A 72,089-nucleotide genomic window follows, 5' to 3' on the forward strand; every position below is an offset into this window, starting at 1 on the left:
AGCACTATATTAAGAGCCTTATGAAAAATATATTACACATCTTTCTCCAGAAATTATCTTAATATTTTCATGAGCATATCAACTGCTTATCTTCATTCTACATTTAAAGCTCCTGCTATTATTACAAGTGGCTAATCAAAAGGTAGATTGAAATACACTTGGATGTTTGATCAGCTTTGGACATGGTTTCCTGTACTACTGGAAAGTAATGTTTTGTTTTGCTTTCCCTACAGTAGATATTATTGTAGAAAGAAAGATCTAGTAAAGTCATAAGGAACAGCCTCATACACTCAGCAATCCAACTCAACATCTGTCATATCACAACTGCTAAGCTGTTTTATACACTTGAGCTTCTGAGGAGGCTTTTTGGCTCTGCTTAAAATCCCCTTTTGAAGCCAGGCACTGGAGGCTCACACCTGCCATCCTAGGCTACATCTGAGGTTCAAGGGTCGAAAATAGCCCAAGCAGGAAAGTCTGTGAAACTCTGATATCCAATTAAACAGTGAGAAGCTGGAAGTGGAAATGTGGCTCGAGTGGTAACACATGAACCTTGAGCGAAAAAAGCTAAGAGACAGCTCCCAGGCCCTGAGTTCAATCCCCAGTAGGGGCACAAACAAAAGAAAACAGTTCCTGTTTTCATTCATCTGTAAGACTCTTCCTGTCTGATTAGACCCACGTCACCATTCCCTGCTTAGTCCCCGGACTGCTTCTGCTGGAGTAATTTCTTGCTGAGTTACCTGTTATTACAATCTTGCACTACCAGAAGTTGTTTTCATGACCCCTAACCTCATACCCTATGAAATATACATTCTATGGCTAACAGGTTTGGTTTATAAGATGCTTGTGGCCAGCAGAACAATATCCTATCCTCTCCGCATCCCCACCCCCACCCCTCTTCGTCCCCAGTGAGGTCCTGTGAATGTGTTGCCTTACATTAACGAAAGGACTTGCTTATCCTGGAGTACCAGGCATGGACAGAGGAGACATCAGATGCCATCAGCCAGTGATGGGTCTGTAGCCAAGGAATGCAGGCAGCCTCACAGGGACTGAGATCTTTGGATCTGAACTCAGCACTTCATGTCCTTGCTTGGCTTTTTCACCTAAGGCCTTAGGTAATCTACAACGCTGTGGCATGTCCTCTTTCCCACACCGTAAAGGGCAGATTTTAAAAGGCAGGCTTCATTTTCGAAGCCATCTTCATACATGTTTGTCTTCAGTGATGATGGTTAAATGTCATCATCCAGCAGGCCACTAGGTGTCGCCACCACCCAAGTCCTGTTACCAAGGGGTATCTCTGTATGCTTCAGCCAAGGATGACTTTTTTTTTTTTTTTTTTGAGATTGTTCAGTAAATATGTATATATTAATCACAGAACACTGCCATTTTCCTTTACTCCAGCCTGGTTTGCATTCTGTGTCAAATTCAAGGAAAGAGTAAATGATGAGCCTGCTTCCTCATAAACGTTACTCGTTTGCTCTATTTTTCACATTAGCACTATGTGCTATATTTCCTTCTTCCCTTTTTTTCTCTGAGATGGGTTCTGGCCTCAAAGTATTTATTCTCCTCCTCCTCCAGCCTCCCAAGTAGCTGGTGTTATAGATGTATACTACCATACCACCATGACTGGCCTTTAAAAGAAAAAAAAAACTATTCATAAAGAACCTGCACGTTCTCTAGAGATATTTAAAAAAATGTTTTCCTTATACAACATTATTTCAGTGTTTTCCCTTCCAATAGACTTGTTTGAATTTCTAGCAACAATTTTCAGTGTGGTAACACAAGTGGAAAGCAGCAAGCACTGGAAGGCAGGGACACAGTTTTGGAAATCTCGGAAGCTAGCTAGCCATCCACTAATATTTGGGCTTCGCTCACTGAAATAATTTGCGACTCACAGATGCACAATGTCTTGCGATGTGAATGGTGCACCTTAGAATATAGTAGGTTTTATGGGAAGGGTGGAAATCTGCCCCTAATGTCATCCTTTGGATTACATATACCTCTTCTCCACATGACCACCTTCACAAGACTTGTCTTTTAAGGTTTTACAAATACCATGAATTGAACTTTCCTTTTTTTCTGGTAGAATTGCTTCTTCTGTTCCTATGTCCTTATTTATGCCCTGGCATTGCCAACTTCTCCTGCAATCTTCTCAGGGCCTTGATGACTAGCCTCATGCTTATTGCAGTTTGCCCCCATGGTGGTGTGCATATTCGCCATGAATAGCCTAGGCCAAGACTTACATTGAACAAACAGAATAATCCGTGTAATTATTCCTCTCCCCCCTCCAACCCACACACACTCTGTGCTGGTAATGGGACTTGATTGCAGGGTATGGGTCTGCCCTTTAGCTTCTCTACTCAAGGCTGGCACTCTATCACTTGAGCCACACCTCCACTTCTGGCTTTTTGGTGGCTAATTGGAGATCAGACTCAGGGACTTTCCTGCCCAGACTGCTTCCAACTATGATCTTCAGATATCAGTCTCCTGAATAGTTAGGATTGCAGGTAGTGAGCTACTGGGTCCCCCTCCCCCAAAGTGATTTTAAGAGCTAAAAACTCAGACATATCCACTAAAATTTATGTATGTATGCATGTAGGTATACACACATATTTGTAAATGGGAACTTTTTCAATCTTCCATGCAATATTAATGCCATCATTTCCCAGCAACTTTGAATATGACCAAAGCTACCATTAGACAAAGAAGGGTGAATATTATTGTAAGAAAAGAGAACATGCTGTTTTTATCATCCACCCACTTCTCTACCAAAGAAAAATTCTGAACAGCAGTGAGCTCATATTAAGGTCTATATCTAGTAACTGCTAAACTATCAGATTCTTGTGAAGCTTCCAGAAGCAATTCATATTGATTTCTGACTTCACAGCTAAAATTAAGAAGCCAGGGGTTGTTTCTAAAAGCAAGAACCAAAGTTTGTTAGTGATGGTGTTCATCGTGCTAGTTAAGGGGTCACAAACATGCATGAAAATGAGAACATCAATCATATTGAAAAAAAATGGGTAGCTGCAAAATAAGACAGAAGTTGTTATCAGTTCTTGGTATGCTATCATCATAAGCCAGCAGTAACACTTCCATTGGGCTATTGGAGAAAGTAGACTGTTCAGTTAAATAATACCACATTAACATGATTGTTTCAAAGTCCCTGGCATACATCAAAACACCTGACAGATTCTGGGCTTAGGGGTGAGAGTGACTCATTCCTCGATCTGACAGCATTGTTAAGCAAGCACTGATGTAACAGACATCTGTACAGGGCCTGGGAACTGACAGTTTGCAAAGGCCTCTGGTCCACCTTCCCGATCAACAGGGCATGTTCTCTACAGGTGGACTATGGTTCGCCCATCCACAGACACCAGAGCTGGAAGTCTCAGCAAACTTGAATGACATTGCCACTCCTGATATTCTGTCTGCTACTCAACATGTCTCCATGGTCCCCTAGTCCCCAAGGCAGCGATGAAAACAGACAGGGGAGTCACTGGGGACAGGCTTTGCCAGCGGGGCAGTGAGATTCCCTCAGGAGGGAAGGTCTTCCCTGCCGGTGCTGAGCTACCCCCAGCTCAAAGTGTGGCCATTTCAGTTGCAGAACATGGAACCGCCACACATCTGGCCGGTCACTTTTTGAGCAAGCTAAAAATCCTTTCCAAAGTCGGCTCCTCCTTTATAATTAGGACACAGTGCAGTCACACACATAATTAGGGAATCAAAAGCTGGTGCCCTCGTGGTTCCCAGCCTTGGGAAAGGAAATATGGCTGTAGGCTTCACTCTTCTTCTCCTTACTAGTTGGTTCTGACATGGCCTGGACTGGCTTAAGAGTGATTAGCCACCAAGACATGAGGAGAGAAAGGAAAGGGAGAATCTGAGCTAGGGTGATAGAATCAGTAGCATTCTGACCAGCTCTGTTCTGGAAGCCAGCCACTGAGTCCCTCTGGGCTCTCCCAGACCCCCGATCTCCACGTCAACCTAGGGATTTCATTAGTACGTGACACCACACAGATGGGCAGGGAGGGAAAAAAATGAGAACAAAAACAAATGGGCTAGTAAGCAACCAAATCGTGTTAGCATGAAGAGTATCATTATATTCAGTTTGGACAGGTGGTCCTACCCCACCTCGAGAGCTAGGTGTGTAATTCATTAGAGCAACAAATCGAACACCCAAAGCAGCACAATGAGCAGCTACAGGACATGCAGAGGGCTGGAAAGGGCTGTGCTTTTCTCACTCTCGTTTCAGAGAAGAGCTACAAACAAAATAATGCCCCCAAAACTTCTCTTAATAAATATTGTTATTGTCAAATGATATTACTGAGAAAAAGAATGTGAGGTTTCTTTCTACATTATTATTCCAAAAGAATAGCAAAACATAAAAATTCTGGCCAAGGAAAGGAAGAACTCTCCAATAACACGCTGTAATCTTTGGCAATAAGACCAGGAAGAAACAATTTGAGAGGGCAGATTATTCATATTTTCTCATGAGCTCAAATGAATTTTACAGAGAAATCTAAGAGTAAATCTCATTAATATTCAGTATACTCCTGCGGATTAAAGACTATCTGTGTGGCTCATTAATTCTCTTTTTAAGAAAAAAAATTAAAAACTACTAGGACTTAATTCCCAGATATATGGGCCAATTGAACAGGAGTTAGCCTTATATGATGATAGACACCTGATGTCACATAGGGTAATCCCTTTCAATTCTGTTTCTCCAGAAAAAAAGAGCCTTTTATTTCTCTACAAAAAAAAAAAAAAATACTTCAAGCTAGAAAGGCAAAAAGCAAGATGAGAAAAATCATCCATTTTGGTAGCACATTTGGAATGTGACCATTCCAAAGATGGTCACACTTCTTTTCTGTATTACAAAGAAGGAGAAATTTTGTCAGAATCTAAGAAACATTTTAAAGACATATGTTTTCTACTATCAATTCCAGATGTTGGTACAGGACCCTCCTGTTCAGTAAAAATACAAACCAAGCCCAAGCTATAGGTGCCATGGTTCACAACTATAATCTGTGCTACTCAGGAGGCTGAGATCTGAGGATTGTGGATTAAAGCCAACCTGGGCAGGAAAGTCCATGAGATTCTTATCACCAATTAACCACCAAAAGAGCCATAAGTGGGGGTGTGGCTCAAGTGGTAGAGCACCAACCTTAAGCAAAAGCTAAGTGACTGCATTCAGGCCCTGAATTCAAGCCCAAGGACCTGCACTAGAAAAAAGATATGCATGTATGTAGTATATGTGCATATAGTAAGACACACATGTAATTAAATTTTTTCTAGTGGCTACAGCTAAGAAAAAGGTGAAAATGTTAACACGTAACTCAGTATATTCAAAAGACATGATCACTTCAATGTCATCAATATCCAAGTAATTAATGAGACATTTCCCATTCTTTCACAGGAATTCTGAAATACCTGGGATGTATTTATCCTTCCAACACATCACAAATTCACCTGGGCACATTTCAAGCGCTAAGAGGTTTGTTGGTACCAAACTGGGCAGCACTGTTCTATTAGAGCTTTTGTTCTTGTAAGCCTGGATAGATGTTTTTACTAGAGATTGTGTGTGTGTGTGTGTGTGTGTGTGCCAATCCTGGGGCTTGAACTTGGGGCCTAGACACTGTCCCTGAAGCTCTTTTTGCTCAAAAGCTAGTGCTCTAGCACTTGAGCCACAGCTCCACTTCCAGCTTTATGTGGTTAATTAGAGATTAAGAGTTTCAAGGACTTTTCTTGTCCAGTTGGCTTCAAACCACAATCCTCAGATCTCAGCCCCCTGAGTAGCCAGGTGCCTTGGGCCGCCTGTAACAATTTTAGTTAAAAGTTTGATGATAGTGACATTTATTTTTGCAGGGCCCAAACTGTTGTGAACTGCCATAGTGCAAACTTTTTTTTCTTAAAGGTTTAAATGATTTCTCTATACATTATCAAGTTTTTAGTTAATACTAATGTCCTCAGTCTGTTAGAAATGTCTTAGTTGCTAACTCTGGGTACCTGTGCTAACATCTGGTCAGCGTGCACAGGTGAACATGCTGTCACAGTACTGTGGGTGGCAGCACCCACACATCCACTGCCCTCAGCCTTGGGGTTCATCAGGCAAAGATGTCCACTACAATTTCCTGTCACATCCAGAATGTTCTCTGCATAACCTGTTGGTATAGGCCTGTTATATCACTTTTTACTTCCACATATTTTGATAGACTGAAAAAATGCACACATATGCACAGAAAGTCCATATAAAGATTTCCTTGTAACAGAAAACCAAATCATAATATTAATGGTAATCATTTCCTTCTAAATAACTGGTACTAATTAGTCTTAAGATAGCTTCATAAAAGAGACCCTTCTAGAGCAGATAGGTTCTCAAACTCTGCCATCTCTTGGATGATATGCTGACAAACTAAGTATCAGCACATAAGAAACTATATCACATAAGGCCGGGCACTGGTGGCTCATGCCTGTAATCCTGGTTACTCAGTAGGAGGAGATCTGAGGATCTCCTCTTATTGCCAATTTACTACTCAAAAACAAACAAGCAAAAAAACCAGAAGTGGCTCAAGTGGTAGAGTGTTAGCCTTGAGGAAAAAAAGCTCAGGGACAGCACCCAGGTCCTGAGTTCAAGTCGTAGGACAGGCACAAAAAAGAAGAAACTATATAACATAATATATACTTAACATATAAAGTATATAAGGGCATTTGAAATAGATGATATATGCATGTGTTTTCTCCAGGCAGGTTAAAGGCCCATGGAAATAACTTCAGAGGTTTTTATATTCTTAATCTGGTTTCTTTTTTGTGTTTGTCAGTACAGGGGCTTGAACTCAGGGCCTGGGTGCTGTCCCTTGGCTTTGAAAGGCTGGTGCTCTACCACCTGACCCACAGCTCCACTTTTGGCTCTTTGCTGGTTAGAAATAAGTCTCATGAACTTTTCTTCCCAGGCTGGCTTTGAACCATCATCCTCAGAGCTCAGTCTCCTGAGTAGCTAGGGTTATAGGTGTGAGCCACCAACGCCAGGCTCTCTTCATTTTAACAGTCAAATCATTGGGGGTGGGGGAGAGTAGCCCAGAGGGGAGCACTGCCTAGCAGGTACAAAGCCCTGGCCCTGGTCTCCAGCACCACAAAAAGAAAAAAAAAAGTTAAATCAGGTACTAACCAATGAAATATAAGTACAAAGAAATTTTAAAAGCTAATAATCACATAATCCCAACAGAAAAAAAATGGTAAGACACAATGAATGAGACAGAAATCCCATAATGAAACGTGTTCAATTTATTTCTACTAAAACAATATGCCAAAGAAGCCAATGAAAGCGACCTGTCACTCCCCAGCTTGGCAGAAATTTGGTTCTGACAATCCCAAAGGTTGGCCGGGATCTGGTGTCCTGAAAATTCTAGTATTCTGGTGGAAACACGTGTGGTCTCATGCTGGAAAGCAGCGTGATCTTCTCCATCAAAGCTGAGTGCTCTCCCTGCCCAACTCGGTGCACACCCGTAGCTGTGTGCGTAGCAGAAGCCACAGGCTAAACCGCCCTTTCTCCTCCCAACAAAGATTCGATTCAGTTATCAACAACTGCAGAAGGAAAAACGGTGACATAGTCACAGTGGAATAATATTTACCAGTGAAAGCTCCCATTGCGATGAACAGACAAAGGAAGTGACAGAAGAACGTATCTGATTTAATTCCATTTATTATTCTTTAAGGACACATACATGGAGGCAAAAAAGAGAAAGAGGAGGAAGTCTGTGATTGCTAGGAATGTGGGGCAGGGAGGCAGGTTCAGGAAGGAGCAATCGGGAAAGGCAATCAGGTGGGAGTCAGGCACACAGGGGTCTATTATTATTGTTGTCATTATTATTACTCTTCATACTTTAGTATATATATATTTATATTAGATGTGTGCAAATGCATATATATATATATTTCCTTGCATGTATAAACATTTGAAACTTGGGATGGTTTTAACGAAGAAAAGACTACATTACATGTACTAATTCAGAGAAGGGCCTGTTGTCTAGAGTGCTGAGAGCTTACCTCAGCTCTGTCACTTACCACTGGCTACCACTGCTGCCCCTCATCCCTGTGGGTGGAGACTGTGCTGTTCAGCCAGGCCAAGCTGCATGCTAAAGGACAATGCATGTTGACAAAGGCTGACAGAACTAGGAAAGCTCTGGCTATCTGGGTCTCAGGCAGGCAGGGTTCATCTGCTAATCTGGTTTCATGACTGAGCACATTCCTGCAAATTTACAGCTTGCTCCCTTCATCCCTCCCCCCACCATGCCTCCCTCCTGGTGGTTAACATCTGGAGGAGTTCAGCAAGGAGACTGGCCTCACACACTGCCTTTGGAAGTGTTTTCTTCTGTGTTCAGAAGTGACTGTCTCAATAGGATCCTTGGTGTATGTAGTAGTGGCCACCTTGTCTGTTCTCTGTGAGGGGTAGGGAAGCAGACCCACGGTTGGAGTGTGCTCAGGAGCCCGTGAAGTACACCAGAGCCGAGCCAGTGGCTGAGCAGGTGGCCATCTCGGGCCTGGTTGCTGTGTGAGAGGACTCTGTGTTCTGGGCAAAGCGCAGAGGTGGAACTATGGACCAAGCCCAGGGCACCTCAGATGGATGCATCTCACCGAAGGAACCTGAGCTCTGTGTCTGCACTTCCTGCACGGAAAGACAGCTTCCAACTCAACAGGAAAGACTTGCGCAAATGCAGAACTAAAACTAGAAAACGTGTGAGACACGGGAGGAGATAAAAACTCCATTTTATGAATGCATGTTTTGTCATTTATTCTCTTTAAATTCTGATTATGAAATCTGAGACAATGCTTGGAGAGACAAATACAGAGAACTAAACTCTAAAAACAACAATGACACAGATTGAAGTGGACCCTGACACTTAAGAAAAACTGCAAAGTAAATGCCCAATTTTTACAAAAGGCAAAATCCTACAATAAAGGCAATGAAAACAAAACAAAATTTAAAAATAAAACAAAAAACCTAGAACGAGCCTTTGGTACCTTTCAGTAACAAAACCCAGAACTATTTAGTTCATTATCAAGTTAATGTAATGTAAAAACATCAATATGTGAATGTTGAATCAAATCAATCAAATCAGAAATAAATCCAAAATATACTAGAGTCTGAGGACAAGTATCATCTTCCTTTTCTCCATTTTGATTTTAATCAAAACCCTGGTGTTTGGAAAAAACAAGTATTTCTTGAAATGAATTTTTTCTGGTCAGCATCCACCTGGCAGTGTGGCACTTCACATTTTACCTAATTTTAAAATGACAACAAACTTTTTTTGTCCCAACAAGCCTATTACAGGAAATTAAAGTTCTGCCTTGAAATATCCTTGATATTACATCATCTGTGCCTGCGAATCCACCTTCTTCCTAGATTCTAACAAGTGTGATGATGAACCTCTCAAGACAGCTGATTAAACAGAATCAGACCACTGCCTCCTGCTTGGAACTCAGCTGGTAACAGTACAAGGAAGGACCCAGAACGATTGAACACAGCATGGTCGGAGGGCTGTGCTTGTGTTCTTGGTAGAGCTGGGTGTCATGGTAAAGGCCACACCCTGTGCTTCTAGCCTACTGTGACAAGGACAATGCCACCTGAGGTTTGTCTTTTGTGTTTGTTTGCTGACACCCCCATCTCCTAAAAACCATGGCAAGAAAATGTCATCCAACTGTGGTGGTAATTTACCACTGCTATCCATCTGGTAGGTGTAATGCCATTATGCTAGGTATATTATGGTTAGTTCAAAAGATACACGACAAATACAGGTAGTTCTCTCTTTCTTTGCAAGCATAATACTGACCTCACGAATCAGAACTTGCAAAGGCCTCCACCTCACCATGTTGAATGACACTCACTGTACACTGAGTAATTATAACATGGTTAGTCTTCAAATTGCTGTATCTTAGAAAACCAATTTCAGGTCTTACCAGAAGACTCACATACAAATACCCCAAGACATTCCTAGATGGTTCCTGGGGGTTTATCAAATGGAATTTGACTTGGATCTCACTTGATATCAATGGATCCGGATCCCTCAGAGCCAGTCATGACCTGACAAGCTTTCCCCTGAGAGAAAGAAAACTGTGGATCATGAGTCTGTTCCAGCCAAGAAGAAATATGTCACACTCTTCCTCTGTCCTGGGCTGTCAACCTTGGGCCTAGGATTTTAGCTTTAGAATTCAAGAAGTTATACATTTCTTTTGCAGAATCATGGTGAGAGGTATAGCAATGAGGACACTGGAAATAAGTAGTTCATTCAGTTCTCAGAGTTTGTCCTAATCAAGGTGGGTTCCTATGTTTGCAAGTAAACATGTTTATAAGGATACAAAAAAAAAATCAGTCTCTGCCCTAAAGAAGTAGACAGGGTCAGTGTTTGTCAGATCCACTCCAAGATGAGCAGAAATTTTTCTCATCACGTACAATTCAGAGTACTCTAAACAGCCCTTTCTTGTACACACTGCTCTGAAATTTCACTTGTGCTCATACATGGAATGAAAATGTGTGCTATCGTACTCTGAAAAGACTGAGATTGTGCACTGGCCACATAGAAGAAAAAAAAATGTTAGGAAACACTGAAACATTAACACTGAAAAAAATAAATTATACAGCAGTATGTATGTGATACTGTAGCTTGAACCCAGGGACTCAGGTATGCTAGGCTAGCACTCTACCACCTGTGCTACAGACTCAGAAGTACAGATAGTTCTTAATATGCTTCATTAAGGATTCACAAAATATACCTGACTGAGATTTTCTTCTCTCAAAAAAATATAATTCCTTCACAAAATAGAATAAACAGCTGTTAAGGAAGCTGCATTTAAAAATCTATGTGAATTTACATACAAATAAATTGCTAGAGCTGAGAAGGCCTTCCGATACGAGTCAGACAATCATACCTATAAATTTACTATGTAATTAGTGCACCTCTTAGAATATGTCTTTCAAGCAGTCTTATACATTTAGGTGAATTTTCCCCCCACACAAGAGGAAAAGCACATTTTCCCAAATAGCCATTATTCTCAGCCCTGTAACTTGGTTGCAATCACACAATACTGCAACAGTGATTTCTAGAAACATCTATAGAAGCTTCAGAGGATTTGGAGTGGGGGGTGGGCAAGGACTTCTATTATAAACGCAATCTAAAACACCTAACTTTTCAGCACGTGTTATTAAAAGCACTAGAGCAGTGACATTTGTGATTCTACAGCAAAAATCGTTAACACCCTATGTCAATTAGCATTGCTCTTTTTCTTTCCTTCTGATTCCAACATTCTAGCAGCCTGGCAGACTGATTTTGAGGTACAGTGTAGGCAGCTGAAAGAGGAAGCAGGTTTATGCAGCACTGGTATCTCCTACAACCTAAGGCAGATCCAACACTGCCTCTCCGCTGGTGACAGTCATAACAAATGCATACCTGTAACAGGTGACAGTCCGCTCAGCTCAGTGAGACTCTAGGCAAATCTGAAACTAGGAAAAACACAATCCACCATAGTCCTGATTTGGTTTAAAGCAATCATGCAATCCCCATTTTCCCACATCCTCCAAAAACACCTTTCCCGTGGCAAGCAAGGTTACTGGTGATGACGTGGCCTTTGTCGTAGTGATGCATTAGTGAGCAGGTGTGTGCTGAGTACCAAGGGGCGCTCCAAATGCATCTCCATCACTTTCTGTTTATCTGCGCTAAGGTTCTGCCTATTAGAAGAGGGGAAGAAGAAAAAAAAAAGCACCAGTTACTGCATGGCATTGATGAGAAAATTTGCCCTTGGCAACACTTTTTGTTTTTTCTTTTCTTTTTTCCCTCCGAAATGTCAAGAATAGAGATTGTTGAAACTGTAAAGTCAGTCCTATGTGATGGATCAGGGCAAATCCTGAGTTTCAGGATCACAGCCAGATTTAAATCAAAATCACCCAATGTTCCAAACATACACCAGTGGAAGGCCTACATGCTTTCACCCATCTGCCGGTTCCCCAGAGAGCAGCAAAGGCCAACACTGGAGTGTTCCCTGTTACAAATAGCACAGGTGATCTCCCAACTGCCACTCTGCCCTTCCACCATGACCTACCTGGCACCAGAGGCCTTTGTACCTGCGCTGGCTGGTCAGTGTGCAGCGTGTGCCAGCTGTCCCTGGCAGAGACCCAGAAGTAGAGAAACCTACCCAGTGGGCTCACCTGCAGCCTATTAACGTAACCAAAGCGAGGTTTCTACCTGAAAATGCTGGGTGAGCAGGCTTCCTTTTCTCAGGGTTAGGCAGGCACCACAGTGGCCAGCCACGACCAGCTCTACATGCTCCACGGAGGAAATGCTCCTCCACCCACCTTTCAACTCAAGAGAAGGGGGAAACCTATTTTAAATATTAGCAACCTATATAATTTCTACTTTCACAAGTTTGGGACAAGCAACATGTCCAGAGCCAGTGTGCTCTGCAGACCACCATGTGGTGGTCTGATCTTCCCGTCTCTGTGTGTTTTGGGGACGGTCCAGATTCCAGCATGCCCCATGCCAGTGGGGTTCTACAGTCAGGAGGGGGGCAATCACAAATGCAAATGTGTCCCTCTGTGTTTCCTGGTTGGCTGTCCAGCCTTGTCTGTTATGTGTGTACAGTGCAGCAGGAATAGGAAAGGAGATAAGAAATCAGTGGGCTGGGCACCAGTGACTCATAATGTCATCCTAGCTTCTCAGGAGGCTATGGTCTGAGGATGATGGTTTGAAGCCAGCCCTGGACAGGAAAGTCATAAGACTCTTTTCTCCAATTAACCATCAGAAAACTGGAAATGGTCCTGTGGCTCAAAGTGGCAGAGTGCTAGCCTTGAGCAAAAAGGCTCTAGGACAATGTGCCTCAGCCCTGAGTTCAAGCCCAACAACCAACACACAAACAAAAAGCAATCAACTGGTCTCATCTTTCAGCACACTAAATCTGTGAACATTCCATGCAAGTCTCAAACTGTAGATGGTATACTGAATTACTACCAGGGTGAAAAACCAGTGGCTAGGAAGGGGAGGTGCACAACTGCTTGGTAACATTTTCAGTTCTCTCCTATGAAGATGACCCCAGAATGGATGGAGAGCGCGAGCACAGACCCCGGGTGGCCACCATTGCTGTGCTGCTGCTCCAGGTAATCCAAGGCCCTCACTGCCCTTGGAATGGACTTCTAACATCAAGCCAAGGCCACAGAACCAAGATCAACTCTAATACTACCACCATAGGCCGCATCCGAATGCATACTGTGTTCATCCCAGATGTCTACAGATTTTGGAGAGAATAGATTGTAAAAAGAATAAAAATGTCAGCCTGTGGAGTCCCCAAGGAATGTAGGGGATGAGGGGAAAGCGCCCAAAGGAACAATGAGACCACACACACAGTGTTTTTAAAAAGGTTTTTGCACAGTGAGAGGCTAATGGGGTTTTGCATTCATTAAGCCACCCCTTACCGCAGTTTTCTTTTCTTTTTTCAGTCCTTTGAAGACAGAGATCTGATTGGGTAATATCTTTAGATGAAATAGGTTATACAAATACCCTAATTTTTCCAACGAGTATTCAAATGTTCCGTCTTTATAAAAATAGCTTGAAGAACCTGTAAATACTTTCTGTGTGGGTTTTGCCTCTGCTTAAAACATGCACAAAGAAACCACCCACCACCATCTGTGGACTTTTCTTGATGTGGATGGCAAGGATGGCAGGGCTCAGTGTGGTGGGGGCTGCTTTGTGATTCTATCCTCCCCCAGCTGAGCCGGGACAGTCCCTGTTCTGAGAGCCTCCGGAGACCTCATACTCACGACAGCCACGCCCCCAGGGGTGCATGCCGCTTCCACTGAGTTACACGTAGACACTCAGGACTTCAACTTGAAAAACTGCCAAAACCTCACAATTACTACGTACAGAAAGACTGCAAAGACATTCCCCCAAAATGTCCATATGGTGAGCCTTGGGCCTTGCTTTCCATGTTCTACTTTACAGTTTCTATTTTTTCCCCAGGTTTTCTAGATAAGTCTAGGCTACTTTCATAAGAAGAAATAAAATAGTGCACATTTTAAAAAATGAAATAATCAAAATGTTACCTTACTTAATAAACTTTTTAATTTTTTTTTATTTTGAAAGTGGATCCATGTACTTGATAAAGTGAAACCCACACCATATTTAAGTCTAAACATGAGATAAACTTACTAGGTCCTTTATGTTTTCCAAAAGACATGATTTAATAAAGCAGGCTAAAAGGTACTGTGATTGGCTAAGGAATTGCAGCTTTTCCTCCCGCCCAAGTTTGTTTTTGTAGACCATCTTTTCTCCAATATAAAGTTCAACCTACAAAAGTTCTTTCATATAATGGCTTTCAAAATTCTGCAGTGCAGTCCTCTCCTGGTGTGTGTGGGGGATGGCTCTGGACCTTCTTGGGGAGGCAGATGCTCAGGTCTTTTAAACAATACGCCATAGTTGCACATGATGTATGGACACATATGCTTCCAATCATCTCTAGATTACTTATGAAACCTAGCACAATTTAAATGCTATATAAATAGATGTCATATTGTACTAAGATACAATGAGAAATAGAATCTGCAGGTGTTTATACAGATGTACTTTTTAAAAAATATTTTCCATCAGTGATAGGATGAATCAAAGCTGCAATACAAACTAACAATTTAAAATAGAAATTGTCACCTATTTTAATTAGGTAGAATAGAATTTAATTATTCTTCTTGAAAGAATGGGGTGTAAGTTACAAACTAATACTCTAATTCGTGGCAACAACTGAACATTAGAAAGAATGAGGCTTCTTTGTGTTAACATTGAACAGTCTATAATTAATGCACTAAAAGCTTAGGGAGACTCTATATGCATCCCTTTGACCTTAATCCCTAGGACAATTCAAGAAAGATGACCTCCAAAGAATAAAAAATAATTAACTTACCTTTGATGCCAACCGTGGTTTCAGGCCTAGGAATGAAAAGACCGTGTTGCTTTCCTTTGATTCAAAAAAGCTGTCATAATCCTAGGGGGAGAAAAAGAGGATTGGACAAAGTTTATAAATAAAAGCAAACAATTATTTTTATAGCTGGGTGCTTTTGAGAAATTCTTTATGGAGATAAAACATATCATTGCCTCTGTAGGGATCAGGAAAGAGCTTCATACACTTGCGAGGATTATTCCACTACAGTACAAAAGCTTCTTTGTAATAACAACCCCAAAAACTTTTCCACCCAAAACTTAAGACACCATTAAAATTTGTCCACAGATATGAAATAGGAACTTACTCCCTTTTTTCTTCACATGCCAGAGTAATTCTATCTATTGTGGAATCACTCTGACCTAAGATTTTACTTGAGGTCTTAAATCTGGAAGGCTGCCTCACAATTCCAGTTCATATTTTGCTATCCAGGGGTTTAAAAAAAAACTGGCTGGGTAAACAACAGCTGAAAGGTCTCTAGGTGTCAACATGAGTTGCTTCTATTCTGCTTTTGAAGTCTTCCACATTCTTTGAGACTACATCTTCAGAGAGAATAAAAAGATCAAATAAAAACGAAAGGAAACTGTATTCTCTATAACATTTATCTTTGCCTCAGTCACAGAATCATTTTTTTTCTCTTACTTTTACAAGCACAACCATCAAGAAATTCTGATCAGTGTGTCCTTCCATTTTTCTTTTCCAAAGTTTATATACATCCTATGACCTAGTTTTTTTAAGTTAAGGTAGAACAGTTTAAACCTTGGTAGTTTGATCAATGTCATCCTGAATAAAGATGGAAAGCAGACAGTTCTCTGTCACTTTTAGGCATGCTTTGTGCTGGTGACTTACAAATAAATATTCTGTTGTGTCCTATTCAGCACGGACCAGTGGGGTAGAGACAGGCGCAGCGGGAGCGCAGGAGCCCTGGGATGTGGAGCTGCGTTTCTGTGGTGTTGGGCTCCACACTCTGGGTGCTCCGTGATGACCCGTGCCTGAGAGGAAGCCAGGCCTGTGCACCTGTGTGCTGCTGCCCAGGAACCCTCAAGAACCCCTGCCGGGCTGAGCCAATGGCTTCACAATGACAGGTGAAAAGGAGCTCCAACCCCCAAACTTTGTACAGGTTTGTGGGTGCCTCAACTCTTGTCCAAAATTTTTAGCCAGGTGAGTATCACAGTTCTGAAAGGAGTTGTCATGTGAATTCAGTCATGTCAGCTTCAGGCCAACCAGCTGCTCCTTCCTGGGCCGACCAAGAGGGAGTAGCATGTCCGCATGGAGGCTCAACATGCAAGCAGCCCATCAGCTAAGCAGACAGGAGGGGACAATCAGCTAAGCAGGTGAATTGTTGGGACAGAGTGCTCAGGGAAAGAACAGCACTGGGGAAGATGGAATTTGGCAGGGTGACTGGTTTCCTTGTACGCTGGAAAGTTCTGCATTTTACTTATATACAAGGGTGCAGGAGTCATATACGAGTTTGGAGCAAGGAGTAAAGCAATCTAGTTTCCTGAAGAAAATACCTAAGTGAGCTGTGAGGAGAATGGCTCAGAAAGAGGCCTGTAAGAAGGAAGCTAGGGAAAGGAGGGGATTGTAGCATGGTGGTGCCAGCCAGACCATGGGGGAGGCAATGAGGACAGAGAGAGTGGTGGACATTGGAAAAGTAGACTTCACATGTGTTTGTAGGAGGCTGAGGGTGACAGGGAAGAGTGAGAATTAACTTGCTCTGTGTTCGCTGCAGCATGTAAAGACTGGAGAGAAAGCAGATTCCAGGAAGGCTGCAGCCAATTAAACATGTGATGTCTGAGAAACCGTATGTGACAGAGCAGCTGAGAAAATATAAACAAGAGAACCAAAGATTGCCAGTAGTTCTTGGATATTACAGGCTTTATGGAACTTACCCAAAAATATATAATCTTTTGTAAGACAAATTAAGACCCCCAACTATATTACAAACAGGTCTAAGATGTAGGACAAAAGGCGTCAAGTAGAAATGTTACATTCTTTGTCATAAAGCTTCGTCATTTAATAACACTTCATTAGTGTGGGTTTAAGTCACACGTTCTGTGAAAATGTGTTGTTTACACTGCATGTGGTAAGAGGAAGAAGAATGCTAGGCTATGGCTAGATTTATCCCGTCCCTTTAAATACCTCTCTGTGAAATTCCCCTTCCTTCTGTACTCTGCCTCTACTCAGTCTAAATGTTTTCCTTAGGGAATCTCATTCTAATTAATTCCCATCTTCTAGCTCTGATCACTCCTTTGGGTTCTGGTTCCTATAAGCAAACAACTGTTCACAGACACTTAAAATGGGCCCCACTGTGTAACATGCTCTATACACCCAAAACCAAAGCAGTTCAGGACCCTTCTCATCCCTCAACCACTATTGTATGCATCATTCAAGCCTCTCCATTTTTCTATCTCTGTTTCCATCACCCTAACCCAAGCTACACTTATACACTTATACAGAGTTAATAAGGGGTTATTAGCTATGGCTCACTCTGCCTGCTCTCACCTATTTCTACCCACTGTCATCCTGCTAGGGGGGAGCAGGTGGATCTTTGAAAAATGCAAATGTGATCCTATCACAATGTGCGTGAAATCACTTGCTGCAAGAGTTCTCTCTGCTCATAGCCTAAGTTTTTTTTTTTATATACTCATCAAATGGTTGCAGGAAGGTGCAGATAAATGTCCACTTATCTGTACAGTGCATCTTCATCAGAATCAATCCCTTCATCCTTCTCCCTTTCCCCTTTTGAAATTCAGTGCCATATCTCTATGGAGGCCTCTTGCTAAATTGTGTCCACACAAGAGTTTAGAACTTTTCAATTAAGGTAATTATTTCCTTAAACAAAAGTGTCAAGTACAACACTGTAATTAATCTCAAACCCAGAATAACTTACAGAAAACCATTTCTAAGCCTGGCGCTGGTAGCTCATGCCTACAATCCTAGCTACTCAGGAGGCTGAGATCAGAGGATCACAGTGTGAAGCCAGCTTGGGTATAAAAGACTCTTACCTCTAGAAAACCAGAAGTGGAGCTGTGGCTCAAACTGGTAGGGCGCTTGCCTTGAGCAAAAGAACTCAGGGACTGTGCCCAGGCCCTGACTAACCAAAAAAAAAAAAAATCATTTCTAAAAGTCTATGTTAATGCAGGTGAAAAAGAAGGAATATGGTTGAAGTACTTTGTTTACATTTATGAAAACAAAATATTGGAACCTGTCACAACTGTTTCTGAGAAGAAAAGAGAGGAGCTGGACACTGGTGGCTCACACCTGTAATCCTACCTACTCAGGAGGCTGAGATCTGAGGATAGAGGTTCAAAGCCAGCCCAGGCAGGAAATTTCATGAGAGTCTTATCTCAAATTAACCAGCAAAAAGCCAGAAGTGGAGTTATGGCTCAAGTGGTAGAGTGCTAGCTTTGAGCAAAAAAAAAAAAAAGGTCATGGACAGTACCCAGGCCCTGAGTGCAAGCCTTAGGACTGGCAAAAATGAAAAGGAGTAGCGAGTGGGAAATGTTAGCAAGAGAGAGTGATGGGGTATGAGTGACTGGAATATATTGTACCCATGTGCGGAAATGTTATAATGAATCTTTCCTTGTACAACTAATGTACGCTAATTTAAAAAGTTAAAACACAAAGGACAGTCCATATTAGACTAGTACCTGATGCCAATCAGGTTACTAGTAAGATCTGTGTCCAATGGACAAATGAACTGGGGCTGTCAACAAATGATCAGCACATCTTTCTTCTGTTATATCATGCTCTTAACAATTGCCTAGTTTTAAAAAAACCTGTGAAAAATATACTTTGTGACATTCAAATGCTTTTGGGTATCCTAATGAGTCTTCAAGTTCACAGAGATAAATTAATTTTTGTCATATCTGGACAAAGAGTAAATGGTAAGTTAAAATCTAGAACTTCTTAATAACATTTCTCAGAGTTCAAGCACACAATGTGAGACCATTTAAGAATAATATCATCTTGGGAATTGAAAAATCACTTCTTCCAATGTGACCATTTTCTTCACGACCACAATGCCACAATGATGAGAATTCCTGAAATCACAAAATGTAAACTCTTACCCGTAAGTCTCATACATATGCAAATATATATTTATATATTATATGTATATGTTGCTGGGCACTGGTGGCTCAGACCTGTAATTCTGCTACTCACAAAGCTGAGAGCTGAGGATAATGATTTGAAGCTAGCTGGAGGAGAAAAGTCAATGAGACTATTAACTCCAATAAACTACTAAAAAAAAGCCTGAAGTGGAGCTATGGCTCAAGTGGTCGAGTGGAAGGCTTCAGCAAAAAAGAAGCTCAGGTATAGTGCCAAGACCCAGAGTTCAAGCCCCAGAACCAGCACCAAATAAAATTAAATAATTATATGTGTATGTAATAAATGAGGAAATAGGATACTAGTATTCTTAAATAAGAGAAAGATTTTTTAAATCAAATTGTATTTCATTAAAAAAAAAAAAACTCCAATAATGTTTCTACATTGCTTACTGAATCTGGCAGTGAGAGGTGCTCTTTGAAGTGTTTATAAATACCGGTCACAGACTGCACATTTTCGGGATATAAAGATCAGCAGACTGCACATTTTCAGGATATAAAGATTACCTCCAATTGACTTTGCAGAGGAATACAAACTTAAAATTACACACAAAGTAGCCAGTGTCAGGGCCAGTACACACCTTCATTATATCTAAGATAAAGAAGAAAAAAAGTTACTTTCTTTCTAATGCCAATTTCTTAGGAAAAGCAAAGTTTCTGGGCAGCAGAATATAGTATAACTTAGCACTCTTACTAAGCTGAAGAGCTGTTTTTTAAAGAAAAAGAAAGAACTCATCATCTATGGCACGTGATAACATCTAGAACAGGCAGAGGTTACAAGAGTCTCCCTCTCCCACATGGCTCAGTTAGAGACATTATCTGGACACTCCATTAGACTAGTACAGACAAAGCAAGCACCGGAGATGAAGATTTTTTTTATCGTAAAGGTGATAGACAGAGGGGTTACAGTTACCTAAGTCAGGTAATGAGTGCATTTCTTTTTGAACAGTGTCACCTCTTCTCTTCAGTTCTCCCAGTTTTTTCCCTCCTGGCCTCCCTCCCACCAAAGTTGTATAGTTCATTTCCAGCATAGTGTCTAGTGAGTGTCACTGCTGAAGACCTTTAACTCTTCTGCCCTTTCAATGTTTCCCAGGAGAGCAGCCGTTCGACCGCAGCCACACAGACCCGTGCTCAGTCACAATTAGGTGACCAGGGCATCACCAAATAGAAGGCCACAGGGAACACAAGTGACGCACGGACAGCAAGGAAATGGCCGCCGCCATCGATCTGAATGAGTCAAAGGAAATTAGGCTCACCCAAAGGAAGAAAATAAAAAAGCAAACCGAAATGAAAGACACCTTTTTATAGAACCCCACTGCAGCTGTCCCTGCTGGTGCTGTTGGCATGGGGCAGAGGCTCCTGCTGAAATTCTTCTCAAGCCTGAGATGGTCCTGGGCAGAACTTTTTTTTAAAATTAGTATACTAGTATAAGGGGGTGGGGGGCCACTGTGAGAACGCCAGACACGTACAGTGTACCTGGAACGTCCTGGTTTTGTGGGTAAAGACTGGAGATGCTATCTTGTGCTTTATGAAACCTTGGTGAGAGAGAGCTGGCAGTTCTAGTCAGACAGCACAGGTAGGATGCAGAAAGACTCCATTTGGCATTTTTAAAAAATGGCAAACACTGAAATGTGCCTAATCCCGAAGCAGGGGACTTGAACCCCTGACTTCTATTTAGGATCAGTGATCACACTGGTTCCTGATGGCAGAGCAGGCATGCACACCTATCTCCCTTCACTCTTGTCAGATGCCAAATGAAACTACAGGGGAATACAAACAAATATATATATATACATATAACACATATGTATATGGATATATGTATGTATGTATGCATGGATGTATACATATATTTGGTTGTAAATTTTTCCAATAACAAGCAATAAAAATGTAAACAAATACAACTGGATTAGTGGGTGGGTGGGGGAACAAGCAGAGGAAAGCAAAGCATCAAACAAGAGAAGTACAACCTTCCTCTAGGTAACCACAGAATCTCTGCAAGGCAGAGACACACAGCAGTGGAGACTCCTGGTGCACCAGGGAACATCCAAGCATCAAAGATGCATGCCTGGGTGGAAGGGATGAGGCACAATCCCTTTTCAGGCAGCCAGATCTCTCTAGAAAGGCTCTTAAAAGAACTCTGCCTGCTTGTCCCAGTGCAAAGGCCTGCTCACTCTGGACTCTGTATCAGCACATGAGAGAAAGAAATGTTCAATGGAAAGGAGAGCTGTTCTGGAAGAATACACTTTCTCATGCGTACTTTATTGCTGTCTCCTTAGCACCTCAAGGCTTCCTGCTGCACCCAAGTCTCCTGAAGTCTCATCTACCCTCCTTCCCAGAGGGAAACAGGTTTGTGCAAGCCTGATGAGCTTCTCTAAGAGGGCAAGACAAAATATGGCAAGCAGAATCAGTGCTCGAGAGAACAGGGAAACCTTTAAACATGCTTCTAACAGCCTGCAGAGATCAAACACACTGTGGCCACAAAACAAGATGGAGCCAGTATTTTTTAAAAAGTAATAGAAAACCACAACCAAAGAGCGGAAATTACACTTGATTGCTACATAAAAAATTTGACAAACAACAGACTGAGGGGCAAAATGGCACAGGGCTAAAAAGCCGAGCTAGGGATATAGAAGACAAAGAGCAAGAATGTCTCAGAGTCCACAGCATCAAGGCCAAGAGAAAAGCAAAGGGTACTGACAGTTACAATTTAAGACCGAATTGGCACCAAAGAAAATCAAACCAAACCAAATCTTGCATGTCAAGAATGGAGGACAGGCTGGGAATGTGTCTTAGTGGTAGAGTTCTCGCCTAATATGCATGAAGCCCTGGGTTTGATTCCTCATGCCACATAAACAGAAAAAGCCAGAAGTGGCGATGTGGATCAAGTGGTAGAGTGCTAGCCTTGAGCAAAAGAAGCTCAGGGACAGTGCCCAGGCTCTGAAGTCAAGCCTCAGGACTGGCAAAAAAAAAAAAAAAGAATGGAGGCAACAGAAAAAAGAAAAAAAAATGAGCTTCTCTGTAATGAAGAAAAAACCTTAGCTTTTAAGTAGAAAAGTATTTCCAATAGTTGAGCAGAACAGATTTTTTTAAAAGCACATTCCAGAACTGAAAACAAACAAAAAACTAGCCAAACAATATCGACCCTATAGCTGTCTAAAGAAAGAAGTCAAACAGCTTAAAAAGAAATCTAATCTAGCAGCCAGGAAGTCTTCCAATCAGTGCCATGAATGTGGAAAATGAACTAAAGCAAAGCTTCCTGAAAGAGCATGACTTTAAAATTAGGTTTTATTTATATTTTTGGCAGTGCCAAGGATTGAACCCATGGCCTCTCACTTAAGCCACACTCCAGCTCTTTGTGCTTTAGTTATTTCTTCAGATAGGGTCTTGCACTTTTTGCCCAGGCCAGCCTGGGGCTGGAATTTTTCTACTTTTCACAGATATGCACCACCATGCTCAGCTTGCTTGTTGAAATAATGTCTTGCTAAGTTTTTGCCCAAGCTGGCCTTGAACCACGATAGTCCTGATTGCTGTCTCTAGACTACCTGAGATTATTGGTATGAACCACCATGTCTAGCCTCAAATAAGTACTTTTCTTTTTGTTGCCATTGGTCTTGGACTCAGGGCCTGAGCGCTGTCCCTGGGCTTTTTTGCTCAAGGTTAGTGCTCTACCACTTGAGCCACAGCACCACTTCTGGTTTTCTGGTCGTTAATTGGAGATAAAAATCTCACCAACTTTTCTGCCTGGAGTGGCTTCAAACTGCAATCCTCAGATCTAGTATTACAGGCATGAACCATCAGCACCTGGCTTAATACTTTCTTAAAAGAAAAATTAGAGCCGGGCGCTGGTGGCTCACGCCTGTAATCCTAACTACTCAGGTGGCTGAGATCTGAGGATCGCGGTTCAAAGCCAGCCCGGGCAGGAGAGACCGTGAAACTCCTATCTCCAATAAACCACCAGAAAAAAAAAACCGGAAGTGGGGCTGTAGCTCAAGTGGTAGAGCGCTCGCCTTGAGCTGAAGAGCTGAGGGACAGCGCCCAGGCCCAGAGTTCAAGCCCCACGGCCGACAAAAAAAAAAAAAAAAAAAAAAAAAGAAAAATTAGAAAGTTTACCACAACATGTTAAAAAAAAACATTTTTTTTCAGTACATGAAATAAAATACATGAAAGAAAAGGTATACCAGAGAAGTATGGCTAGAGTTAGTACAGTGGTTAAAGGTCACAAGGAGACTACCTGGACATTCACACTGTGTAATTCCCTCTTAGGCCAAAAGGATTTAGTAGAATAGGATCATGTGCCCTCCGCTGGGGCTGCTCAAACACTTTTGCAGGGATCAATATTTATAGAATGATATCAATATGGAAACATGTACCTGTTTATACACACAAAAGGGAGTGTGACATAACTTCAGTAATTCTGTGTGCATTAGAATGTCAAGACAAAGGCAGGAAAAGAAGCTACAAGAGTATTCAATTTCACCTTTCAAAGAGTAAATACTGTGCAGATTTTAAAATCAAGGAGCATAGATATTAACATATGAAGCACGGAGCGGAAGTAACTTAGAACTGACAAGGCAGGACTTCATGAGGGCGTCATGTCTTGGGTAAATGGGGCGGGGGACGGCCCTCTGTTTACTGGGCTTTGCTGTCCTGACCTTGATATTAACACGGCCTGCTTGTCTTGCAATGTTTTGCTCTTCATTCTCTTAACTGCAGACAGCCCAGAAAAATAGAGACTGTAGAAAAAATACCTCCAGTCTAATCTCACTGCAGGTGTCCTGCTAGCTGTGCACCCGGGGAGGCCTCCATGTCTGCAGGAAGCTTTTCAGTATTCACAGCGCAAGCCATGGTTTTTATGACAGTCACGTCCCAGCATTCATCACTGTAGAATATTGAGGCAAACAGCTCAGTCAGGTGAAAATGGGAGATTAAACATTTATAGATGGAAGCATAAAAACCAGGACTATGCAGAGGAGACAGAGCACAAAGACTATCTAACTGTTGGACTGGGCACACGGGGGTGTGCTCAGCCACTGGCAATGTGGGGCATCTGTGTCATCTGTTCCCCACTCCCCAGCTTTGCCCTTCCTGACAAATGCAACCATGCCACCAAGAACAGCAAACCACTGGGTGGAGAAGACTCTCCTTGAATCCAGAGCTCAACTGATCTTTTACATAGACAGCCTTGGATACAACAGATTTTCAAATTCAGATGAGAAGTCTCCTGTGAGAATTCTGCATCAGGGACAGGTAAGCTTCTAATAGTGGTGAGGGCCTGACTTATTTCATCTTGGCAGTTTAGGAGAAGGCTCACCAAGCTCACATTTGATCCATTTGACTTTGGCCTTTATTGTAGTGGGAACACAGGACAGAAAGGCAAAGTACCGGGATGTTTCCCTTTAAACATCCAGATTCCCAGAGGAGATCCTTGCTCACACTGGGACACTGCAGGGGACTGGTTAAAACAAAAGTAATAAGGATAATAACAGCTTATGTTAATTCAGTTTCTTCTACCCATCTATCTCCAATTAACCACAAAAAGCCAAAATTGCAGCTGTGTTTCAAGTGGTAGAGCAGTAACTAGCCTTGAACACTAAAGTTCTGGGACGGCACCTATGCCCAAAATTCAAGCACCAGGACTGGCAAAAAAAGAAAAAGAAACAAAGAAAAGAAAAAATATGCAGTCTTTATAGATCTTGTCACCTGCAGTGTGACAGGTTTCCATAGGTTAAGCAGCAAGATGAAACTCCCCATGAACTATTTCTGGGTAAAGCAAAGCAAACAGAAACAGGTAGCTGAACAAGGTCTATGAATGGCTGCCCTCAAAAGCTCTTGTCAAGGTCATTATACTTGACCTTAATAAGAGCAGACACTGCCTTCAACGTTTCAGAACAGAGCATGATGAGGGGACACACTCCACAGCTGTTGTCACTGTCCCCAGGACAAACTGCTGAAGCAGATAGGATGCCATTTATCAGGCTCAGTTTAATCAATATGAATGCCAAAGCCCAGACAACACACGGAAAACATCCATGGACTCCACAGGGCCAAGACACAGGAGGACTCAGGAGTCATAAACGGTGCAAGCTGCTGGGTCCCAGCCCAGGCCAGCAAGTGGAGATACTGGCCATGGTGAAGGGGTGAGGGGGTCACGGCAGAGAATCGCTCTCCCCAAAGAGGTTGGAAGACATGTTAGGAATAGACATGTCCTCAGGGAGGTGAAACCATTCCTAAGCAGGTGCACTGAGGAGAGCAGGTGAAAATGGCAGGACTCGCTTGTAGGTCCATGGCCAATTGGCTGAGTGGTCATTCTCTTCAAAAACTAAATCATCTCCTGAGAAAAGGCCTACAGACATCATTGGCACCCACAGTGGGAAAGCTAAGGGCTCACTGGGAAGCAGCCCTGAGTTCCCATCTGGATCACCCCTGGCTCCCAGTTACCTTTTTAGTGCCTGAGCTCTTAAATAAACAAAAGACAAAATCACCAGATATCTAAGGAAAGCCCTCTATGTGTGAGAAAGACCCAAACTGAATGGGGGGGACAGCTCAGCAGTACACCCAATGTGTGAAGCCTTGGGTTCAATTCTTGAGACCAAAACAATAAAAAAAAAAAAAGGAAAAATCAATGACTCATAAGCTAGGCAGGGTAGGGAAGAAAAAAAATCAGTACAAATAGGAACAGAACCAAGGACTGAAAACCAAAAAAGTGATATTTAACGTGATCATTAAGATCTCACATTCATGTGTTAATAATACAATGTTATAAATAAGGAAACATGAGACATCAAGTAAAGGGGTAAAAGATGAAAGAAAAACTCAACAAGAGAGCTGAGTGCTGGTGGCTCATGCCTGTAATTCTAGCTACTCGGGAGGCTAAGATCTGAGGATCATAGTTGAAAGCCAGCCAGGCAGGAAAATCTGTGTGACTCTTTTTTTTTTTTTTTTTTGTCAGTTGTGGGGCCTGAACTCTGGGCCTGGGCGCTGTACCTCAGCTCTTCAGCTCAAGGCTAGCAGCGCTCTACCACTTGAGAGACAGCACCACTTCCAGCTTTTTTTGCTTCTGTGGTGCTGAGGAATCGAACCCAGGGCCACATGCATGCAAGGCAAGCACTCTACCACTGAGCTACTTTCCCAGACGCTCGGTGCAACTCTTATCTCCAATTAATCACCAGAAAACAAGAAGTGGCACTGTGGCTCAAAGGGGAGAGCACTAGCCTCGAACAAAAGAGCTAAGGGACAGCACTTAGGCCTGAATTCAAGCCCCATCACCACCACCACCAATAACAACAAAATTCAATGAGAGCTGGATGTGGTGGCTCACCCCTGTAATTCCAGTTTCTTGGGAGGTGGAGATTGGAAGGACGCGATTTGAGGTCAACCTGGGGCAAAAAGTGAGCCAGACAAAATTTCAACCAATAAGGCTGCTGGCCCCAGCAAGAAAGCACACGAAAATAGCAAAATGAAACCCCAAAAATATTGTTAGAAAGGGAGGAAGAAGAAGGAGACAGGTTAGGAGCAATAAAAATGAAATGAATTAGAAAGAAGCATAGATATTATAAAGAATATTACATGTTATTTATGCTACTAAGTTAAAAAAAAAAAAAGCAACAAAGTACAAAGGCCACGAAGGGCTGGGGATGTGGCTCAAGTGGTTCAGTATCTGTCAGCACCCCTGAGTTCAAATCCCAGTACAAGCGCTCACTGTAAAATTCAATGAGAAGATGGAGGTGTAAAGAGACCAGAAAGATCAAAGTGGAACAGATAATAGGAAAACGATGAAAATATTAAAAAAGTGGGCTGGGAAGGTGGCTCAGTGGTAGAGCGCTTGCCTTGCATGCCTAAGGCCCTGGGTTCGATTCCCCAGCACCACATAAGCAAAAAGAAAAAAGCCGGAAGTGGCGCTATGGCTCAAGTGGTAGAGCGCTAGCCTTGAGCTGAAGAGCTGAGGGACAGCGCCCAGGCCCAGAGATCAGGCCCCATGACCAGACCCCTCCCCCCCCCCCAAAAAAAAAAAGAAAAGAAAAAAAGAGAAAATATTAAAAAGTCAATGTAAAAAAAAAAAGGGAAATGGCACAAGACATTCCAACTGCAGCACTGGGGACCACAAGATAAGGAGGGAACCGCATCGAAATTCCTTCCAACCTAGAATTCCATACCACTGGCTCCCCTCAATCCACAAAGCCAGGATAAAGGCTTTTTCAGACCAGCAAAGTCCAAGGGAAAGAAAACTGTCAGGTTTTTGCTTTAAGCATTATAACATTGTTGGGTTCACTGCTTTTTTTTTAAATTACATAGTTTGCAAACATTTTCACCATTACCTTATTTTAGTCGGCAAGCAAAGAGTGCATTCTCCATTCTTTGTAATCATAAGTAGACTGTGTCCTTGGTTCCCCATGTACTTTCCCCCAATAAAACAGAATATCAGGATATAAATCCATGAAATAATGACCTTTACTTCTATATAAATGTACTTGAGAACGGCTTTAGAAAGTTATAATGTTGGGCGTAGTAAGACAGACAGTGGCATTGCTTGCTGGAAGGTGATAAGCTGAGGCTTACAAAGAAAGAACATTTTAAAGATGTCCAGACCACGTGAGGGAAAGCCAGAACTCCAAGTTACGTGTAGCAGAAATCTCCTCATGGTGCTACCAATCAGATGTCTGTGTAGAATCTACTTGCAGCTTGATGTTCTAACTTTGCTTTTACACATCTGGAGAAACTCTTGCCTCTGAAGCCACTGAAAGCCTTTGCTTATCCCTCGCCCTCCCCTCCCACAGTCCACAGCCCACACAGCTATTTATCTCCCCTCAAGCATCTCAGCACCATAATCCTGTCTCCTTCTTAAAAAGCACTGCATTCCCCAAAATCAACACTGATTATAGACTTTAAGTGTCAAAGCAAAAGGCAAATCCTACCCTACTCACCTTATCTTTCAGATAAGGGATAAAGCCAGGCACCAGGGACTCACACCTCTAGTTCTAACCAGTCAGGAGGCTGAGATCTGAGAATCATGGTTCAAAGCCAGCCTGGGCTGAAAAGTCCGTGAGACTAATATCTCCAATAAACCACCCAAAAAAGGCAGAAGTGAAGTTCAAGTGGTAGAGTGTTAGCCTTGAGCAAAAAAGCTCAGGAATAGTGCTCAGGCCCTGAATTCAAGACCCAGGACTAGCACACACACATATATAGAAAAAGATAAGGAATAAGAAGGTATGCTGATATGCAGCAGACAAAACTGACTTCGTCTAGAATATTTTAAATGTTCACAGTGAGTGAACTCGCAGACCTAAGGAAAAGCTCTCAGGCTTCTCATCGGCTGTCAGTAGTTCTCTGTACCACACAGGAAGAAATTATTCCAGAATACATCCTCCCTGAATGTATTACTCAAAAGGTAAGTTTCAAAATATGGAACTTAATAAACACATATTCAACTTCCCTTCTCACCGCTCTTCCAAAGCAAAGACAGGAACAGGAAGACTGGTTGACACATGTGCACATCATACAACCAGTCACACGGTGTGTGTCACTGGATTCGTACCCTTAGCAACTTCATTCTGTCATACCTCAGCAGGCACTGAGTGAAGAGATCACGCAACTGTGCTCCAGGTGACACGTGGTCTAAGCAAGAAGGAAATGGTGTGAAAACTATCTGGCCACTTACTCCACAGTAGCGGTCGCCATTAAAGATCTGCGGTGGCAGAGGGTTGCCCTGAGCAGGCTTCCTTTCGGGGGGCACATTTTTGTACATCCACTGCCTCTGTTCTTCTGACATCGTGATATCCACCTCCTCGAACTCTATCTTGTTGGCTTCCAGAAATCTAACCACATCCTGCTGATTCTTCTTTATCTAAAGAGAGAGGACAAACAAATAAAAGAGAAATGCTTGCCTGAAACAGGAAGTATATATATTGCCAAAATGAACCAGCTTAGAATTCTCATTGTCACAGCTGATTGATATAGAGGGAGAAAAGAGAAGAGAGAAGAAAGGGAACGGAGAGATTGGTTGTTTACATAGAGGTCAATTCAGTGATTCTACATCTCATCGTCCCAGAGCATAGAGGTTCAGTTCAGACAGAAGGAACAGATGAGATGAGGGATCACCCTAGTTCTCCATGACCCAGAGTCGCTCCTATCCTACCCCCGCCCCACAGGAAGCTGACATTTACCGTCATGAGAGCTCCCTCTGCCGCAAACCACTGAAACCCATGTAGATCCCATCAGTGATTCACGGGAGCAGCACCGTTTTCATTCCCCTCAGCAGCTGCTGTCCGATATCCCACAGCCATAACCACGATCATGAAAGAATCCTTTCCTCAATCCACAAGAGGAAAATGTCCCCCACTCCTAAGGTGGGAGGAAGCTGTGGGCTGTGGGTGTATGGTGAGCAGGGTTGGCTCATGCTTCCGGCTTCAGTCACTGGGGTCCAGGGTGCTCTTGAGGAATTGCCAAAGTGTCTGCAGCCTTCAAAGTATCACCTCTCTTCATTTGCTAGCATGAGTATGCCCTAATTTACACGAGACAACAATACCCAATGTCTTCATCACATCATGTAACGTTTCCTAAAACAGGCTTGCCTTTAGTAAGTGATTGTGGGTAATGTGAGTACAGAACAAAGCTCTTCACATACTAGAAAGGATGGGCCAGTGCTCTGGTTTATCTGCCTCATCCCCTCTTCACCTGCCAACAGTCTACCTCCCAATTCCACGAGCATGGGGATTTGATTTCCATGTACATTTGAGGGAAATAAATATTCAGACTAAAGCAACACCTTTAATTTATGAGTCTTGATATCTCTCTCGATACGTCTAAATCAAACCCAAGTGGCAAACAGCAGAAATCATTTCTCAGGCCAAGCTGATTTCATCAGGGCCACAGCCATCGGTGTGTGAAGGTGTCCCTGACAACAACACCTTTCCTTCTTGGGCCAGTATCTGAGCATGAAAATGAATCATGGTCAAGTTTAAGAAGACATCATAACACTAACAGTATTCAAATGCCAAGGGTAGTTCTTTACCAGCCTGGTGATAAATGTAAATAATATCTCCATTTTAAATGAGGGAGGCATGGCTGTTTGTTTTTCAAAAAGAACACTTCAATACTGTGCAGTTTAGAAAGAAAAAAGGAGACGAAGGTGATGCGAGATGCTTGCTAGGTATTGCTAACACTGTAATAAAAAGTTTCCCAAGACATATCAGAATGTAAAACATACATATACTGTTTTATATGTGTGTGTATATATACATATATATATATATGTATATATATTAAAATACAGAGAGCTATCCAAAGAGCTATCTCTATAGAGACAGACAAGGCACGCTTTTTAGGGGAAAAATGAAAAGAATTGAGATCAATTTATATTTGTTTTTAAAATATTTCTCAAGATCATATAAAAAACTAACAAAAGAGGCTGGGACAGTAAGAACTGGGTAAGGGAACAAAGTAGGAACAATAGTTTATTTTCCTTTTTTTTTTGGACATGTTGTCTTAATATGCAAAAGAGCGAGCAGAAGAAATACACTTTAAGAGATTGGCAGAGAGACTGGCAGCCTCCAAGGTTCCCAGAGAATAGCCACAGGGGGCAGTCCAGGACAGAGTTTATTTCAGTGTATGTTTCTACCTTGTTAGTTCATGCTGGGTTTATAAGTTCCTCTGTGGTGACAGGGCACAACCCAGAGCATGTTGTTCCTTGCTGGTCTATATAATGCCTTGTGCTAATGAAAGGCTAGATGACTGAGAAGTAGAAATGGGGAGGGGCAGGGGAGCACTAAGACCATAGCAAGTTGCTCAAATTCACAAAGCAGAGACATTTAACTACAAGAAGCAAGTTTTCCCGTGGAATTGTGTCATTAGCACTGGGAAGGAAGATGAATCATGCTCTTGGAGCTGTTTTTAAGAGCTGCAGAGGGGGGCATATCCTGGAACCCTAGGGCCCAGCCAGGGAGTGGCTGCTGGGAGAACCCAGCCTGGGGGTGGGCCCAGGTAAGAGAGGCTTCCTGGTTGGCTACAGGAACCAGCCAGGGGTGCTTTATGTGCTGAGCATGATCTCAGAATCCAAATAACAATGACAGATACAATCAGTTCCTTTATTTTCCTCATACTTCAATCTGTCTGAAATAAAATGCATCTTACAATGAGAAGTTTATAATTTTGTTGAGCAAATACAGAAAAGAGTAAACTGTGTGTCAATTTATCTGTAGGTAGAAGGTACTAGCAATTCATTTGTTTTTGTTTAAATACACTTAAGAATCCACAGCAGACAATTGTTCCTTGTCTAGTAACCAACTTCCCTTGTTTAGTAACAGAAGTCTGCTTTGTTTAGGAGAGCAATGTACTCAGCTACACAAACTTTTGTTTACCCAGTTGCCTCTGTACTTAGAAGGGATCTGACAATTCTGACAAGAGATATAAGGCAGAGGGTCCTTAGGAAGGCTCCCATTCATGAACTAAAGACAAAGCCCCTGTAATCCTAGCTACTCAGGAAGCTGAAATCTGAGGATCACAGTTCAAAGCCATCTGGGCAGGAAAGTCTGTGAGACTCTTACCTTGAATTAATCGGAGAGAAAAAAAATGGAAGTGACACTGGCTCAAGTGGTAGAACACTAGCCTTGAGCAAAGGGAGCCCAAGCCCAGTGTTCAAGCCCCACAACTGCCCCCCCCCCCCAAAAAAAAGACAAAAGCCAGAGCCAGCATCAGTGGCTCACCCCTGTAATCCTAGCTACTCAGGAGGCTGAGATTTGAGGATCAAGGTTCAAGGCCAGCCTGGGAAGGAAAGTCTGTGATACTCTCATCTCCAATTAAGCACGAAAAATACTGGGAGTGGAAGCATGGCTCAAGTGGTAGAGTCTAGCCTTAAGGAAAAAAACCTCTGGAACAGTGCTGAGACTTTTGAGTTCAAGCCTCAGGACACACACACACACACACACACACACACACACACACACACACACACACACACACACACACTTTGTTCTTGCCCTTCACCTTCCTTCTTTGCAGCCTCATGGACAGCTGCCTGGAGACACACAAATGATTTCACTAATGTGAAAACAGACAGCATATGCTAAGAATGGCTGAGTAGATAGCAGGAGTCTGGACCTTTGACCACATTCTGCAGCTGCCACCCTCTCTTTCCTTCAACAGTCTGTTCTAAACTTCCCTGTAATAGACAAATAAGCCTCTAATAAGTTAAAACTACTTTTTTTTTGAGACAGTACTGAGGCTTGAACTCAGGATGTGCACCCTGTCCCTTCGCTCTTTCACTCAAGGCTAGAGCTCTACCATTTGAGCCACAGCCCTATTTCTGGCTTTTCAATGGTTAATTGGAACTAAGAATCTCAGGACTTTTCTACCTGGTCTGTCTCTGAACCATGATCCTCAGATCTCAGCCTTCAGAGTAGCTAGGATTCTAGGCATTAACCACTAGTGCCTTGCTAAGGTAAGCTACTCTTGGTCCAGATTTCTATAGCTTGTTTCAAAATGTAATTTTAGCTGGTAAAATCCATAATTATGATTTAATATGTTTAGAGAAATTCTGTATTATGAAGAAGATTTTTCAGTAAGAGTTTTTATTGTACAATAGAGCCTGGAAATAAAAGCTGGAAGCCATAATTTAATCAGTGTCAATGGCTAAACAGAATTTTTGTTATTATTTTCTTTAAGAAGCAAAACCTTTATCATTCAAATGTATATGCATAGTTCCAGGTCAGCCAGGGCTACACAGACAGCTCTGTCTCTCTCTGTTTCTTTTGTCCTTCTATCTCCCTACCTTTTAAAGATGTTGTCTCTTTACCTAAAAAGAAGCTTGCCCACTTTTGGGGAAAGATCACAGATCTTTATTGTTTATTTTCAGGTTCGAAGTTTAGTTCCTACAAGCCATCCCCGAACTCTCCACTGGCCTTTAGTGCATTCCACATGCTTCATGACTTATGCATTTGCTTGTCCATCCCTTCCTACTAGAATACACTCGGCAGGAGGGCAGGAAGCTTTGCTGGCTCCCCAGCCATAGCACACCAGGGTCTGGTCCTCAGCAGGCACAATATACATCTGCTAATGAGCAGGAGGTGTTTTTCACAAGTATAAGGGCAGGAAGGAACTCTCAGAGGGATTCATTCCACCATTCTTGCCTCTCAGAGGACCCATTGACTATGTCACTGACTGACATTTAACTGCCTAAACATTAAAAGTTTACTTAACATCTGTTTCCTTGTTTTTCTACTCACCTCTCTCTCCACAAAGCCAGTTCTGCAAGTGTAGGGAGTGGTACACTCAGGTAGCCTCAATAAATTTAACTGATCACTCTAGATTATCTGTATACATGTGTACACGCCACAGGCAACCTAACCCCCTTGTACAATTAATATGTGCTACTAAAAAGAGTACTTCTTGAAAAAAGGTCACTTTAGCATTGAACATCACTGATTTCTAGTGAACTTCAAGAGAAGCTATTCAAACTGACTTGGAAATCTAATTTAGGAGCCAACCTATCTAAAGGTTAACTGGTCAGTAATGCAAACCAAACACCAGTGTTTCTTAGTCCTAAAGCTATGTAAATAAATGTAAAAAGCAATGTCTAGGATCCTGTATCTCACTGAAAATAGGACAGGTGCTTCAGAAGAATCCCACCACTAAATGTGGAAAAAACACTTTGTTTCAAACTTTCACAATGACAAAAATTGTGTGTGACTGCATGCTTGAAGTCTTTGATTACTTTTTAAAAACCTATGAATATGATGTAATATTTTGTTTGGAAAGCTGTGTGTGATTGCATGTTTAAATTTCACTCTCAATTAATCTTAAAATTGTAAGAACATAAGGCAGTGTTTTTTTCAAATGATTTTATTAAATTGTTGGTTAACATTTGCAAATTAATGGCAACTGGGAATGAAGCAAATATGTCAGTTATCTGCCTGATTCTGTTTCTTATTGCTACTGTAGAACCCTGTTTTTTTACCCTTTTCCCCCAAATATACATGGGGAACTTGCAAGCAAGCCCCTGAGAGGTGCCTCCCTGGCCACTGCACAGATAAACCTTCTCCTTTCCACTCTAGACCCCGGGGCAGTAGCTGTCTGTGCTGAGCAGCAGAGTTTGCTGACATGGCGTGGACACTCAGTGACCCGTGGAAATTCTAGCAAAGACACTGGTAGCTTTCCCCAGCAACCTCCTGGTCCCAGTAATCTCGAGGGAGCAGATGAGAAGGCAAGCTAAACAAATTACATCGCACTTGATTTAGCCTTAGCCTCTTACTTCGCAGCAATGACCCCTAAGTACAACTTGCATACCTCAACTGCCTCGACCAGCTCTTATAGGATTAGTTCTTTCCCAGGAGGCTGCCAGTTAACTTATATAATTAAGCAGCCCCGGCCAGATTCCTTCCATAGGCTTCTGGACATGTCTCTTCATGTTTGAATTCCAAGGTGCACAGTTGATATGGCACCCTGGGGCCTTTGGGTTCGCTAGAAAATGAAGAGGCACAATCAGCTTGGGTGAGACAAGCTTCTTTAAAAAGCTGAAACTGAATGTGAGTTAGCTGTGGGAAGCAAGTTTAATTAAAGACAAAGGAGGCACTGAAAGGGAGCAATGAGGAAAACACCGGGGTTGTCCTGGTTTTAAACAAGGTCCTGTAGGTAGGTGGCCTTGGGAAATTACTTCACTTCTCTCCCAGACTCAGCTTCTGAATCGGTGAAATGATCCCAGTACCTTTTTCTCAGTTGCATGAGGGAATTAAATAAAAGGCTAAACAGTAAAACATTTGCTCAATTACTTCTTTATGATACTTTTCTTTCTCTGTTTCATATATGATACATATGACAGATAGACACACACACACACACACACACATAGACTTACAGGTACTTTAAAAGACTTTATGTAGGGCTGGGAAGGTGGCTCAGTGGTAGAGTACTTGCCTTGCGTGCATGAGGCCCTGGGTTTGATTCCTCAGCATGACATAAGCAGAAAAAGGCTGAAGTGGCGCTATGGCTCAAGAGGCAGAGTGCTAACCTTGAGCTGAAGAGATGAGGAACAGCGCCCAGGCCCAGAGTTCATGCCCCACGACCGACAAAAAAAAAAAAGTAACAGACTTTATGTATTTGATCCCACAAGGTCTATATTTCATCTACTTTTACACTTCAAACACCAGTTTCTTTTCTGACTTGAGGTAGATATGACACTGGTTAGGGTCTTTTATGTATCACAAATGGAAAAATATCAAAAGGCCACAGAGGAAAGAAAAAAAGAAAAGACAATTTTCTTATGACCTGATAAAATATGCAAAGAGAGGTGTACTGGAGTATAGGAGGCAGAGGGTCTGTAGACAACTCCTCCTCTCAAGTAAAAAGATCTTTCCCTTGTTAAAGACCCCAGGAACTTCCTAGCAATTGAGTAGGTACCTCAAAGACAGCTGATTTCATGGTGGATTCTTTACATAATACTTCCTTCTTGGACATGCTAGGCCATTACGCTGTCCTGAAGTAGATGCAAGTGACAGAAAATGCCTTGGCAGGAGCTGAACTACTTACCCCAAAATGTTGAATGCCTAGAAAGTAATATGAAAAACACTTCAAGGAGGGCTGGGAAGGTGGCTCAGTGGTAGAGCGCTTGCCTTGCATGCTCAAGGCCCTGGGTTCGATTCCTCAGCACCACATAAGCAAAAAGAAAAAAAGCCGGAAGTGGCGCTGTGGCTCAAGTGGTAGAGCGCTAGCCTTGAGCTGAAGAGCTAAGGGACAGTGCCCAGGCCCGAGTTCAGGCCCCACGACCGGACCCAAAAAAAAAAAAAACACTTCAAGGAGAGCTGAAAATGTAAAGCCCAGATTTTTCCTGATCATCCTTGTAGCTGCTACAGCCACGTGACCCCATCAGGCCAGTGACTGGGCCCACAGCAGACAGATGATGATGCCAGGGCTTCTGGCCCGGGCCTTCCTGCCCACCTTGCCAGAGCCCACAGCGAGGGCTAGAGGAGGAGGGCAGCTTTTGCACCTGGCAAACAGGCATGAGAAAAAGAAAAGACTCCCAGAAACACCTGTCCTGAATGAAGATCAGCCTTCAGACACGAGAAGAACCCACAGCACTTGAAAAACAGTGTGCATTTTCAAAGAACTTCATAGGTGGCAAATTAAAATAATTCCAGGTTAATGATCTCAGTGGGAAGGCAGGCTGTGGCTTTCTCCTATGTAGTAGCACAGTTTTTGGTACCTGCCAGACACTCATGCTTGTGTTAAATATGACTGAGCTTCAGTAAATACTTCTATTTTTGTTTTAATTCAGTCAACACTTTTCATCCGGTTCTCTCGATGGACATACACTTGTTTCTTTTTCTCCATATTTGTAATGCCAAATCAACCTCTCACCTTGAAATTTTTTAATTAAAAGAAAACAATTTCATCATCCTGTAGTGTTTATTTTTCATATTACTTTCTAGGCATTCAATGTTGGAAATACACTTCATAGAGTTGCTATAATAAACCATGCTGTGGGAAGGGATGTTTCAATGCATTACAAATATTTTCTGTTCTTATAATCATCATAACCACATTGCATGCATCCATTCTATTATTTATGTTAATGTATTAGAACAGTATCTTAACATCAGAATCCAAGTGTGTTTTAAGTAAGTTTCTTTAAAAAGTTAAGTGTCCCAAATTTGCTGCAGTTTGTGTATGTTTCTGATAATGGTTATCAGCAGTGGGTTACATAGCAGCTGTTAAAACACACAGACTTTTATATATACTTCTCCTTGATTTGTCTGTTCAAGGCAAAGATAATATCTTGTCAAGTCATTTTCCTGTTCATGGCAAGCATTTTACAAAGTAGATTTTTTAAAAATGTTTGCTATTATGTTGTTACTGAAAACAATACTGTCATCTATAAAAACTGTCACCATAAATATCTAGACACGTTTCCTAAAACTCTTTCAGATGAATTATTTCTCTGTCTTTTAATGTAAAAATGCAATCGTCTTTAGCTGACTTATTGGAATAGCCAAAGGACACTAGGGAAGATAATATAATTTTAAGCATGAATACCACAACCACCACTGCATGACTACTGAATGGAGATCAGACGTGACTGTCATTGTTCTTTAATTCTAATGTTGACTTTCCATTTGTGTCTCTGTAGTTTTGTAAATTTTTTTCAGCAATGACAACAGTTAAAAGTAAACCTTAACATTATAATACCCATCATTAGCTCACATTATTCTCACTAAAAATATTTATTGATGAGGACAAGAAGGGACCCTTTATCATCAAAACTTAAAACTAATGATATTGGTTCAACTTTATTCCATCATTAGAATTGTTATTTTGTACCATCTTAGATGAACATGTATTAGTACAGTAAACTGTGCAAATTTTTGTGTCATCAGGAGAGCTATTACAACTGGCAGTCAGTATTAAAGCAATGATATTGTCCCAACTTTAAACTCCATTTAAACAGAGGATTGGCCCTCTGGAACACACACGAGTAAAAACGAGTTTCCCTGTGAATATGGGGAGAATACTACGTTCCCTGAGGCTTTCTTCTCCATCCAGGCTTAGCTAACCAGCCACACATCCAACACTGCCAGACAGAAGGCCCAAGCAGGTTAGAAGTGATGAAGACAGAAAAGAGGCCCCTAGGGCTTTGATCCAGACCACTGCACACAGGACTGTCACCAGAAGAATGCAATTCAGTGGTTTTCTCTATGTGGTCCAAACCCAGGACCAAACAGGTGCTGTTCATTTTGGTGACCCTTTTCACGTTCCCATCTCTATCTCATACAGTAGCTGAGAAAAGGAATTCTCCAGTTCAGCTGAGAAAGTGAGGCAGGAGAACAAGAGAACTCAGTTTTCAGTAGCAACCTAACAATAGAGAACTCAGCTGGTGATGAAGACTGTTGAAGAAATGTCCCAGGGCAATCCCCAGGGATTTAGAAAGGCTGCCCACGTATTTTTTTTGTCGGTTGTGGGGCCTGAACTCTGGGCCTGGGCGCTATCCCTCAGCTTTTCAGCTCAAGGCTAGCGCTCTACCATGAGCCATAGAGCCACTTCCGGCCTTTTCTGCTTATGTGATGCTGAGGAATCGAACCCAGGGACTCATGCATGGAAGGCAAGCATTCTACCACTGAGCCACTTTCCTAGCCGCCTGTACAGCTATTTTTAAAGTCATTATCTGCTTCAGGTCAACACCTCTTGTATTTTCAGTTACACCCCATTATCTTCTCTTTCAATACCACAGATTAAAATCAACAAGTTAAGATGTAATGAAACCCAATCACTTTTAGTTCCTGGGTTGAAACTTGGTCAGCTTATGTTCATGTTTGTGTTTAAAGGAATATTTCTGAACACACCAAGGCTTCATTACTCACTCTTGCCAGGGGCTGAATGTTTCTCCTATGAACTTCACTCTCATCCACCACTAATAAAAGTATCTCCCGTCTATATTTTCTGATTAGGAATCAGTATTTTCTCAATAGCTTAGTAAGCATTCCCTTCCTGTCCCGGATCATAGGTTATGGGAACACTATTTGCTTCTAATTCTTGGTGTGACTTAAAAATAGCTAGGTTGGAAAACACTAGAACTGGATCAAAATTAAAAAGATAAACAAAACTTTTTGAAAGTATGTAATTTCACATAATTGCTTGATCTCAGGTATCTGACCAACCCATGGAGATGGAGAAACATGGGTGGCCTCTTCCTCCAACCACTCACTCCTCTGGGAGCTGACCAAGTGAGCATCCAGTCCATACACCCCTGGGCCTCGGTCTGGAGGGGTCAGAAGAGCTGTTCAAGTACCTGCTATGATCTGCCTTCCCACTCGTGTCATGCCATGTGTGCCCCAACTACTTCCTCTACCGATGGTACATTAAACTACTTTTAGTCTGTGTTTCCTAAAAACAAAATCCCATATTTCTTTACGATCTAAAGCCACAATAAGACATTAGCAGGACCACAGAAGGAAAGATGTGGGTGGGCGGATTTTTTTATACTGTTTTTACATTTCCTGTCAAGATTACATGTTTGCTTCCTCAAAAAAGAAAAAAAAATGTCAGCCAAGCATAAAATAGGAATTTAGGATGTCTCTCTTTGCTGACATTTTCTCTGCAGATTATATACAACTCCTCACACATGTGTTTCCTGTTAATTAGAGGATGCTTTGTAGAAGAGCTGTTCCCACAAAACTTGCTATCAGAGTCACACCCCTGCAGTGAAAGGAAAGCCGGGCTGCAGCAGCACTTTCTGTATACCCCAGTTACAGGGCTTCAGCCACAGGCAGGTCTGGGGTCAGAGGACCTTCCTCCACAGCAGGGTATTTCAGAAAACTTTGTTCCCAACGGTGTGAAAAGTGACTTAGAACATGTATAACAATGACTAGTTACATTTGAAAAATGACTTTGAGATGAGCAGATCATACTTGTTATAATGTCTAATGAGATAGTATAATTAGTTTAGTGTCTGTCTAAGAGCAAGTCTGGGTGCTCTTACTTGCATTCTAGAGACCAGGAGCCTTTCTTGGGTTGACCACATCATTAGCATTCTCCTCCCCACCTGAACTGTGGTGCAATATCAGTGTGATGTCATCTTCCTCTTCTTCTTTCTTCCTCTTCTTCTTCTTCCTCTTCCTTACCCCTCCCTCCTCTTCCTCTTCTTCCTCTTCTTTTCTTTTACCTTCCCCTCTTCTTCCCTTTCCTCTCTCTCTCCATTCTTCTGAGGTAGGGTCTCACTTTGTAGCCCTGACAGGCCATAAACTAAAGGTCTTCCTGCCTCAGCCTTCTCACTACTGGAGTTATAGGTATGAACCATTACACCTGGTTAGTATATACTGCCTACTGAAAATTATAAGTAACAGGACTTAATACTCAGTGTTGACTCCATGCTATACAACTACCCCTGGGAGCTTTCATATCTGTCTCAAATTGTGACAGGCCCTTGCTTTTCCACGGATGACCCTAACTCCTGCATTCCAGACCAGATAACCTCTGATTTGAAAGTGCTCAATTCTGTTCTCTACCTCAGATTTCTATCTTCAGCCATAGAACTGTCTACTCCATCTTGCTGGGTACTGATGGCTCATGCCTGTAAGCTTAGTTACTCAGGAGGCTGAGATCTGAGGGTCATGGTTCAAAGTCAGCCTGGGCAGGAAAGTCTGTGAGACTCTTACCTCCAATAAACTACCCAGAAAAAACTAGAAGTGTTGCTGTGGCTCAAGAGGTAGAATGCAGCCTTGAGCAAAGAAAGGCTCAAAGACAGGGTCCAGGCCCTGAGTTCAAGCCCTAGGACTGTGAAAGAAAAGAAAAATAAAGTGAAGAAATTAAAAATAACTAAGGAGGATAAGTTGAGAGAGTATGACACAGCAGAAAGAAACCCAAAATCTCTTTTAAATGCAGACCCAAATTCCATAAACTCTCCACAAGTGCTTGCAAGGCTTTGGGATATGCTAGATGGACAGGCCAGGTCTGTGTCTGATGCCAGAAGTAGTCTATCAAGGCTTGCCAAGCAAGCACAGTGAACGTGGGCTTAACAGAGTCCTACAGGGCAAGCCACCCACAAGTCAGGCAGACCCTCTGTGAGGAAGGGAGGAAGAAGGGACTACACTGTAAAAGCAAAGAACAAAAGCACCAGAAACATACAAAGGAGCACAAAACAAATAGTTCCTAGGAGGAGGAGGAGAAGTCTCCAGTATGATAACAGAAAATGGAAAGGAGTCACAGAGGGCAAAAGACGTAGCAATGTGGGGGACAGAATGAGGAGTCACAAAGCTACTGTGTGAACTGCAGATTGGTGCTTTCTATGTAATCGAAGCTCACCTCCTTCCTCTGAATACAAATGCATGGTTCTATTTCATTGTACACTGTTTTTAGGTTAGGAATCTTCCTAATATGTATCATGTAAGTTCCTGTATTGTTAAATCAAGAATATCAAACCACAACATCCACTGCTGTACTTTTCTGAGGAGCCTGGCATGGTAAGTCCACTTACACACGAGTCTGCTGCTCCATTTCCAAACTGACACCAAAACCGTGCTTCTAAAACTCTGCGGAATTACCTAACTCATTAAAGTCTGGGTGAGTTCATTCAGGTACACAAACACACACACACACACACACACACACACACACACACACACACACACACCATTTCCAAACTGACACCAAAACCGTGCTTCTAAAACTCTGCGGAATTACCTAACTCATTAAAGTCTGGGTGAGTTCATTCAGGTACACACACACACACACACACACACACACACACACACACACACACACACACACACACACACACACACACACCCCTGCAGGACACACAGCGAACTAACTGCCAACTGTCAATCACTGGCTCTTCTGCTCCTTTCAAGGTCTTCAGGTTCATTCCACATAGAAACTCTGGAAGTCTAGTATCTTATAAGTAATAATGTAATGAAATTATCTTATGTGTTTGTGTGTATGAGCTGGGGCTTGAACTCAGGGTCAGGTTACTGTCCATCAGCTTTTGTGCTCAAGGCTAGTGCTCTACCACTTGAGCAACAGATCCATTTCTGCCTTTTTGTTTGCTAACTGGAAATAAGAATCTCAGGAACTTTCCTGCGCCTCTGGCTTCAAACCATGATCCTCAGATCTCAGCCTCTTAGGTAACACAGATAACAGATGAGCCACTGGTGCCAGCTGGAATTACCTTGATAACAGATAGGCAGTGATCACACAGCCCTTCTGTCTCCAAAGCAGACCAACTCCATTCCTGTTCCTCTTGTTCCTCTCTGGTGTGCTCATAAACTCAGGTTGTGTGTGTGTGTGTGTGTGTGTGTGTGTGAGAGAGAGAGGCAGACAGAGATGGAAATAGAAAATGGCATTTCTCTTGCATCTACACAATAAAATAGAACCATCTGTGACCTCAAAGAACTTAGAAGTTGAAGAACCACACAGGGGGACAGAAGTGAAGCCCCGGAGAGCAAGGGGGCAGGCATGTGGGGAGGGGTGTGGAGGGAGAGCAAAGGAGAGGGGAAGTGAGGAAAACCTCACTGGGACATGGTGAGCACTGGCTTTGAAGAGAGGCGGGAATGGAACTAGTCACAGTACAGGGAAGCTCAGACAAAGCAAAGGACAGGTTTGAGAGAAAGCACAGGAAGCCAAGCCTGGTGTATTTATATAGCAACCAAAAGAACAGCGAGAAATGCTACAGAGGTAGGCTAGAGGCAGATCACACAGCGCTCAAATGCCAGGACCATTAGGCCTGCAGCTAAAGCTAGATGCTCTGAAAGGCCAGGAAGGTTTTAATCCACATACAAACTTAGCTCTTGTTAACTCAGTGGTGGGGCTCTCTCTTTGTTCTTCTAATGGAAAAACAGTGCAAAAGATATATTATTAATCAAGCCTTCACTGTTAATTATCTCCAGAACCAAGCTCACTATGAAAATATGACTGCAGTGCTAAACACTGAATACCTGTTTGTCTTGTTTTCAAACTATAGATATCGGTGAAAGTGGAAGCAGGAGTCTCACCTGGCCTGGCTCTGAGGAAACTTCCCCTCCAGGTTTTCAAGGCAGCTCTGGCGGAGGATCTAATGACCTCAGAGGGGCAGCTGTGAGATTAGTGACCCAGCACCAAGCACAGGAAATAGTTACTTTTAGCCCCCTAAAACTAAGCCTCACAGGAAGTGGAAAGTTCAAATGTCCTCAGGAGACAGTCGGCACAGCAATAAAACCAACGGCACTCATAACCATTAGGGTTATCACTGCCTTCCTTTCACATGACAACTTTTCCCACAGTCCCATCCTTGCTGAGGCATACACATCACCTCGTGTTTTCCTACTTGAGACATTACATGCCCAAACCACCTTCAATGATCAAGAAAAATGTGTATGCAATTAAGAAAACAGCCCTCAGCTGGAAAAATGAGGAGCTATATATAGAACCCCAAGGTGTAAGACCTTAGGGAGGGAAGAGGGATCCACTATACTATGGCTCAGCTCTGGTAATCTGCCACACTTCAGGATGGAGGAAGGTTCCAGAAACATCTCAGGGAAGAGGGAAATCAGATTACGTTTGTGTATGAGATAGGTACCTCCCAGGATTAAAAACAGATCTGTTCAAAAACTAAAACATTGTGCTTATTAAGAGAGACAGAGAAAGAGAGACAGAGACAGAGGCAGAGAGAGAGAGAGCGAGAGCGAGAGCGAGAGCAAGAGAGAGAGAGAGAGAGAGAGGTTTTTCAGACTCTACAACCAGATTGTGACTTCTCTGCACTAACTCCCATAAACAGTGTAAGCCTGGGTCTTCCTAAGGCTGTGTTCCATCTGACTCAGAATCTATTATCTGATTATCAGAACAAATTTTTTTCTTAATTGAATGTCATAGCTCATTTAAAATTGAACAATTACAAAGGCCAGAAAGTGACTGCTCCTAACAGCTGCCCTTTCAGGGTGCTTCAGTGACTGCAAATGGGGACTTGTGGGATCCAGAGACTGCAGGACTTGCCCCACCTCCTTGTGCATTAGGGAAGTGTAATTCAAAACCATGTCTTCCTTCTCCATGTTTATCCTACCTATCACCTCACTTGGATCACATCCAGCCCTTCTATCTCCTAAGTTTATGAGGCTTTGAGGGGAAATTACACATAAAGAATCAAATGTAAGAAAGGGAGATGCCTGACAAACACACAATGTCAACAATCTTACAACAGTGTCACTGGACAGGTGAAGTTAATGAACAACAGCTTTCCTGATCACCGATGTGGGCTTCCTGCCTTGGCACCTACATGTGTTGGCTGTATCTTTCCCTTCACAGGCCGTCTAAGCTCTGACGGGTCCTCCAATCGCCAACAGCCTGCTCCCCACGTTCTGCCCCCTCTCTTGCTTGAACTCCTGCAGTGGGTATGGCAGGACACTGATAAACTCCTTCTATCCCCACAACACTTGTTTTGTGGAATAGAAAATGGGATGGTTAGCCGTGGTGATCAGTGCTTTCTCCCAGGAAATCCAGGGGTTCAAAGTACATACAACATCCCCACTGCCATCTCCCGTTGCACCAGTGGGCTCCGTCCTTGACCTCATGGCTGGATCATAGGCAGGCAGACTAGCCAGGTCACTCCCTCGTTACCCTGCTGCCCTCCCAGCCGTGCACTTCCTCCAGTTTAACTCATCAAGGCAGCTGCACCCAACTCCACTGCACATGCATTACACAGTCTTTTCAGAGCACCACCGAGAACCATTTCCCTTTAATCTCACATTTGTTTCTCTGGAACACAGCTGATAGGAAGAGGAAGGCACCAATCTGGGCACCTAGACTTTGTGGGTTCTATGATAAGGCAAGTTATTTGAAGTTTTAGTTTTTTCTAATACAGATGGGGGAAAATAAGAATAGCTACTATACTGTTACTTTGAGGAATACAAGTAGAAACAAAAAAGCATATGACATAAGTGTGATCCTATTTAATTATAATTTTTTATTATTAAATATTAGCTTTTTGCTTCAAGCCATATTGCCATCTCTGCAAAAGCACAGCCTTTGCCTTCATCCACCCTGAGGGCACAGTGCCTACAATTAACTACCTGCCCAACAGCCCAGTGGGAACTGGAAGTGCTCCTCGGTAATCCCATACCCCTTTTGTAACTGGGGCGCACGCGCTGTTATTATGGCCTGCTTGATGGGTCAGCACACCCGAGTTCTCATTGGTTTTTAGTCAGGGACTTCCCTGATCGGCACCATGGGATAACGGAAAAGCACAGGACACAAGATTAAATGACAAGTGTTAGAAATTAGGTTCTACCTGTAAACTGAATGATGCTTGCATGATATATAGCCATGCTGTGCCTTAATGCTCTCATTGAGAGGATTAAATAATGGGCTGGAAAATTCCCACCACATTCCTGGGGCAAGGGTAGGCAATCACAACTATTTCCATGTTCCAAGGCTTAATACCCGTTCAGTCACCTTTCTGTCCTATCAACTTCCTCTGAAAACCTCCACCTCTTGCACCATCATGCAGTGCCCACCTGTCAGATCTGAGAGCATTCACACTTCCCAGCAGGGATTCTAGGAACTGCCACTCCTCTTCACTAAATACAGAAATCCTGGCCCTTCTCTATCACCCAAACCCTCAGTTTGGGCTATGAGACAGAGAGAGTTTGCAGAGGATATCAGTTCAACTTAAAGAGTCTCATGTTCCTTGTCCCTGTTAAAGACTCAAAATAGTCTACAGTCAGTTCCACAAATCTAAAGATGGTCAAAGACACAAATGACAAGTATGAGGCATAAGCCTCTGGCGCCTGAGCAGGCCCAAGTAATCAATCAGACTTTTTCCGGCTGATCCAGACAAGGCTCCAAACCTCTCTCTGCTCTCCAGGCACCAAATGCCCATCAGTCGGAGCAGTCATCTGGGACGAGATCTATCTGTAAGTTTAGAAAACCTTAAATCAAGCCAGAGCTCCAAAACCAGATACTGTGTGCAGCAAAGGATATGACTATTTGCATGATGTTAGGCACACTACAGGCAGGGAATATAGGAGAATGACTCACAACCAGCCTGCTGGGTACCTACAAAATGTCCACAAACTACAGTCAAATGCTAAATGGTATGTTCAAGGAATGATATGTCCAACTTGTACTGTTCTTAATTTACATTTCAATTAAAAAAACAAACAACTTTCCACATTTACCAAAATCTCTCCTAAAATTATACCACAACGCATTCTCAGTGTATTAGTCTTATGTATTGTACCTCCGTTTTTGGATAAAGATCTTACACAGTTCAAAGCCATGGTATTTTATTATTGCTAGTCTAAGTAACAACTACTAAAGAAAGATGATATGATAGGAATACTATGTTGCCTGGAGCTGTTAAAAAGCGCCAATCATTCATTCTTCATTCAAATCTCACAGCAATGTATACATAAGGTACCATTTCTACTCCTTTTACAATTGAAGAGACCTGCCTAAGGTACTGCCTTCATCAGTGGTAGAAACAGTATTCGAACTCAGCCCCTGCCTTAACCATGACATGCACTGACCTCCAATATGGCCACAAGTAACTACGGGGGCTGGTAGTCATCATTATCTTCATCTATATTGCTTATGAACTCTATGACCTTTAACAACTATTTTTTTACAAATGGGTGACATGTACATTTCTTTTGCTTAGTGTCGGCTGTTCCCTCTTTCTCTCTCATTCCCTCCCTCCCTCCCATCACCACCCTTGAGTTGCTTAGTTCACTTTCATCCATGTCCAGTGCAGCTGATGGGCCCCTCTGCTGTATTTTTTCACCATTTTCCACTGATTGTGTTCTGCTCCCACCTTTCCTCAGATGTGCATGTGTACACCAGATATGAGATAAAAAATATAGAGTCATCTAAAAAAAACGATAGGACCAATTAAGAAGTCCTTTGTTTCCTTGTCTTTGGGATTTTTTTCAGTGTGACTATTATTTTATATATAAATGAAGAGGTGCTTGGGTATTGCAGTTTGTTGCTTTTCTTAATTCCCATTTCCTCTTTGGGTCTATTTGCTTGCTTTAATCTACAAGGGAATGTCATGAATAAGTAAGATCACAGAAGAAAAACTAAACCAATAGCAATGCCGGCTGCTGCTGTTGCTTTGGGTTTTCTGTTTGGCTTTGTTCTGCTTTTAATAGTGGCTTCGTATTCAGCAATAGCAGCTGCCTTGTCTAGCATTTACCGAATACCAGTAGCCTGACATGTACAGCATGCTACCTATGTGGTAACAGTCCTGTGCTCCCAGAGCCACTAGATCTATCCAAGGTGACAGAAACACATTTGCATATTTTGGCTATCACCCAGCAGGAAATGGAAAGCACATCCCGGAGCCAGGAGAACCTTATGCATCAGCCAATTGTGCTTTGGACGCTCTAGCAGAGCTGGCAGAGCCCACCGGGGCCCAGGGTGAAGCTGACACACCCCAATGCTCACCTCACCATGCTGCTTCCTTTTGGGGGTCAGTTCCAGGAAATCACACCCTGGATTCTACCAAATACTGATACCACCCCAAACAGCCAGATGCCTTTGGGAATCAGCTGTCAACGGCAACAGAGGTAGAGGAGGCCTACCAACTTGTAAATCTCCTGAGGCTGCACAAGCTCTCAGCCTACACCTGGCACCCAAGTTCGGCTTTCTGACCTACGGCAAAGCTGCCCTGAGTTCAGAAAGGAAACAGCCAACTAAATGCTTTTTCTAGGCCATTTTTTTAAGTTTGGAGGGAAAAAAACAATGAAATATACAAAAATATATAAAAATGTACAATAATAACTCTCCAATTACCACCGTCCAGTTTCTAAAAACTAGCCAGTGCTGATAAGACAAGCTCAGATAAGCCTATTCAGGGCAGGAGACAGAAGAGAAGCTGTAATGCCTTAGACCTTTCACTTGCCAGCTAGTTTAGGCTTTTAATCTCATGCTCTTCCTCTCCTCCCCAGCTTCTCCAGCTACTCCAGTCCTTCCCCTGACAAACCAGGCAATAGTATATGCTGGCCACTCTTAAAAGAACAACACTAAACATCAAGGTTCAATGACATGCTCTTAAGCTACAGCTAGAAAAAGGACCCAAAATGACAACTGTAAATAATCAGAAGTAGAATGTCTTCCTGAAATGTTAATTTGCTACTTCACATGTGTATTAATCCTCTTTCCATTGCTATAACAAAATACCCGAGGCTAGGCAATGTAAAAAGAAATGAGGCTTGCTTATTATTAGCTCATAAATTTTGAGACTGAAAGTTCAGCTTTGGAGCTGCTGCTCAGTTCAGCCCCCGGTGAGGGTCCCTTGGTGCCACCACATCACAGTATAACACGGAAGAGATCACATGGTAAGAAGGGAAGCTAAAGCAGGGAGGGGGGAGCTTCCTCTTTAATAACAAACCACTCCCTCAGGAACTAACTGGGGACCCACACAGCTACCTCAGTCTCTTCCCAATGACCTCATTCCTTCCCAACACTCTCACCCCAAAGGGTTGCCCACCTATGGGAACCTTTGGGGGATAAACCACAGCAGCAAGAAAAAAAAAAACAGTTGAGTTACTCAAGAGATGGAGATCAGGATGGTGGTTCATAGCTATGCCTTGTATAAAGAAGTTCATGAGCTCCTGTCTCAGAGAATAAAAAAGCTGGGTGTGTGCAGGCCCATCACCCCAGCTGTGCAGTAAGTATAAACAGGAGCACAGAACTCCAGGCCAGCTGTGCAAAATGCAAGACTCTACCTGAAAATAAATGAAGCACAAAGAGCTAGCAGCATGTCTCAAGAGGCAGAGTACCCACCTGGCAAATGCAAGGCCCTGAGTTTTAATCAAACCTAAGTATTATATATTTAAAAAAAAATTAAGCCCAGCACTGGTTACTTATGTCTATAATCTCTGCTATTCAGGAGCCTAAGATAAGGAAGAGAAAGGTTTCAAGTCAGTCTATGCAGAAAATTCTATGAGACTCCAAATAAGCAACAAAAACTTGGGCCAGAGGCATGGCTCAAGCAGAGAGCACCAAGTAAGCACTCTCAAGGCCACAGGTCAGCTCATTTCAGATCCCTATATGTGAAAGGGCAGTAACTCCATTGCATGTGACAGCAAAGATCCAGTGAGCTAAAGATCCAAAGACCACTGTTATCCTCAGTTCAAACCACAATACTGGTAAAGACAAAGAGAGGGGGGGAGGGAGATGGGGGAGGGAGGGAAGGAAGAAGAAAGGTAGAGACGGGAGGGAGAGAGAGAGAGAGAGAGAGAGAGAGAGAGAAACAAATGGAGGGAGGCACTGAGGGAGGAAGGGAGAGAAACAGAAGGAGGAAAGGAGGGAAGGAAGAAAGGAAGGAAAGGGAGAGAGAGAATGAGAACCAGAAAATAAAAAAGAAGGTTTGGGAGAGTCACACAGTTACACATTCCTGCCTGCAGTGTGGAAACTACCTTGCATTTCATGTCATAAATTATTTATTTATTCAAAATTTATTTTCTCCAAATGGATTAACATGCCTACTATTTAAAGTTCCAAATGTAAGTGGCTAAAAAGCCCATGATTCCATTAAGGAATCCTCTCCCTCTGTTATAGCTATATTTACAGGTTTCAATCAAATTTGAGAAATAGGGAAATGTATTAGAGAAATGGAGGCAAGTACTGATAAATCTCTCTTTGTAGCAACAGACCTTAGAGAAGCACATTCTAATGCTATATAATTTGCTATTTAGCTGCTGACTTTAAGATTTAAGTAATTTGCCCTCTGTTTTTGCCAACTAAAGGAGGGAAATTCCATTAATTTGTCTTTTTTTTATTTCAACCCAGACAGTGCATGCTGTTATGGGTTCTATTATAGAAGATAAAGGCAGTCCTGGCCCTCGGTATTAGTGGACCTTAAAGAGGACCTATGTAAGATGAGCCCATAAGTGCAGGCCCTCCTTCAATAATGACTGTGCCCTCATAGGTGGGAAATATGGACAGATAGACACAGTCATGCAGACAACAGTCAGTCAATCAATCAAGGTCTGGTCAGTGGCCAGCAGGGCATCAGCAGTGAGGAGATGTGCATGAAGCAGATTCAACCTCTCGGCCCTCACCTTGACTTGGATTAGCTTCCATAGCCAGGTGACACAATTCTGTTACTGAAGGAGCACTGTGTGGGGGTGTTTTGTTGACAGCAGTTCTAGAAAACAAGTGTGTGTGTGCCCTCTCAGCCTCCCCTTCCATCATATCTGCACCCCTGTCTCTGGTCTCCAAGGTCACTTCCTCAATGCTCTGACTGCAAAGCTCCACACTTTCCTCCCGGTGCCCTGACCAGGAGAAGCGCTGGGGCGTGGTGCACTGTGGGAACCGACCTGAACTCTACAAGACATCAAGCATCCATGATGGACTCAGTCCCCAGGGATTGGACTCTGCTCTCACTGCTCTATATCCACAGGTCAGTTCACTTCAGCCTCCCATGTGTGCAAAGGCGGGAAGTCACTCCCTTAGTGTGACAGTAAAGATCCCACAGACCACTGCCATCCTCTCTCATAGTTCCTTGTGGCATTAGACATCTAAGGAAATAATCTATTTTCACACACCCACATCCCAACTTTAACTGCATTGGAATTATTTTTCCTGGCATCCTTACACAGAAATTTACACTGAATACACTCTATGGAGGAGCAACAGCTTGACTGGTAATTTCATGCTTAGCGTGATAATCACACAAAGCAGTAGGCATCCATTTTACAGCTGCAAAGAGCAGAACAACTTTTAAGGCCATTTTGTACATGCTTCCCCTTCAGATCCGCCCTTACAAGCCTGAACAAGCTCCACATTTCCCAGCTGGGCTCCCATTTTCTCTCTCTTTTACTCCCAATGACAATGGCTCTCCAACATCCAGGATGTACTGCTGTCCAATCTGTGTCCCCTACCCATGACAGTCACCCAAGTCAACATCAGTCCTTCAACTTCCTTGATTAAATCAGATGTATGATTAAATGGTCTATGATGGACAGAGTCAACCCCCGTGCCAGGAGACAGAGTCCGTATCTGTTTTCCTTACCATCCAGACACCTAGCACCTAACATCACAACAACGAAGAGCCTGCTACTTAGCTTCTAATGAGTGTCTGGCAAACACGTAAATCAGTTACTGCACAAAGGAATTCATGGATGAAGGAACTCACGAATGAATGCATGCAGGAATCTGGACTCTAATGACACCATAGCTCTGCACCAACTGCATACATGACTTAACTGGATTTCATTGGAGGGGGGGAGAAAAAGAGAGAGAGAGAGAGAGAGCCCACCAGGTGATACATACACCCATACACATACAAGTAGCTCCCGCCTATAATCCTAGCAACTGAGGAGGCTGAGACCTGAGGACTGCAGTTCAAAGGCAGCCTAAGCAGAGAATTCCATGAGACTCTTCCTTGCAACTAGCCAGCAAAATGCCATACTTGGAGGGGTGATGCAAGAGCACTAGGCTTGAGTGAAAAAGCTCAGGAGTAGTTTCCAGACTCTGAGTTCAAGCCCAGTACCTGCAAAAAGGGGGGAGGGTGGGGGAAGAGAGGGGAAGGCAGGGGAAGGGAGAGGAGGACAGGGGAAGGGAGGGGAGGACTGGGGAGCTGTGTATTTCCTTCCAACTCTAGTTGTGCCCAGGAACTTTAATGAAAGTTAAAAGAGTTCATTATTTGTTTTTTGAAATAAGTAGGAAGAAGAAAACTTCTGAAGCCCGTACTAGGCATCCTCCTCTGCCAGAGAGCACCTTGGTTGGTGAAGGAATAAAGGTTCCCAAGCAGCAGATAAGCTGCAGATAGTGGAAGACAGCCCTGCAGCACTGGGCACCATAGAGTTTGCTGTCATGGGCTTCCTGCCTGAGAAGAGGACAAGGGGGCCTCCACCTCCGCTACATCCCTTTCCACCTGTGCTCCCCACTTCCCAGACTGCACAAAAAGGGTTCACAAACTCTCCTAGGTTCACATCTATCTCAATCCTGGCTGACATCAGCCTAAAGCTCCCACGTGTGTTTTATGTGTTTTTATGCATTTTATGACTTCTGGCATATTTCTTCCTTATCTGGCATCCGGCAATGTTAAGGCACCCCTCACCCCTCGGCTGCCTGCATTGTTTCTAGGTCTACTAAGAATGTCACGGAAAGAGGCACCTGACCTTGGGCTACATCTTGACTTTTAAAGGTAAAACCATTAATGCTGATTTTACCTGTCCTCTTACCACCCCCACTTGAGTCTGGGAGTTGCTTCAGGAATCAAGCTCTCCAATCTCATCCAGTTCTCCCTAAGACCAAGAACAGAGCTAGGTAAGAGCAGAGGCTTAGAAAATGCCATTGAATGAACAAATGAATGAAATGACTGATTCTCATGTTTAAAAACTACAAGATACTGGGCCCTGATGACTCATGCCTGTAATCCTAACTACTTAGGAGGCTGAGATCTGAGGATCACAGATGAGGAAGGGAAGGGAGAGAAGGGAAGGGGAGGGGAGGGGAAGGAGGGAAAGGGAGAAAAGTTTGTGAAATTCTTATCTCCACTAAACTACTAAAAAAGCTGGAAGTAAAGCTGTGGCTCAAGTGGTAGTGTGCTAGCCTTGAACAACAGAAGCACAGGGACAGCGCCCAGGCCCTGAGTTCAAGTACCAGGACAGTTATGCGTGCATGCACACACGCACGCGCACACACAACTACAAGGTAACTTTCACATATTTCATGGACAAAGTTACCAAGGCTTCCATTTTCAGGTACTGATTCAGAATTAACTTTTAATTATTTTAAAGTTACTTTTCTGTGACTTCGCTATCTTCTTAGAGAAAGAACAATGTGTCTGTCCACTATCACAGAATGACAGCCACAGGACATGTGATCTTCAGGCACCAGGGCACAATAATGTCCTTTCCTGGTGAAAGCAAGCCTCACCTGGAGCTGGAGAAGCAAAGGGCAACCAGCAGTTATTCCAGCTGCCAAAGCTCCAGAGCTCAGGGCCATCAGAACAAGACATGAAGATGTTCTCTAAACAGTGGGTTTCAATGTACCGCTGACTGGAGTTGAGCATCTTTGTGGAGATCCTAAGACTTACTTAGTCTAACTCTAGTCATATTCCTTCCTTATGGTTAATAAATGTCAGTGAAAACCAAATTGAGTTGGAAATCCAATTGTTTGTTCTCATATCCACTGGCTTGTCATGGCTGGGTACTGGGTGAAAGAGTGCCAAGTTAACCCAACACTGCTGGAGAAAAAACACAGCATTCCCACGACAGCTTAACACAACCCAAGAGCTGATCTAAACACCTTCACTACTGCTAAGATACCATTATTCTTGAATATGAGAGTAAGTATCAATACTGAAGAAAAACCATGTACTGAGAAAGGAGACAATATTACAATTGGGGAGAGTCAATGGATGAGTACTGACTAGGTCTTTCATCAGCAGACCATTAAAATAATGAGTATTTGGGGTTTATGTGTATGTGTGTTAACTGTATGTGTCTCAAAGGAAACCACATCAGAACACCTGCTATGAGCAGCTGTGTGTCTTTCAGTGAGACATCCAGTAAAACACCCAAGATATACTTTGAGATTAATAGGTATATTGTTCAAGTAAAGGAAGCTCCTGTGGGAATTCACCCACAGTTACTCCACCAATGAAATCAAAACATTGTAAAATCAGAACGTGGTTCTGAGTTATTGTCTGCCTTCTTCATTAGACAGAAGGGAAACTCAGGCAGAGTTAGAGCCCTGAGTCCAAACCTGCATTACTAGTACTAAAACTGGTTTCTTAATTCCTCATGCAAAGCATAGAACATCAAACTTATAAATTTTAAACGTGCATAGAAGGCAGACGATAAATATTTGTTAATGGAAGTGATGAATTAGGAAAGCAGGGTTTGGTATCTTAATATACTACCTACCAACAGGACAAGCCACGTAATTATCTCACATTAGACTCAGTCGCCCAAGGTAGTTTTAATAGTATAAAGTGATCCTTCCCTTCCATAATCAATAAAGTAGGATTGGAACCATTACTGAAGCAAGTTGGTAGTGAAAACCAAGAGCTGCATGGTTAAGGGGAGTATTTAAATAAACCAAGCCATGAAACAGGACAGGTTTTCAAACACATCACATCAAGGGCAGCTTCCATGGGGAAAAGGCAGGTATGACTAAGCAAGCACAAGGACCAGAAAACCTCAGAAAGCAAGAAGCTGGAGAACCACCGCATGCCTGCACACAAAGATAAAGTTTTCCATAGACAGCTTCTAGTGCTGACACAGGACCTTGTACTACAAAGGTGGTGGTGGTTTCTTTTTAAATAAAAAGCACCCACAGTTTATAGGGATTTTCAAACAATAGTTCATCCCATCCTCCACCCCACCCACTTTAGACACAAATTTTGGAACATTCTGGTTGAGCAGACAATTGGCCAAATTTTAAACATTCAGCACTGTAATTTTATGTTTTGGTGCCAGTACTGGGGCTTGAACTCAAGGCCTGGGATACTGTCCCTTAGCTTTTTTTTTTTTTTTTTTTTTTTATCAAACCTAGCACTCTACCGCTTGAGCCACAGCTTCACTTCCAGCTTTTTTGGCTGTTAATTGGTGATAATAGTCTCGGGGTCTTTTCTGCCTGGGGTTGGCTTTGAATGCGATCTTCAGATCTTAGTCTCCTGAGTAGCTAGGACTACAGGCATGAGCCACTCACCTGGCTTGTAATTTTTAATATATCTGACTGTGAATCTCTCAAAGGAGACTCCTGACTCTGTAATTTAACTCGTGGGTAAGAAAACCAAGTCTCAATAACCAGGTGCTTTCGTTACGAGTCTCCCTCAATGATCTGTCAAATATATGACTTTTTTTTCCATAAAATCTGACATCTCTGGCTACTGAATTTTTCTCTTCTTAAAAAAAAAAAAAACTTTCTAAAAAAACGCAGTATCTTCCAAACAGAACAGCTAGCACTAACTTAGAAAACATCATTTATAGATTCCCGAGATGAAATCACAGCATTTCAGGGTGGATAGAAAACATGCACACATGTTTACAAAACAAATGGACAAACCTGGTCAGCGCCTGGGTATGAAAACTAAGTGCATCCGGGGCCAACACGCCCCCCTTTACACCGGTTAGGACCCTAGCTGGGAAGAACTAGGGGAGGGGAGGGGAGGGGAAAGGGGAGCCCCGAAACTGTCAAGGGAGGGGAGTGGAGAGGGGAGCCCCGAAACTGTCAAGGGCAAGAAGGGAAGGGGAGAGCCCCGAAACTGTCAGGGGCGGAGATGGGAACCCCGAAAACTGTCAAGGGAGGGGAGTGGAGAGGGGAGCCCCGAAACTGTCAAGGGCAGGGAGGGAAGGGGAGAGCCCCGAAGCTGTCAAGAGAGAGGAGACTGGAGCCCCGAAACTGTCAGGGGCGGAGAGAGGAACCCCGAAAACTCAGGAGAGGGGAGGGAGCCCCGAAAACCGTCAGGGGCGGGGAGGAGAGGGGGGGAGCGCCCTGAAGCTGTCAGGGGAAGGGAGGGGAGAGGAGAGCCCCAAGCTGCCCGATCTCCCCACCCCAAAGCCCCGTCGGCCGCAGGAGCAGGGCCTCCCTCCCGCCCCCAGCGCGGGCGGCGCCCGGTGGGCTCCGGGAGAGCCCGACCCCGCTCCCCTCCCTCCCCACCCTTCCCTCGCCTTTCCCGGGGCGCCGCAGCCCCGGGCGGCGGGACCCTCGCGCAGGGCCCGCCTGCGCCCCCGACCCCCGACCCCCGACCCCGACCCCGACCCCGGCCCCCGCCGAGCTCACCGCCACGAAGCCCGAGGACGAGGCGACGAACACGCGGATGACCATCCTCTCACTGCCGCGAGCTCCGAGCTGAGGCGGACGCGGAAGCCAAGCCCGGCTGGAACCACCGCCGTCGGGGAAGCTCGCGGGGATCCGGCTCCCCCGCCCGGTCCGCAGAGAAAACCCGCCGCCGCTGCCGCGGGCTGGGCGGGGAAGGGGCGGGGAGGGAGGGCGGGAGCCGGCCGCCGCGAGGGCTGATGGGACTTGTAGTTCCTGGCTCTCCCCGCTGGCTCCTGCGGGGCGTGGCTTCAGACCCCGCCCTCCTAGACCCTCCCTTCCAGACCCCGCGCTCCCTCCAAGACCCCTCCTTCCAGAGCCTCCCTCCCAAATTCCTCTCTTCCCAGACCCCTCCCTCCTGGACCCCTTCTTCCCAGACCCCTCCCTCCTGGACCCCTTCTTCCCAGACCCCTCCCTCCTGGACCCCTTCCTCCCAGACCCCTCCCTCCTGGACCCCTTCCTTTCAGTCTCCGGGCTTCCAGCTCCTCACTCCCAGGCCCCTCCTTCTCAGGCCCCTCCCTCCTAGAACCCGCCCCCCCCAGCCCCTCCTTTCCACACCTCTCCCTTTTAAGCACCTCTCTTCTAGACCTTCAGGTCCCCTCCTTTCCAGCCCCTCCCAACTGCCCCAGCCCCTTCTGGGAGCACTGGTGACTTGCCAAGACCTAGGATGGGAAGGATTCAGACAAGAGCAAACTTAAGTAGAAAGGTCTGGGTTTCACAGTCTTCAGAACAGGCTCCCCGAGTCCCCCAGGGCGGGGTCGGTGGGACTGACTGGCCTCGCCCATCTCTCCAGTGGTGCTTTTTATTTTGGGACAATGCCCCGCTATGTAGCCCAACCTGGTCTTGAATTTATACCCCTCCTGCCTCTGCTTCCCAGAGGCTGGGGTTACAGCATAGGCCACCAGGCTTGCATTGAAAGGCGATTCTTTTAGATAAAATGATAAACTCTTTTTTAAAGTTCTCTCAGATCCTTAAAATTGGAAACGCAGATGAGAAGATAACCAATATTTTATTTTTCTTAACAAAACTGTAATTGTAGGAGAAAAAAATAACCAAGCGAAATGAGAAGCCTTCTATCAACATTGGAAATCGGGACCCCACCCGCCCCACCCCTATCCACACAATGGTGCTGCTTCTGTGCCCCTCATATTTTACATTTGAGCCGAATCTGTGCCTTTTTTTCAAAACCACTCAGGGTTCCAAGGAAGTCTCCCAGGAGGGTCACCACTTTTACGTATTTGCTAATAGTTTAGGAATACTTCTTAAGCAAGGGTTTTCTGTGTGACCAAAGCTCCCTGAGTCGCACCGTGCTGTGGTCGTGAACCAATTTTCCCTGCACTTCTGTATTTACTTTTGTTCCTTTTGTCGGGGGAGTTACACAGAGTTGTGAGAGCAATGTTAATTAATAGTTCCAGAAGGAAAGAAATCAGATGATAAGGTCTCCAACTCGTGAATTTTTTGCCCAAATACTACTCATTTGGATTCTTTTAAAAGAGTGATTTTGACTATGTTTAGTTTCTAGCTATTTCTTATTCTAAGCCCTTACTATAGTTGTCCCTTTTTAATTGAGTACAATAAACTATATATAATCCTCTATTAGTGTCCAAAAAATGTTTTTTTAATATTAGCTGCGTGCCTGTGGCTCAAGCTTGTAATCCTAGCTACTCAGGAGGTTCCGATATGAGGATCAAGGTTTGAAGCCAGCTCAAGCAGGAAAATCTGAGGACTCTTATTTCCAGTTAACCACCAAAAAGCATCTTAAGTAATAAAGTGCCAGCCTTGAGTGAAAAAGCTAAAGGACAGCTCCCAGGACCTGAGTTTGAGTCCCAATACTGGAACAAAATAAGTAAGTTTAAAGACATTATATATTAGTTTTGCTATCGTTAAAATCACTCTGCAAATGTTTTCCTATTGTAAATGTAGAAGCAAACATTTATAAAATACAAGATGACTTTCATAAAAGTACATATGGTCTTTCCCGTATGAATACAAGTCTTCACAAGAGTCAACATTTTCAACCTGTGTGTGCAGTCTGGCTAGCTATCTGCTTTGTCAATAGAGTTTTATTGCAGTGTGTTCCTTTACATATGAGTTACAGGCTGTGGACTTCAAACTGATCACATTTACTAGCTGGCCCTTTACCTAAAGTATTTGCCCTCTGTCCCTGTTTCTGGTTTAACCTGTTTCCATATCCCTATTCTGCAAATCTGCATCATAGCCATGTATCATATCATTGACTTTGTGTCTTGTTAAAGCCATCACAAATAGGGTTTATTTTATACTAACTAAAATTTCCTGACAGTTTTCTAGCTAATTTGTAAACATTTTAAGAACTATCTTTGGGAAAAAAAGATTATTCTGATAATACATCTGTCTTTTATTTTCTACCGTGAATGAAAAAGTTAATTTCTAGAGTTTACCTGAAGGCTTAATATATTACTTAATATGTTACCCAGCAGGCACATAGGGTATGGAGGCTTATGGATAATAAACCAAGTTGAAGACTGAGAGTTAAAGCAATCTGGGATATAAGCCAGAGGTCTAAGACAAAAACCAGGTATCAATATCACAGAGCAGATTAGATAGCAATCTGACAAGCCAGACTACTGATAGTGCAGGCAGCTGAAACTTTAGAGGTGGGAATCAGAAAACTGAGTAGGTGATTAGACTTTAGAAGAGTTGGCTACCAAAGACATGATGGTTTTCACAAATCTCACTGGACTATCTGGCAAAGATGTTTTAAAGGAGAAGGTCCCTCACCTTTTATGGGGGTTGGAGGGGAGTATCAAGAAACTTTAAGCCTTCTAATGAAGTCTCTTGACCTCTTCTCAAAAAAAAAGTGTTTCTAATACTCTTTAGGAAATAAAATCTCAGGATTACAATAGAAATTAATATAAGAAATTAGTCATTAAAATAGTAAACATATTCATGTTTATATACTTCCTTATTGGGTATAAAGTTCAGGTGGATAGACCAAATGCCCATCATGATTTTGAAGTAAAAGGGAAATTTTTTTGAGATATTTGCAATAATTGAAAACTGTGAAAATAAACCTGATTTCTGTTGATAATGAAGACAGATGTTTTGTTGTTACAGTGACTTAATGCTTACATTCAGTAACTTGGTTGGCATTTAGTGAAAAGGTAAAGATGTAGGTTTTTTTTTTTCTTATTCAAGAGCCATCAAGGCTGGGGAGGAAACTCTAGCTAAGGAATCACAATGTCCGATGACATCCAAACTTACAGAAGTCTATGGTTTTGCATGAGATCCAAATACCCCCCAGGCTGAGCTCTGTAACCAGGAAAATGGTGGTAGATGGCCCAAGATAGCAAAGGTACCTTCAACTGTCATCTTCCTGTGCTCTCTTTTTGTCCTGTTTCTCTTCTAATACACTTTCCTATTGTCTTTATTTTTTTAAGTATGAAGAAGGTGTAAATATGGTCAAAATATTTTTTTTTGAGTCCAGTCGTGGGGCCTGAACTCTGGGCCTGGGCGCTGTCCCTCAGCTCTTCAGCTCAAGGCTAGCACTCTACCACTTGAGCCACAGTGCCACTTCTGGCTTTTTTCTTTTTGCTTATGTGGTGCTGAGGAATCGAACCCAGGGCCTCATGCATGCAAGGCTAGTGCTCTACCACTGAGCCACCTTCCCAGCCCTGGTCAAAATATTTTATGTACATGTGTGAAAATAGATTGGTGGGACCAGTTGAGATTGGTTGGGAGGAGGGAGGAGGACGCTTAACAGAGCAGGTCAGTTCTATCAAGTCACATTGTATGCACACATGGTTGTGTCACATGCAATCCTCCTGTACAACCAATTGATCATTTAAAATGTGAGAAAAAGGAAGAAAGTATACAAAGAGAAAAGAGAGCCAGGCACCCAGTGGCTCAGGCCTGTTAATCATAGCTACTCGAGAGGCTAAGATCTGAGGATCACCATTTGAAGCTAACCCAGGCAGGGAGTTCCCTGAGACTCTTACATCCAATTAAGCAGCAAAACACTAGAGGTGGAACTGTGGCTCAAATGACAAAGTGCTAGTCTTGAGCAAACAACAAAAACCTCAGGGACAGTACCTAAGCCTTTCATTCAAGCCCCTAGATAGCACCAAAGAGGGGAGAGGGAAGGGGAAGGTGAACAAGGAACTAAGAGCCCTGGAGGAATCCTGGGTGCTGGTGGTTTACACCTATAATCCTACCTACTCAGGAGGCTGAGATCTTAGGATCTCTATTTGAAGTCACCTGGGACAGGAAAGGCTATGAGACTCTCACCTCCAATAAACTACTCAGAAAAGTCCAGAAGGGGCACTGTGACTCAAGCAGTGGAAGGCTAGAACCTTAAGCAGAAGCAGCTCAGGGGCAATGCCCAGGCCCTGAGCTCAAGCCTTGGGATGGCCAGGGATGGGGGGGGGGGAACTCGGGGGGGGGGGGGGGGGGGGGGGGGGGGGGGGGGAGACATGGAAGAGCAATCAGAGCAATCTACTTTCAAGAGAGTGGAGTAGCCAGAACTCAAGACAAGAATTTTATGTTTCAAAAAATAGCTAAGAAATAGCCAGTGGCCAGAGGAACCAAAGTCACAATGTCAAGGTGATGGCAACTCCTGGTACATGCACTAATAGGTGTTTGGAGCATGGCTCTGTTCTGTAGTAGAGTGCCAACCTTGCACTAAAAAGCCAAGGGACTTGGCTCAAGCCCTCAGTGCAAGCCCTAAACCTGCATGAAAGGAAAAGGAGGAGGAGGAGGAGAAATCAGGAGGAGGGGGAGGGGGAGGAGAAGGAGGAAGAGCAGATTGTAGAGAGCATCAGTAGGCTACCATGCTCTTTTAGGGATGACATACGTAACGGAAATGAGAAAAGACACCCTCCCCAGCCGATGTGCACCGCAAATGAGGGCTGGGCATTGTGAGGATGGGGTTAGGCCAAGAACACATCTTACTCAACTTTCCATCTGAAACACTCTGCTTTTTCCTAGTCTGGACCATTCCATGTGGAGCCCACTCAGCAGCCTGTGTGGCCCATGCTTCTCCCTTCAATGCAAAGTGCTGAGCCCCTGGTATGGGGCTCAGTAACTCTGCGGGAAGCCCAGCAGATGTTAAGGTGATGGTTGATGATGATGCCGACCTTTGTGAGAGCAGTTCCAGTACAGCACTTCTGGCCAAAGCTCGCCGCCGCCGCCGCCGCCGCTGCCGCCGCTGCCTCCTCCTCCCCCTCCCACTCTTCCTCCCCCTCCTCCTCCCCTTTCCCCTCCCCCTCCCCCTCCTCCCCCTCCCCCCTCCCCCTCCCCCCTCCTCCTCCTTCTCTTCCCCTCCTCCTCCTCCTCCTCCTCCCCCTACCTCTCCTCCTCCTCCTCCTCCTCCCCTCCTCGTCCTCCTCCTCCTCCTCCTCCCCCCTACCTCTCCTCCCCCTCCTCCTCCCCCCTACCTCTCCTCCCCCTCCTCCTCCTCCTCCTCCTCCTCCTCCTCCTCCTCCTCCCCTCCTCCTCCTCCTCCCCCCTACCTCTCTCCCCCCTCCTCCTCCTCCTCCTCCTCCTCCCCTCCTCCGCCTCCTCCTCCTCCTTCCGCTTCCTCCTCCTCCTCGTAGCTTTACAAAGGAGCTCCAACTCAACACGTCAGCTTATGAGAATACTCTAAGACAGGTCCCTGTCACCCCTTCCCATCAATCACTATCCCCCACCATCCCCTCAGGTCTGGAGTGCCTAGAAACAGTCAAGAACCTCAATTGTCTGTTTTACTTTTCAAATGCAATTGAATCTGATACATAATTTGTTTCATCAGGGCTGTTCTAGTTTCAGCTGCCTTAAGCTGATAACTCTCTAGCTCTTGAAGGAGTTCATTTTTTAAGGAATTTGGATGTCACCATATCATACCCAGCACAATCCTCCCTTGGTCCAAAGCCATAGCTCCTCTGAAAGCAAAGATGTGTTTTTGGTAATTAGTGAATGGCAGATTGTTGGATCAGAGGGGTAAAGGAATTGTCCTGGATGAATGTCTTGTGTATGATTACAGAAAGTTGACTCATTTTTCTTATTTATTGGTATGCTTAATGGAGATTATATATGTCAAGGATTCTCTCTCATGTCGGGGAAGGGGCAAGGCCTTGAGTTCAAGCCCCAGTAGCAGCACAAAACAGAACAATTATGGATTATGCTTTATACAATTCCAGTCAAAACAGGTACTAGAAATACCTAGTAATTGACATTTTGGTTATTAGTTTGCTACGCTGTAAATAATTACTATATTACAGTAAACATGACATTTGCATCTTGGTTATTGTTGAATTCAGAATCTATTTTCATTCCTCATAAATATGTTGCTAATGAGTATTCAACATTCATTATAATTTCTTATGTTGCTAGGCATAAATGCTATTTAGAATAATCACCAAAGAGAAAGTATATAAGAACATTTTCATATACAGAGCCAATTAGAGAAAATGGAAAAGCCAAGTTAAACAAATATAAAATGTTGCATTATTAAAACAATTATATCACTGGGATTTTTTTAAATTGTGAAAATACCACACAGAGGGGTTACAATTACATGAGCAAGGTAATGAGTACATTTCTTATCAAGCATTATTGCCTCCTCCTTTGTTTCCCCTTACTATCCCTTCCCATCTCCCCCTCCCTGCCTCCCTCCACACCAAAGTTGTAAAGTTTGTTTTTCAACATAACGTCTTGTACATCTCATTGTTGCAATGGGTCCACCTGTATCCCTTTTTAAACAATTTGTTTTTTCCCTTCCCCTCCATAAATTATACCAACATCAAATACAGTGAAAACAGGGGTTATACCTTGGGGGAGGGACATACAAAGCAACAAATAAATCATCTTATAAATCTGTCAGAAACAACAGCAAGAAAGAAAAAATATTTGAGTCCTTATCTTGGGGTTCATTTCACCGAACATCAACTTATCTGACCATTTCTGCTTGTCTTAGACATATACTAGTTATTGCAAATAAGGGAAACCATGGGACCTATGTTTCTTTGGGCCTGGCTTACTTCACTTAATAGAATTTTTTCTGAGTCTTTCCATTTCTTAACAAATGGGGCAATGTCATTCTTTCTCATGGAGGCATAGAATTCCATTGTGTATATATACCACGTTTTCTTGATCCATTCATCTACTGAGGGGCATGTGGGTTGGTTCCATATCTTAGCTATGGTAAATAATGCTGCAATAAACATAGTTGTGCTGGTAGCTTTAGTACAGTCTTGTTTGTGAACATTTGGGTAAATGCCCAAAAGTGAGATTGTTGGGTCATAGGGGAGCTCTATATGGAGTCTTTTGAGGAACCTCCATACTACTTTCCAAAGTGGTTGAACAAGTTTATACTCCTACCAACAATGCAGTAAGGTTCCCTTCTGTCCACATCCCCTCCAGCATCTGTTGTTATTGGAATTCTTGATTATAGCCATTCTAACTGGGGTGAGGTGGTATCTCAATGTTGTTTTGATTTGTATTTCTTTTATGGCAAGGGAGGTTGAGCATTTCTTCATGTGTCTATTGGCCATCCTTCTTTCTTCTTCAGAGAAGTTTCTCTTTTCACTGCGATTTTTTTATGTGCCTTTTTAAAGTCTTATTAAATGGAACATTTGTTTTCAGTGCTTATGAACACCTCCAGCCATAAGATTTTGAAAGGAACAATAGGTTTTTTTCCTTATAATCTTTTAACACTTTCCTAAATGTAAAATCAAAAGGATGCAAAAGTTTGGGGGCGTTTTCCCATCAGGATGTCACATTCTTCCCTCAGTTCTTCCTTGGTCTTTATCTACTTCATCCAGTTGCAAGTGGGATGGCTCAGCCCTACCCACATTGGGTGCCCTTGGGTTAAATAGCATCTTTCAATAGCAAATTCTGGTAACTGTAGTGTGGCCTTGCTTGTGTTCTATTGGATAAATGCTCAGGAGTGGAATTGCTGGGTCATAGGGAAGCTCTATGTTTAGTCTTTCAAGGAACATCCGTACTGCTTTCCGGTGTGGTTGAACAAGTTTACATTCCCCCCTACAGTGTAATAGAATTCTCTTTAGGCCACATTTCTGACAGCATCTGTCATTGTTAATTTTCTTGATAATAATCATTCTAACTGGTGTGAGGTGGAATCTCAATGTTGTTTTGATTTGCATTTCTTTCACAGCCAGATTTGTTTACTATAGCCAAGATATAGAATCAGCCCTGATGCCCCTCAGTGAATGAATGGATCAAGAAAATGTGATATATATATATATATATATATATATATATGAATTCTACTCAGCCATCAGAAAGAATGATACTGTACCATTCATAAGGAAATGGAAAGCCTTGGAAAAAATTATATTAAGTGAAGTAAGCCAGACTCCCCAAAACATAGGTTGCATGATTTCCCTCATTTGTGGTAACTAGAATGTTCCTGTAAATCTACAAGCAAACACACTGGATGGTTAAAAAAAATATACTGGGACATGATTAATTACACAGGTCTCTAGGCATTCACACAGTGAGACCAAAGGAGGATATTCTTAGGAGAGGATCACAAAGGTACAATAGTGATGTGCATCTTATCATACAGAATAATATACATCAAAATGAACTCCATGGGATGGAAACAAGAGGTTATTTTTGTTGCTGCTTTTGTTTCCTTAAGTGGAAGGACAAAGGGTGAACAAATGCAGCAGTGGTATGCACAAGATACTATGTTGAAAATGAACTAACTTGTGGACAGGGACCATAGGGGAAAACTGGGAGGGAGGGAAGAGATGACATTGTTCAAAAAGAAATGTACTCTGCCTGATTTATATAACTGTAACTCCTCTGCACATCACTTTTATAATAACAATGAAATGCACAAAGAAAAAAAAGAGCGAATTCTCTTCACATTATGTGAATCCCATTTAGCCCCAGAGCGAAAGACTTCCTCTGAATACATCCTCCCTGCATGGGCAAGTCCCATCTCACCCAGATATCATTAAATTGATGGCAAAATGTGGACACTCAATAATGGAATGTAGGCCTTCCAGTATTAAATTTCTCCCTGGCTGGAAATCAGACATATTTGAAAAGTTCATTAAACTCTTCTTGCCCTGAGAACAACACAGTGAAGTTCCCTAAAATGTTAATCACAATTTACATTTGCCAGGAACACATAGTTGTTTTTTTTTCCCCAAAGCCTATTTGTCTTGCTTCAATTCCCCACCAGTAACTCATCAAACTTGATCTCTTCAGTGACTTGAATTTTTTTTAATTGTTAAGAACTATTTTTAAATCATCTCTTAAGGTCAGAAAAAATGTTAGTCTGTCCTTCTGATTTGTTAAGTTGCCTATGCTTTTGTTAGCTTTTCAACAGAGTGGGGTCTTAAGCTATTTTAATTTCATATGACTCACATGTATTGAGCTCCTACTATGCAGCAGGCACTATGCTAGCTGTGGGAAATGGATCATTATGGGGAGGGTAGACGGCACGGAAGAGGGGTGCAAGCACACGCACAACTGAATAGAAGAACCCGCAGAAGCCAGCGAGAGCTGGAGAACAATAAAAAGAAACTGGGGGTACGGGATTTCTGAAAGAAATGATCAAAAATATCCTTGTCATAGGTTTCACTCTTCTTCGTATTTTAGAGAAATAAAGCAGGAAATGAATAGTTAGCTAAACTATCACGTGTCTCTTTTCCTCTTATTTACTACTATTTGCCTTTTTCCTCTGAGAAGAGTAATAACTGCGAGTGACATCAAGGCTGAAGGGTGGGGTGAGTTAGAGGAGATGGAATGCCATGGTGCTGAATTCACTGGGTGGACAGACAGATATCCGGTTTCCCCATCCTCCTCCATTTCCATGTCAATTAATATATACCCAGATGCAACTTTGGGCAAATCTGACACATTTGAGCAGCAGTCCTGATGGTTAGTCATGTGTAATGTGTACAGCAGATAGGATAGGTTAAAGGTAGCAATCCATGTTCAGGACCCTTTCTACTTTCCACTCTGACAAACTGGGCATGATGACCTCCTTTCTCATGATTGCAAGTGGCTGCCACAGCCTCCTCAACTATGGCATCTTTATACCATTGTCCCAACTGGAAAGAAAGAAGGGGTTAAAGATGAAATAGACTTTCCTCTTAGCTGGGAGGAAAATCTTTCCCAGAAGCCCCCCCAGCAGACTTGAACCTCATTGGTCAGAATTGAGTCGCATGGGCTGGGAAATGCATATTACTAAGAGGAGGAGACTAGGATGGGTTTGAGTCTGTTGTCATTCATCCTTGAATGTGGCCTTTTACCAACCCAAACTACTGGGGTTCTGCTCCTAAGAAAGACAATGGAGCACAAGTGGCAATTAATAGTGACTGCCCTAGTCATTGCTTAGAACAACCTTGGAGAAGTTACTCAGCATCTGTCTCAGTCTTGTTTGGGTTAAGATCTGACTATCTATCTATCTATCTATCTATTTATCTATCTATCTACATTTATATGTCCTTATAAACACACAAAAGTTTATTTCTCACCATTCTGGAGATGGAAAGAAAAGAGTCAGGAGACTTCATGCTATTCAGGAGGTTGAGATCAGAGGATTGTGATTTGAAGCCAGCCTAGCAGAAAAGTCTATAAAACTCTTATATCCCATTAACCACCAAAGAGCTGTGGCTCAAGTGGCAAAGTGCTAGCTTTGAGCACAAAAACTCATAAAGCCCAGGCCCCAGTGCTGCTAACACACACACACACACACACACACACACACACACACACACACACACACACCAAGACCCCTAGTTCTAGTTCACATCCAGTTCATGGCTGGTACCTTCTCCCTGTACCCTTCAGGGAGGCAGGGCTCCATAGAAGGGCACTCATCTAACTCTCAAGTCAGAGGAGATAGATCCTCATGACCCTGTCACCTACTAGAACCCCAGCCTCTAATATATCACACTGTGATTGGGTTTCAAGATGAACTGGGGGATACATACTGAGACCACAGTAGCATCTCTGCCTCAGTTTCCACATCTTTATAATAAGGATAAGGATAAAAAATTAATTCCTAGGTTTGAGGTAACAATAAAATGACATAAGCGCTTGAGTGGGAGTCTGGTGCATAAATTCTTATAAATTTACCTACTGTTCAAAATAGAAGCAATCTGTTTCCCAAAGAGTTTCAGTTACAGCCAGATTCCTCCAGTCCCTGGACAGTACCATGTGGGGAGGATAGGACTGGAGAACTTGCCTCTCAGCTCTCAGCCCCATTTTCTTTTCTTTTCTCTTTTCTTTTTGTCGGTTGTGGGGCTTGAACTCAGGACCTGCCCACTGTCTCTGAGCCTCTCTGTGCTCAAGGCTAGCACTCTACCAGTTAAGCCACAGTGCCACTTCCGGTTTTTGAGTGGTTAATTGGAGATAAGAGTTACACAGGGACTTCTCTGCCCAGATTGGCTTCCAAACACGATCCTCAGATCTCAGACCTCTTGAGTAGTTAGGATTACAGGTGTGATCCACTGGTGCCTGACACAGCTGCATTTTCTTTGCACACATCTGTGTTACAACACAGACTCCTTCCATTCTTCCTGACCTCCTCCTCCTTCCTCTCCTTTCCCACTTTTCCTCATGCTGCCAAATTTCATCTTCTTTTATGGTTCTCTTGAAGGATTCCCTCCTCTTTCAAGCCACAGAATTATCATTACTCTACCCTATATCTAACTTCAATGCTAAAAATAGTTTGATCCTCACCCAGGAACTCACTTTAACTCACCAGGTAAAAAGACAAGATGAAGGGCAGAGAAAGACTTATGACACGGCATGGGCCTGCTACAGGAAGATGGCACTTCAGTCCATGGTCAGCCATCTCTGAGTACATGCATTAGTGCTAGGTTTAAATAAAGGAAGAAGTAGGTTCAGGGGGAGAAAGGAATGTATAAAGGTTCAGTTACAGGTGTGGCCAGTTGGGTCATTATCTCAGTTCTGGGTTTCTAGAATTCTGCGGAAGTCATTATCATTGTCTTCATCTCCAATGCCCATGAGAAGATTCTGGCTCCAAGTGCAGCCTCTTCCATCTAGGTAACTGTCCTCATTGGGGACTGATCTGTCTTGCAAGGCTCTGCTTATTCCTTAGGGAAGTTTGAATCCCTTGTCTTTCTGGAACCCAAGGGGAATCCACATGACTGGAGATAGAACGGCTTCCAGACATGACAAATACAACATGGAGGTGGAGATGCCAGACTTTTCCCCTTTTAAGTGCATTCCTGGGTCCATGTACAGAGTTGATGCTTTTCACCAAAAGCAGTAGAAGGATCTGTTCCAAATATGCCTTCAAGAAACAGAAAATGGAGTTGTCTCCAGAATGAGAAGTTCAGCATTGGCCTCTGGGGTTTGAGTACTTACCAAGATTGCTTGCAAAAATTTCCCATTCCAAGGTCCAACCTACAGGGCCAAGGTTAGCAGTGAGCCCAGAAGTTTCCATCACAGGGAATGGAATTTTTTCTCAGGGTCCTTGGGATCTCTTCCTGCCCTGATCACACTCAGATTTCTCTGCGACTTAACATTTCCCCCTTAAGGACTCAAAGCCTTGAAGAATTCTCCATTTCCATTTTCTTTGCATATCCCCATTACCCATGGCTAGCTGCTACTTACCTATGGCATGATATTGGGTTGATTTTATTTTGTAGGAGTCCTGGGATTTGAAGCCAGGGCCTGGGCACTATCCTTGAGGTTTTTTGCTCAAGCTTGGCAGTCTACCACTTGAATCACACCTCCACTTTCAGCATTTAGGTGGCTAATTAAAGAGTCTCACAGACGTTTTTTGCCCAGGCTGCCTTCAAACTGTGATCTGCAGATCTCAGCCTCTTGAGTACTTAAGATTACAGGAGTGAGCCACTAGCATCCAGCTCAAATTTCTTCTTATAAGAAGCTAGAAAAGAGCCTGCCTTAGTGATCTTATTTTAAATTGATCTCCACTTTAATCTCTAAATGCAGTCCCATTCTAAGGTACTGGAGGTTAGAGCTTCAGTATAAAAATGGGGATGTATGCAAATTAATTTGTATCTGTGTTTGTGGTAAGTTATTCACATATTGTATTAGTTCATTGGTTTAGTTACTACAAGCAAATACTTGAAGCTATGTAACTTTGTCAATGTAAGAAGTATTTGAAGCTTAAAGTTATGGTGGTACAAGCAAATGGCTCCAGCACCATCTCAGCTCTGGTAAAGACCTTATAGGGAATGAGCCACCAAGGTGGCAGAAATGCATACAGGAGCCAAATGTCGGTGGCTCACTCCTGTAATCCTACCTACTCAAGAGGCTGAGAGCTGAGGAGCCCAGTTCAAAACCAGCCCAGGCAGGAAAGTCCATGAGACTCTTATCTCCAAGTAACCACCAGAAAACTGGAAGTGGCTCAAGTGGTAGAGCACTTGCCCTGAGCTGAAGAGCCAAGGGACAGCGCCCAGGCCCAGAGTTCAAGCCCATGACCACCACAACCAACAACAACAAATAAATGCATTGTGGGAGCAAGAGGTCACACTGCAAACTGGGAAGCCAGTTGCTGAGGCCACAATCCCTCCCAGAGACATGTCCTTAGGGAACTAAGGGCTGCCCAGTGGCCTCTAGTGTCAATCCTTTCTCCTTCCCTTTCTCCCTCCCTCCTTCCCTTCCTCTCTCTCTTCCTTCCTCCCTCCCTCCCTCCCTCCCTCCTCCCTCCCTCCCTTCCTTCCTTCCTTCATTCCTTCTCTTCCTTCCTCCCTCCCTCCCTCCCTCCTTCCCTCCCTCCTCCCTCCCTTCCTCCCTCCCTCCCTTCCTTTCTTCCTTCTTCCTCCCTCCCTTCCTTCATTCCTCCCTTCCTCTCTTCTTTCCTTTCTTCTTTCTTTCCTTCCTTCCTTTTCCTTCCCCTTCCCTTTTTTCTTTGTCTTTCTTCTTTCTTTTTCTCCTAACACACTCTAGTCAAGCCCTATATCTATCACTGGGCTACACCCCAAGCTTAGCCTCCAAGTCCAAAACCCCAGCATGCTGAGGACCCAGCCTGAACATATGAACCCTTGAGGGGACAAAGCACATAGAAAACATGGCAGGAAAGTGGGTAATGTGCTTACAGCGGTGGAGCATTGACAAGCATGGGTTCTGGAGTGTCTTTGTCATCATTTGCAAATGTCACTGCTTATGAGCTGAGTGACTTTAGGTAAGTTATAATATGTCACCAAATATCAATTTCTTACCTATAATAAAACAATACAATGATACTCTTTTTTTCTAAGGCAGCACCAAGATCTTAAGAGAGTGCTGAATAGGACACAACAGAAAAAGACAATCAGTCATACTGTGTGCTATGAGTTCTTGAAATGAGCAGGGGGAAAGTTCTGGCACATAGAGAACTCATGTGCATATATGCCAAACTATTCTGAGATGCCAGGCACTGGTGACTCATGCCTGTAATCCTGGCTATTCAGGAAACTGAGATCTGAGGATCCCTAGCTCAAGCAAGAAAGTCCATTAGACTCTTATCTGCAATTTACCAGAAAAGAAAGAGAAAGAAAAGAAAAAAAAGAAAGAAAGAAAGGGAGAGAGAAAGAAGAAAGAGAGAAAGAAAGAGAAAAAGAGAAAGAAAAAGAGAGAAAGAAAAGGAGAGAGAGAGAGAAAGAAAGAAAGAAAGTAAGAAAGAAAGAAAGAAAGAAAGAAAGAAAGAAAGAAAGAAAGAAAGAAAGAAAGAAAGAAAGAAAGAAAGAAGAAAAGAAAGGAAGGAAGCAAGCAAGGAAGGAAGGAAGGAGGGAAGGAAGGAAGGGTGAGCTGTGGCTCAAGTGACAGAATGCTAGCTTTGAGCACAACACAAAAATACCCAGGGGACAGTGCTTAGACCCTGAGTTCAAGCCCCAGGAACAGCACCAAAAAAACAAACACACAAAAAACCCCAACAACAACAGCAAGACAAAATCTACTCTGAGAAATCCAAAACATTTGTTTTTGAGAATGGAAGTTTTAGTTTCACTCTAAGAGAAAATATTTCCTCATGTTCCATGAAGACCAAATGGTATGACTTTGGAATGTTAGCAAAATCCTGTGGTTCTTGTTTCTTTTTGTGTCAATCACCTTTAAATGAGCACAGAAGGGAAGTGTTTCCTGCCTGAGCCTGTGAGGCTAGGGCAGGGGATGGGGGAGAGGTTAGACCCTCTGCAGTAAAGCCACACCATTCCCCTCATTCCTCCCCATATTTTTTTCCATCCACAACAGGAAAAGCCAGGGTTTCTGGGGCTGGAAATGGGGGTGAATGGGCAAACCGTAGTCCCATTTCCCCTTATCTCCTCCACAGGCAACTGGAGTTGACACAATGAGTCCTCTAGCAGTCAGCCAGCATGCCTGGTGTTTCTTCTGCCTCTTCCCATCTGGAGAGCTTTAACACAGCTCAGAACCTCAAATGCCTATGTGGACCACAAGGGGGTAAACAAAGGCAAGGAAAAGAACAGAAGTAAAGTGCTGGTTCTGAGGCTACATGGCTACAACAATACAAAACTGCTGAGGAACATATACAGTAGGAAAAGATAAGCAGAGGTTATGTATGTTTATTATATAATACATACACAGAGGAAAAAGCAAGCCACAGAGCAGTAGATATTTACTTATGTGTAAGAATAAATATAAAACATAAGCTAACTGGCTATCAAGAGGGGATCCGACAGTGGGAAAGAAGAAAGGGAGAGGAGATATGGATACATTTCATCTATTTTTTTCATTGTACTTTATATAGTTTATATAAGCCATATTATGGCTCAAATACATTTTACCAATTCTACTATGAAATTTTATCACCTAGAAAAATAGAGGCAAACTGATTTTGAAATCAAACTTGAATCCCTCTTATTGTGCACCATATAAGCAACAAAGAACACCATAGAATATATAATTTTGTGAAGTGACTTTGTACTTGCTTAGCTGGCGCTCCACCACTTGATCCATGCCTACAAGCATTAATGCTTCATCTTTAATTAAACATATTCTAAGAAAAAAATGAACAATGATAGCAGTAGTCAGGTGGCAGTGACTCACACCTGTAATCCTACCTACTCAGGAGGCTGAGATCTGAGGATCACAGTTTAAAGCCAGATCAGGTAGGAAATTCCATGAGACTTGTATTGTCAATTAACCATCAAAAAGCCAGAAGTGGAGATGTGGCTTCAGTGGCAGAACACCAGCTGAAAAAGCTAAGGTAGCCAGACTCCCGTGGCTCATGCCTGTAATCGTAGCTACATAGGAGGCTGAGATTTGAGGATCATGGTTCAAAGCCAACCCAGGCAAGAAAGTCTGTGAGACTCTTATCTCCAAGTAACCACCAGAAAACCGGAAGTGGTACTCTCGCTCAAGTGGTAGAACGCTTGCCTTGAGCTGAAGAGCTCATGAACAGCACCCAGGCCCAGAGTTCAAGCCCCACAACTGACGAAAGAAAAGAAAGCAAGAAAGAAAAAGCTAAGGGATGGTGCTCAGGCCTTGAGTCCAAAATTCACTTAGGTTTTTTTTTGTTGTTGTTTGTTTTTTGTTTTTGTATTTCTAATGGAATCAATGTGTGGAGGGGAGTTGATTTACACTATATGTCTACATCTATATATGCATGATTCAAATTGTATGTTTGTATACACATATTTAGTAGATTATGGCAAAAATGGTATGTTAAGGTTAGGATCTGGAATTTTTCTATGTTAGAAAACAGGAGGAAATAAAAATTTTAAATTTTAAGAAAAAAAAATCTCTGCTCTTAAGTCTGAATTAGAAGTATCAATATAGGGGGAGGGAAAGAGGGAGAAAAATGAGGAAGGGGTTAACAAGTTCAACAAGGAATGTACTCACTATCTTACTTATGTA

At 43.1% G+C, this 72,089-nt stretch overlaps 1 protein-coding gene across 1 annotated transcript; it reads right to left on the reverse strand.

Moving 5' to 3' along the window:
* Nucleotides 1-7,675: 7,675 nt before the first annotated feature.
* Nucleotides 7,676-55,432, reverse strand: Sh3bgrl2 (SH3 domain binding glutamate rich protein like 2). Its single transcript, XM_042687098.1, has 4 exons — nucleotides 55,266-55,432; nucleotides 28,732-28,917; nucleotides 14,929-15,009; nucleotides 7,676-11,713 (listed from the first exon to the last, which is right to left on the reverse strand). Exons 1-4 carry the CDS (start codon nucleotides 55,308-55,310, stop codon nucleotides 11,702-11,704), a joined length of 324 nt encoding a protein of 107 aa, XP_042543032.1. The 5' UTR covers nucleotides 55,311-55,432; the 3' UTR covers nucleotides 7,676-11,701.
* Nucleotides 55,433-72,089: the final 16,657 nt, after the last annotated feature.

Source organism: Dipodomys spectabilis, unplaced genomic scaffold, assembly GCF_019054845.1.
Source record: "Dipodomys spectabilis isolate Male_0828 unplaced genomic scaffold, ASM1905484v1 ptg000102l, whole genome shotgun sequence".
Taxonomy (NCBI): domain Eukaryota; kingdom Metazoa; phylum Chordata; class Mammalia; order Rodentia; family Heteromyidae; genus Dipodomys; species Dipodomys spectabilis.

Bases quoted from the DNA above. Each gene is read 5' to 3' on its own strand.
- Sh3bgrl2 (XM_042687098.1), bottom strand. From the start codon at position 55,310: ATGGTCATCCGCGTGTTCGTCGCCTCGTCCTCGGGCTTCGTGGCG. The intron at 28,918-55,265 runs GTGAGCTCGGCG...CTCTCTCTTTAG, and splicing joins CGTCCTCGGGCTTCGTGGCG to ATAAAGAAGAATCAGCAGGA. The intron at 15,010-28,731 runs GTAAGTGGCCAG...TTCTCCCCCTAG, and splicing joins ATGGCGACCGCTACTGTGGA to GATTATGACAGCTTTTTTGA.